Source organism: Amblyomma maculatum, chromosome 1 (genome assembly GCF_055883805.1).
Source record: "Amblyomma maculatum isolate TAMU_Amacu chromosome 1, ASM5588380v1, whole genome shotgun sequence".
Taxonomy (NCBI): Eukaryota; Metazoa; Arthropoda; class Arachnida; order Ixodida; family Ixodidae; genus Amblyomma; species Amblyomma maculatum.
Window position 1 is genome coordinate 99,662,683 of NC_139344.1, and position 61,206 is coordinate 99,723,888.

Genomic DNA, 61,206 nt, shown 5'->3' on the forward strand with positions numbered 1-61,206 from the left:
GTGATCGAAATTTTAGGAGGCCTCCACTACAGCGTCTCTAATTAAAAGCTTGAGTTGCTCTGAGACGTTAAACCCTGCAAAATAAAGCAAATTAACGAGAAACACGTGTGTAACATGGCGCAGGCAAAACACGGAGTGGACTCAAATATGCAAATATGCCGCATGTTCTCGTAGAGGCGGCATTGACTCTTTCAAAGAAATGTCTCAACCCTTCACGGAGTGGCGGAGGTGGGGTGCGCCCATCAAGACACCCTAAAAAAAAATGACTACAGCTTCTCCCCTACCCTCAAAGCCTTCCTCTCACCCCCCAAGAAAAGTACCTGCCCCACCCCATCACTAATTTTAATTCCCGGGAAAATTTCGGTTCTATCCCGCAGAATCTCTAAAAATGCTATCGCTTAATTCATCACGAAAGGACAGTAGTAGTAGTTGTAAAACGTTTGGCGGTAACCTGAACCACGCCTTGAGGAAAAGGCTGAAGGAGAGAATGAAGAAGGCGGGGAGAGAAGCCCACGGTGTAGAGCTCCGGATTAATTTTCACCACCTGTCGTTCATTAACCTGCACTGCTGGCTCAGTACAACGCGTTTTTGCCCTTACCTCGGTAGAAATGGGGCCAGTTCAGTTCAGTTCAGTCGTTCAGTCGTGTCCGACTCTTCGTGGCCCCATGGACCATGTCACGCCACGCTTTCTGGTCTCTCACTATCTTCCTAACACCACATAACTTCATCTGCAGTGCCTCGAGGATGCCATCTAACCATCGCGTTCGCTGCCTACCCCTTCTCCGGCGACCCTCAACCTTTCCCAACATCAAATCTTTCTCCAGCGACTCCTCTCTTCTCATCAGATGACCAAAGTAGCTGAGCTTTAACTTTAGAATTTGACCCTCCAATGAGCAGTCAGGGTTTATGGTCGACAATATCGACTGATTTGATCTTCTGGCAGTCCAAGGAACTCTCAAGAGTCTTCGCCAGCACCACAATTCAAACGCGTCAATTCTTCGGCTGTCAGCCTTTTTCACAGTCCAACTCTCGCATCCATACATCACAACTGGAAAGACCATAGCACGAGTTATACGGATCTTTGTTGGCAGACTAATGTCTCTACTCTTTACTAGGCGGTCAAAGCTAACCATTGCTCTCTTCCCAGAAGCAGGCGTCTCCTAATTTCATGGCTGCAGTCTCCTTCCGGGGTAATCTTGGAGCCCAAGAAGAGAAAATCTGTCACAGCTTCCACTTCTTGTCCATTGATGTTCCAGGACTTGATAGGGCAAGACGCCATGATCTTTGTCTTTTTAATGTTCAGTTTAAGCCCAAACTTCTCACTCTCTTGTACGCGCATCAGAAATGGGGCCGCCGCGATCATAATTCGATCCCGGGACCTCGTGCTGAGCAGCTGAGCTTTACTATTCCACCATTCTTGCGTATAGAGAAATGAAAAAAGGAGAGGCAGCAGCGACGTCAGTTCGTGTGAAGACGGAAATGAGTACGGTGCTAGCTTGGTCCAGGCAAGTTCTGACTATTTCAGATTTCTCTTGGTTGTCTTTCTCCGCATGCCTCCGGTGCGCGTGCAATTCGGTGAAGCGAGAGGTACCGAGATGTATGGAACTCGCGAAGGAAGACACAAGTTTCTCTAGCAGTAGCAACTACTACGCGCCATTGCAGAAGTGCCGCAATGGCTTTTTATCTTCAAGCAAGAAAATCTTCCACCGCACAGTTCTAAGGTGTAGGGCCTCTCTGGAGCCACTAGTATCCAGTGATCTTCCAGTGGCTCTATGCTCTATTGCCCACGTTAGTCGCGGTGTAGTGGAATCTCCGAGTACGAAGCGATGATTTGCTCCAGTGCTCTATTTTCACACGCTCGCCAGCTCGCTTATATAGAAGCCATTGGCGTGCTCGTATACCACCCACTCCACTGCGTACAACTTGGGCGATGTAGCATATAGGCTTATACCTTTTACACCGTCAGCCGATCTAAACAGGAACTTGGGTGATGGCGTAAAGATAGCAACTGATCCACCCGCCGCGGCGGCTCAGTAGCTTTTGGCTTTCGGCTGCTGCTCCCAAGGTCGCGGGTTCGAATCCAGCCGTGGCGGCTGTATTTAAATACAGCTAAAATGCAAAAGAAAGAAACAAAATAAATATGGGGACGCTTTAGCCCGTTGCTGAAAAGCTTAACTACGCGGAAGCGAGCCAATATCCAAGCGGCAGAACACTGTTAACACTGTACTGCTGCTGCGGCCGATGGCTAACGCTCGTGAAACTTTTATCTAGGACTAGAGTGTCTAGAAGGGGAGGTGTGAAACTCAGCAGGACACGCGTTGTTGGGCGAGTTGGTTTATGACAATGGGAAGGTATGTGAGCAAGAAAGACGATCACGAGAGAAGCGTAGACAGGACGGAAAAAAAATAGCAGAAAAAAATAGCAGGGTTTAACTAAGGTTGAACCGAGTCAAATGTGCGAAAGTACAGTTTAGTTCGGTTTAGCTGTTGGTCGGTATTCCTTTTTTCTCTTCAGTTTTGATTTGGTTATGCTCTAAAATATGCACATTAGGCAACATGTTCACTTACGGTGTCTTCTCACCCGTTCCAACTCGGCCCGCCGGACACGGTGTGCTTCTTCGGCCTAGCCAGTTAAAGGACCCGGCTCACTCGCCATCCGGTGTGTTCTTACGTGCCGTAGCAATTGAGCGGTGCGCCTATGGCAACCAGGGCATGCAGCAACATGGCAGTCGCATCGCGTCGGGGATGAGACACTGTCGGTGCCACATTAGCGAGACAATGCTGCTGTCCGGCTAATCCGATAATGACCCCTGTCTCAAGCCATGACGGGGGAATTTTGTCGGCGTCCGTCGACACATCTATTAAAGACACTGGGTGCGCGGCCCCCTCCCCACCTCTCCTTGTGCAGCCTCTTTTCGGCCCGCGATGTACTCCTAGCCCCTGTTTACAAGGACCCTACAGCGGTGGTCGAGTGAGCAGCTGAGTTGAATGGACGGGTTTACATGAACCCGACCCGACGAGCGTTTAGACGAACGGCAATTATGAGACATGGACCCGACAGGAACAGGTTGAGTGAGTTATCGGGTCGAAAACCGGTTACAGGGTTCATGTAAATGCTGTCGGGTTGGGTCGAGAAGTCAAGGGGATGAGTCGAGTCAACTTTGGCGCAGGGGGTGGGTTGACTGGACTCGACCCCGCTGCAGGAAGCATGTAAACGCTGTCGGGTTGAGTCGGGACACAGTGGGAGAGGAGAACAGTATGGAAAATGCTAGAGATGTGCGGGAGAAAATACCGGAATCGGGTGCCGTCTGCTAGTTCTTCGTCTCGGCGTGAGGGGCCGCCATAATTGCCGCTCGTCCAGAGCCGCTTCTGCACTCATCGGGTCGGGTTCATGTAAACCTGGTAGGGTCGAATCCACTCAGCTCAACTCTCCAACTCAACCTTCCGCTGTCGGTTCCATGTAAACAGGTCTACGGCTGCGCCTCGAGTCGAAGCGAAGAACTAGTAGACGGCACCCGATTCCGTTTTCTTCCCGCGCATCTCTAGCATGGCGACTCGCGGAGGTCGCACGAATCGATTCGTCACGGAAGCAGAGACCCGGACAATTCCCTAGCAGTTGTTCGAATTTCCCCCTCCGTGACAAATCGATAGCGCGACGTCCGTGAGTCGCTAGTGTAGCGGCGTTTGTATGGACTCGACAGAAGCGGATTGAGTTGAGTTATCGGGTCTAAAACCGCTTACAGGGTTCATGTAAATGTTTTCGGGTAGAGAAGTCAAGTAGTCAACTCCGGCGCAGGAGGTGGGCTGACTCGGCTTGACCCCGCTGCAGGAAGCATGTAAACAGTATCGAGTTAAGTTGAGGTATGATGGGAGATGAGAACAGTACAGCTAGAGTGTAGTACAGCGGCATTCACAAGCGGTGTTTACATGGACACGACAGGAGCGGGTTGAGTTGAGCTATTGGGTCGAAAACCGGTTACAGGGCTCATGTAAATGCTGTCGGGTCAGGCCGAGAAGTCGGGGGTCGAGTCGAGTCAACTCCGGCGCAGGGATGAGTTGACTTGACTCGACCCCGCTGCAGAAAGAATCGCGTGACGCATATGTCAGGGAGGGGGAGATCCGTACAATTGTTTAGGTATTGTTCGGGTCTCCCCCTCCGTAATGAATCGAGGCGCGCGACCTCCGCAAGTCGCCAGTGTACTTTTTTGCGCGGGGAAAAACCGGAATCTGGTGCCGTCTACTAGTTCTTCGTCTCGACGCGAAGCGACACCATAGCGGCCACTCGTCTAAACTCTAGTCGAGTCGAGTTTATATAAAGGCTGGCTCACATTAGACCTGTTTACGTGGACCCTTCGCTGTCGGGTTGAGTTGGGGAGTTGAGTGGACTCGACCCTACCGGGTTTACATGAACACGACCCGACAAGCGCAGAACTGGCTCTGGACAAGCGGCGATTACGGCGTCACCTCGAGTCGAGGCGAAGAACTAGCAGACGTCACCCGATTCCGGTTTCCTCCGAGCATATCTAGCGTTTTCCGGACTGTTCTCCCCTCCCACTGTACCCCGACTCAACCCGACAGCGTTTACATGTTTCCTGCAGCGGGGTCGAGTCCAGTCAATCCACCCCCTGCGCGGGAGTTGAAGGACTCAACCCGTCGTCTTCTCGACCCCATCCGACGGGGTTTATATGAACTCGGTAACCGCTTTTCAACCCGATAACTCAACTCAACCCGCACCTGTCGGGTCCATGTAAACGCCGCTACTGGCAACTCGAGGAGGTCGCGCGACACGATTAGTCACGGGGGGAGACCCGCGACAAGCGCCGATCGACACCGAGTTTTCACGCCGGCGTGCGACTCGCTTCACAACCCCCTCTCCGAAAGAGATTTGAACGAAGAGCCGACTTTCGCGCCTTTACGGCCTCTGCTACCGCTCTCGGGGTAAATCTATTCGGACTCATTCCGGGTATGAATATGGGCAATTATCAGCGAGGAAGAAGATCTTATGGTAATGACCATGTTCATGGTTGTTTCGACAGCTAAAAGCGCTCTAGTTCGACAAAGACGGAAACGGCGGTGATGTGTGCGCTGTTATTTGTGGTCTCGCTAAATAGCATATTAAGAAATCGCCTCAAGCCCGAGCGTCGAGCACATGTCCATGAATATGAGTACAACCGCGAATTAGTATGCTTCACTCTCGCAATGATCCTTGACATGTGTGCCCAACACCTTCGTGCGTGGCAAGTCGTACACACGTGCGCATGCACTCTTAAGCGCCGCGGGTTTGCTGAGGAGTTCTGCGACTTGAAGTCACGTCGCAAGAAATCGGTCAGCGAGCGACTCCTCAAACGGGTCGCTGGGAATTCGTTCGGGTCTCCTCCTCCGTGACTAATCGCCCTCTCCTTGACAAATAGTGTCGCGTGACCTCCGCGAGTCGCCAGAGTGGCGTTTACACGCAGGAAGCATGTAAACGCTGTCGGGTTGAGTCGGGGCACGGTGGAAGAGGACAACAGAAAACGTTGGGGATGCGCGGGGAAAAAAACCGAAATCTGGTGCCGTTTGCTAGTTCTTCGCCTCAACGTGAGGTGCGCCTTAATCGTCGCTCGTCCAGAGCCGGTTCTGCGCTCGTCGGGTGGGTTCATGTAAACACGGTATGGTCGAGTCCACTCAACACAACTCCCCAACTCTACCCTCCGCTGTCGGGTCCATGTAGACAGGGCTAGTGTGAACCAGCCTTAAGCCTGGTAGGAAGAGTCAAACTCGACCCCCCGCTTTCGGGTCCATGTAAACAGGGCTACACTGCAGACTTACGGACGTCGCGCGACAGATTTGCCACGAAGGGGGAGATCCGAACAGTTGCTGGGGAATTTAGGTCTCCCACTCCGTGAGGAATGCAGTCGCGCGACCTCCGCGAGTTGCCAGTTTAGAAAACGCTAGAGATGCGCGAAAAAAAAACCGGAATCGAGTGCCGTCTACTAGTTATTCGCCTCTACGCGAGGTGCCACTGTAACATGCCGCTCGTCTAAACGCTCGTCGGGACGGGTACATGTAAACCCAGTAGTTACGAGTCATTCAACTCCACTCCTCAAGTCGACTCCTGCTGCCAGGTCCATGTATACAGGGCTTGTGAATACGACTGTACTGTTCTCTCCCATCATGCCCCAACTCGACTTGACCGCGTTTACATGCTTCCTGCAGCGAGTATCGAGCCGAGTGAACCCACCCCCTGCGCCGGAGTTGACTCGACCCCTCGACTTCTGGACCCGACCCGACAGCGTTTACTTGAACCCTGTAACCGGTTCTCAATCCGATAATTTATTATGAGGCAGCGCACAAGGAAACACAGATAGGAATGGGGACAAGCGCTTGTCCACACGCCGGTCCTCAGCGCTTAACTACGGTTGAGCTGTTACTGTTTGGTTCGTTCAGTTCACATTGGAAGGTCAAGCCGCTCACATCCTGAAGGCCCGGTTAAACCTCGTGAAATGGTGCATTTGGACTAAAATTTAGGTCACTGCAGGGATTGTATGGGGTTGAGCAACAGTAAAATAAAACGATAAATGGCAGCGACGTACTTTTTGGCTGTTGAATTTAGCTGCCTGGGGGGTCATTTGTAGTTCTAATACTAGAGTTGTGATCGTTACACTCATAAAAATTTCACGAAGCCAGCCTTCCTTTACAGCAAATGCCCCTTCACCATGGCGGCCCGGCCTAGAAGTACGGTGCAGCTCTTTATTTTGTTATTTCAAGCTTCATACTTTGCTCTCACATGGCGAAAAATAATCTGTCATGCCTGATTTGTACCCTCCTTCAACAAACACCCTGATTTGGCAGAACTGCGCCAATTCTTTTATCGCGGAAGGTGGAATGCAGGAGACGCGACAACATCACGGCCGTAGTGTCTCTAGTTGCACCCTATTCTAGATTCCACAACCTGTTTGGCGGCCGTGGGGAAAGGTTTTAGCTATGCAAAGGAGCTAACTTCCGCACTTTGGCAAAAGGTCATATCTGGAGTGTCATGTAAGAGGAGGAGGAGGAGAAAACGTTTATTTACGATGATATGATTTGGGAAGGGAGGTGCGTTTCGTTGTGGAGCTGAGTGGCAGACCATATTCCGGGACGCCATTGGCCGCCGCCGCTGCCCGAGCTCTCTGCACCAGGGCACGCTGGGCCTCCAGGTGCGAGCTGGACAGGGCCGCCTCCCAGCCCTCCCTAGTTACCTGTTTTATTGCTTTTAGTTTTGTATTTTGCTGGCAGGCCCACACCATGTGGTATAAGTCAGCATACTTCTCGCAGAATTTGCACCTACCCGTGAATGTTGGGTCCATGTGTTTTGGTATGGCGGAATTTAGAAAACACCCGGTTTGGAGCCGTCTAAGGTGGCACTCCTCAGATCTGTCGAGACCTTTGGCGGGTCCCGGGAGTGCCCTCCTGCAGAGGCGTAAATAATTTGTAATGTCCGTATAAGTTAGGAGCGGGATTGGTATGGTTGCCTCAGTAGAACCGGAGGATTGAGCGGAACCCCGGGGGAGGAACGCTCGGGCAGCCGCGTGAGCGGTCTCGTTCCCCTCCACCGCCTGGTGACCGGGCACCCATATAACCTGTTTTTTACTAGTAGCCGAATCTGAATTTTTCGTATGTACCAATAATATTCTGCGGGCGAGTGGCGCTATCCTACCCCGCATGTAATTTCGGCAGGCCTGTTGCGAGTCCGACATTATGTAGGCTGCGTCGCAGTGGGTGGCGGCCAGTGCAATCGCCACTTCCTCCAACATTAGCGCGTCGTTAGTTTTTACTGAGAGCCCGTTCACCTGCTTTCCTTCGTGCACAGCAGCAACGGTGCAGATGCCATCCTCGGTGGGACCCGCTGCATCCACGTAATATGTGCCTGTCTTACTGCCATAGTTATTCTGTATAAATTTTGCCCTGGCTTCACGCCTCCCCTGATTATACTCCCAATTCGTGTTTTTTGGGGAGCGGCTTAACCGTCAATGTATTTTTCCACACTTCCGGGATGTCCACTCGGTTTTCTGTGGTGGGGAGAAGCCCTAGATTGAGGTCTCGGAGGACTTGCCTGCCGGTGCTGGTCACCGACAGCCTAGCAATTTGGCTTGTTCTATTGGCCTCAATCAGCTCCCCTATTGTATTATGGATCCCAAGCTGGAGCAGGCGCTCTGTAGACGCTCTGGCCGGGAGTCCTAGAGTCTTTTTTACCGCCGCCCGAATCATCGAGTCTAGCGTGCCACGGTCGCTCTTCCTCAGCTTGAGGTAGGGCGCCACGTACACCCCACGACTAACGACGAACGCCTGAACCAGGCGAACGGTTTCTTTTTCAAGAAGTCCACCGTGCTTGCCGGATATCCTACCAATCATCCACTAATTTGTTCGCAGGTGGACTTCAATTTTTTCAGGGCTGTGGCATTGTTACCCTCGTTATCAATTTGTAATCCCAATACCCGAAGTGTGCTCACCTCTGGTATCAGAATGCCGTTTACGTAAATGTGTATGTATTGTTCTGGGTCTTTATGCTTTTCAATGTAGAAAGTTATTAATTTTGAGGGTCGATAAACTGCCGACTTTGCATAAACACATTTCGCAAAATAGGATGCAATATTGAATATAACAAATACATTCGAAACACTTCACTCTGGTATCATTTGTGTGCGTGCTTATGTGTGTATTCCCGAGTTATAACTGCCTTAGAATAGGCAGCCACGGAAGCCCTTGACATCATAAAAATAATTTGCGTCATCTGCCTTCTTTTATTGCGAAAGCAATATACTGCTCGCAGTTTGAGCCTTCAGCGTGGAACGGCGGTGACCACCATTGACCTTTGACCTTTAGACGACCCCCGTAGACGACCCCAAGCTGGCAGGAGCTGCCAACTTGGGTCTCTCGTTTCACATGGGACGGTTATGTCAGAATCAGCCTGCCAGGACCCTGGCATTCACGTTACTCCTAGAGCCCAATAAGGCACGTTCTTACGGCTTGGTTAAAGAGGGGCTTTATATGTGGGCTGGCAGGAGCTGCCAACTTGGGCCTCTCGTTCCACATGGGACGCTTATGTTAGAATCAGTCTGCCTGGACCTCGACATTTCGTTGCCCCTCTAGGCCATTAAGGCACATTCATATGGCTTGGTTAAAGCAGGGCTTTATGTGTGGGCTGGGGAAGAAGAAGAAGAAGAAGAAGAAGAAGAAGAAGAAGAAGAAGAAGAAGAAGAAGAAGAAGAAGAAGAAGAAGAAGAAGAAGAAGAAGAAGAAGAAGAAGAAGAAGAAGAAGAAGAAGAAGAAGAATGCTCGGTCACCCGCAGCTATTGCTGTCGCTCAATATTCGGTTCAGCAGCGTTGAACTCTAATTTTTTTTATATTGATACGTTGCACTCCGTGAGCAATGCAGCTGAGTTTCGAAGAGTTGCATGAGGCATCAGTGTGCGCTTCCGAAGCGCGATGAGAAGAGTGAGCCAAAACATGGGAGGCGCCCGTAGCAGACGACGCGGTTGTTTCCACACTAGGAAAGGGCGCGCGCATCGAGGCACCCTAACTTTTTGTAGCATTAGCGCAAAAAAGAAAAAAAAAACGGAATTTAAGGGGGCACCCTCAAGAAAAACAATTAGGGAACGTACGGTGTACAGACCCTACAAAAAAAAAAGGGTGGGGGGGAGGAGTGGGGGGGGGGGAGGGGTGCAAGCGGGTCGAACTGCAGCCGCCCACGACAGTGTTAACGGCAAGCCGCTTCAACTGTGGATAAATTGGTGCCAAATTGTTGTCACTTGGAATTTCAACGAGCAGAAAAATAAATACTGTTGGGATCAATGAACCACATACGAACACGGCTTAAAAAGGCACGAGGACAAGTTAATTCAATTTTCGTTATGAAAAATGAATTGTTTCGGTCTTTGGGGTTATGTGCGCGTTTGCCCGGCAGTAATTTGTGATTTTATAATCGAGAAAGTTGGATTTTGAAATTGAATAAAATAGACCGTTTTTTTTTTCTTTTGCCAACCTCTTCGAGTTTGAGATGTCAGTGATAAAAAGGGCTTCGGCATCACCGATTGGAAGTGAGATCCCCTAAGAAACAACCTATTGAAGTCACCGCTACAGTTTTATGAAAGATCGTGTGGCGGCTTGTGTTTATTTTTGGCCTATTACACACCGATTTGTCCTTGAACCCTTTACAGTCAGAGCCTTTTAATGGTTTATACATCGCACTTGGCGTGGAACATCCTGCGCCTGGCGTAATGTGCAAGTGTGATGAACAAAGGAGACAACTGCTGCTGTTGAGATACCATGAAATACCGTGGCTTTTCGAGGTAACTACATGGGTTTAGCGCAAAAGTAACACAGCATTGAATTACTCTGTTAGCACCTATTTTGGCGGATGTCATAAAGCAGTGACTGATGACATAAATCAGTAAGGTGATTAACCAATTTTTGGTACATACTCTTCTGCTATTATATACGAAGGAAACCAACAGTCGCCGAAACCAAGAAAGACTTAGAGGAATGGTTATTTTTTTATTTGTAGTGTTGATCAACGGGACATCAGCACTGTAATCATTTTATGTTTGGAAGGTGATTGTGTAGAAAGCAGAAGGAAAACGACTACACGTGACCACAGGGATCCAAGCTCACGACTTGTACCAACTGAGTTATGGCGGCGATTGTCTCGTCTTTTACTTTCGGCAGCATTTATGTTGGGTGCAACCTAATCTTTAGGGTGTTCAGCAGCGCCACCCTCGCCTATAGCGGCGGGCATAATACCCTATATGTCACGTGGAACGTGGTCGAACATGAAAGGTGGCATGCAGCTGCGCGAGAACCCTCTTATGTTCCATATGGCATCAAGGCCGCCAGAACCGAGATCCTTGGTTAAGCACCTGATTGCAATGAGAGATTTGTAACCAGCCGTTCCGAAATTTCTAAAGCGCAATTATCATTGGCGCTGTCGCTGAAGAAATTCTGGCCATTAGGCGCCAGAACACGAGCGCTTTCATAAATAGCGCAGCTTTGGCTTGCGTGAAGCAACGTCCCGAGCGCACGTCATTCCGTAGCGTACATAGTATGCTACCTTCTCTGTCCTACACAAGAGAAAGAGAGAGAGAGAGAGGAAGTCACGTGACACGTGCACCACTTGACGATGACCGCCGAGGAGGCTTTGATTTGTGATCGGCAAAGCCGCGCGGTTTTTGACCGCTCGTCTTTTGTTATAATCTGCCCAGCCGTCGAGAGCAATCGAGTTTTCAAAATTTCTGTAATGAATATTGTTATTACCAACGCCCGCTTAAAAATCTCGAATTGCAACAAAAGGTCTAACTGTAATAGTTTTAAAATTAGCTATTAAGTATTAATTAGCCAATATACTGGACTTGAGTCACTCGATTTTAGGATGTTCGCTAACACTACTATTATTATTCCGCACAATTAAGTCGCTTTTATAGCTCAAAAATCCTATTTTGAATCTCAATGTCAGGTGTCCTGAAACGTAATCTAACAGCCGAGGAGGCACAATTCAGAAAAAAAAAAAACACAACACAGAAGGCTACCGTGATCATCATCATCAGCACCACCAGCACTATCATCGTCATCATGACTGGACCCACTGCATGGCAAATGCCTTTTACATACGGATGCCACTTTGCGGTATTTAAGCGGGACGAGGCTGCTGTAAAGATATCGCTTCTCCTTGTCACCGAGGCTGCCGTTGTCATATTTAACGGATGATTCCATTATTTTGCGCCGAATGAGGCGTTTACTTGTTGCTGAAATGTTGACGTTGTGGAGTCTCGCTTTGCATGGACCTCCGCTGCATTGCCTGCAACGTAGCGAAATGTGTCTGGAAGGCACTCTTGTAAAAGACAGTGTGTGTTCCCTTGCACAGTCACTGACGCATTGTTTGCTGCCAGAATATCAAAGGAATAGGCTCGCCATAAACCGAGTCTCGTGCTATGACGTTTATGGCGTCGGCCTCATGCGGGGCAGAAGGTACGACCAGGCCGCCTGTTCTAGCCGTTAGTTTCTTCAGGTTGGGGCCAGCCAGCCCGTGGAGGTACTGAATAATAACCAAACTTTTGTGACGGCTGCTGCCGGTCGCGTTCTTGGCTCCTGGTCTGTTCGTTTTCATTCCCAGCCGCTCTATTTCTCAGTGCCGCCAGGAACATGCTTGGGTAGCCAGCGTGAATCTGCATGTCGAGGCTCTGCCCTATCTGCATGACCTTGAGATGACATTTTTTTTATGGCGGAGTTCGCCAATCCGCGTTTCACTTTTTCTAACTGGCCAGAGCTGTACACTTGAGGTCACGTATATCCGGCAGGCATGTTTGTGCAAACCAGGTGGACAGAGAACCTGATATTGTTTTGAAATATAAGGTTTGACGAAATCTCGTCTGGCCGGGTAATGAACTCATTTCAATAACAAAGGAACACCGACCAAAGGTTTGCGTCAAGAAAACAAGACGTTTCGGCTTCCATACGGTATAGCCTTGCTCACTAACAACTCCATACGGAACCCTTGTTCACTAACAACTACCTAGTATTTGTTGGGCTTCTGCATGGAGTTGTTAGTGAGCAAGGCTATACCGTATGGAAGCAAACAAGAAAGCCGAAACGTCTTGTTTTCTTGACGCAAACCTTTCGTCAGTGTTCCTTTTGTTTTGAAACTGGTACTGCCTTGCGGGGATAATTTTTAGGTTGATGAAAGATCAGGGTATCTCATGCTTTCATTCACCTGTGCTGAGCTGTTCTGAGCTTTCATCCACCCACGAATCAGGTTGTGGGACTAACCCACAACCGGAATTAGCGGCTAGGTCAGGGGGGTATTCTGTTTTCGAATCCCGAAAAATGTTTTCGAAGTGTTCACGCACAGGTACACGCGTGTAGCGAAGTAAATATGCAAAAAGTTACGACTGGCTCAGCAACCACTTTCCTTATGGAAGCAGCCATTTATATATTGTTTACTGGAACAAAAAGCACAAATGCAGTATATTAAGGTTGGTTGGTTGGTTTGCGGGGTTTAACGTCCCAAAGCAACTCAGGCTATGATAGACGCCGTAGTGGAGGACTGCGGAAATTTCGACCACTTGGGGTTCTTTAACAGTATATCATTACCTGCATGCAGCAGAGCAAACGATAATGCATGCATTGCTCTTTTCCCTGGCAGTGTCAGTCCGAAAACAATGATTAATGACATTACTTTTTGAAATTATGATTTTAACCCAATTTAAGCCTTATAAAATATTGCTCCAGTTTTATTCCTCTAATTAAATAAAACACGAAGGGTCCTATAAATGTCTGTGGGGACACACGCGCGAGCAAAACAGCCCGTCCTCACGTCCTTCCGCTTTTTAGGAAAAGTATTGCTCAGGGCTAAACTGATCCAGCTGTTCAAGAGCTAACTGACGCTGCACCTAAAAGAGAACTACAACACCCTTGCACCTGTCTACTAACGTTGCAGAAATTTGTTCCAACTGTCGAATGCTTTCTGAATAAAACCAACTTGCGACGCCAAATCTACGAGTTGCGTAACCACGAGGTCAGTTTCACAGCGGTGGCCACTCGCGTCAGCAGGCACAACTACAGCGCAGTTCTCCATGGTGAGTGGGCGTGGAGTAGTGCTATTCCTCCCGTAAGGATGTACTACAAGTAAAAATATAGGCTTGCATGTAGTATTCGAACAATGTCAACACTTGGCAGAATGACGCATTTTTTTCGTTCTCCATGTGCTGGTTTTGCCAATATAAAATGCAAAATACCTCGGCTTATTAGAAAACAGTTCTGAGCAAAGCTTTTCATTCGTTGCAGTGCCGTCGCTTTCCCAATTGTGTCAGCAACGCACAAAAACGGATTGTTGTTGCCGTTTTTTCGGCTACTTTAAATTCGTAATTCGGCTACTGAGGACTACATGAGTTACGCACGCTTGTGCGTCTTCCTCTTCCCTATTCGTTATCTTGGCGCACTCTGCTCGCCTTCTCAGTCTTTCTTGAACGGGACCCACTTGCCACTCGTATTGAGTCATATATCACGTGCGATGGACGCGAAATTAAGTTTCAGATCAGAAGACCGAAAACATATCTGCATGGAAGATGCGGCTAAACGGCCTGCAATAATTTTGTTCTACAATCAAGTCTACGTAACGTACGTGTTGGCAAGGGTCTGTACATCCATTATTTCACATCCTGGAGTACATCGCCAACCTGACCAGAAATATTCTTGTTTGAAATACGCTAACCGCGTGTATACCGTCTGTCTCCGAGGCATCGGAATCTGTATGTGTGTTCATTTCCAGGCGAAGTGGGAAATAACTACCGAGGCCATTAATCCGCGCGCGCACGTTTTCAGCTTTTCGGATACGTTCTCTCTTCAAGGAATACTCGGTGCTGGTTGCAATTCGTTGCCCTTCGAAAGAAGTCACTCATCAAGCAGGGCGAGACGCACGCAGCGTCGGCCGCCGAGGCTGCGAGGGGCTATCTGTCTGGCAGTCGGCCGGCAGACAATCAGCAGCCGCTTCCTTCTGCGAGCAGGAAATCCCCCGCTACCTTGCACGATAGCCCAGCCGCCGGCACGTGTTGCCCCTGACGCAAAGGGGATGAATCCGGTTTGCCCATATGCAACCGCTGAAAGGAACCCCGAAAGACATCGAGCGAAAAAAAAAAAAAAATGGACGCCAGTTTTTAACCCGACTCACTGTCATTGCAGAAGCGGAGAAGCGAGTGTACCGAGTCAGTATACACAGGCATCACTGAGAAAGTGTTTTTACTATTGGACGAGGAGGAGCCGACGCGCGATGAACCGCATCAGCGAGCGTGTTGCTTGCCTGCTGAGCAATGGATGGGTTTCTTCAGAGAAGTCCGCTTATCTCGGGGAGGGTGGCACCATCGTACTGCGGAGCCAGTAAGGACGAGGCGTTTCTCCGCGTCTTTGTTGCACGCCTTTTTTGAACGAGGTAGTACCGTAGTACTCTCTGTCAAGCGGAGAAGACGCTGTGCTTCTGTGTGGACGCTGTGCCGGAAAGGACAGCGTGTGAATCTAGCCGTTCGACATGATTCTGTCCGTTGTCTGTGAGTATATTTTTTGCGGGGTCGATGCCGCTCACTCTCTTTCTATTTCGGCTATTTGGACTGACCGTCTTGGATCACTGCCTTAGTCTTGTGAAGAATCGAATAGAATACGCTGGACAGAAGAATTTTGCCGTTTCGACTGCAAGCGTATATGAGTAGCCACCGACGAAAATGCGCCATGGTAAGGGGTGAATTTTAGTTAATTAATTTAGCCAGGTAGTTTTTGAGTAGTCGAGCTTTTCTAACTCATGATATAAGTGTCAATAGTGAGAGCTCGTCAGTTAATCTAATGTACAGTTTGGAGTTCGGTTATTTGTTGCAAGTAATATTCCAGAAAACCCACACAAGATGAGCGCGGACCAGAATCCAATGTCTATTCTGATCAGGCCGAAGTACAGTGAGGGAACAGACACTGATCGCAGAAAGGACAATTAAAAAAAAAAAAAAGGCACATGAGCGCGCGCGCACGCACACACCGGCTACAGACGCGCAAGCGTTGTTGCCCAAATAACCGCAAGTATCTCGCAATAGCATGGATTTGCTTGCGAAGCAAATTATACTTGAAAAACCAACACAATAGTCGCAAGGAAAGCCGGAAATGAAGAGATACCCCCCCCCCCCTCCCCCAAGAAAAAAAAAAAGGAAAAGAGAAGAAAGAAATAAAGAAATGTAATGATACGGGGCGGGTGCGCTGTCGAGAAATTGAAGATGCCATGAGCCTCATCACGCCTCGTTTGCCTTTTCCCTGCTTTATAAAATCGGCTTTAGCAATACCTTTTTATATTTTGTTATGCGAAAAATTAAATACCAATTAGAGAAATCTGTCATTGAAGCAAGTTTCTCGTGAAAGCCGAAAAGAGCAAGAGGAGCCTTTTCTTTCGTAACTCGCTGTAACAACTACTGACGAGATAATGTCAGTAATGAATAATTTTTTTCTTTGTTTGCACTTATAACAACTGCTTCGAACAAACGGAACGACAAAGTTTTAGACTGCTCTCAGTGCGCGTCAAAGATGTTCCTTTATATCCCTGAAATAATACCGCGGAATCGCGCGTCTTCCAAAAGCGACAAGGTTTCTGAATTGCGCTATAGTAATTAACGCACTGCTTCAAATTTGCAGTTGCACTGCTTAGTTTCAAAGGAGCGTTCACTTGTAAACATACAATAACTTGCAGGTATCAGATGATTGTTTTGCCGAAATGTAAATGTGCATTTTGTCGGAATTATTCGCGGTACCTATTTTTCGAGAGCAGCATGCGATTCGCGAAAAACGCGAAAAAATAGGCCTCCTCTAAAATTAAACCCTTCATGCTATATGACTCAAAGGTAAACAGTGCGGCCTGAATACTATTGACCAAAAGTGTGCACGCAGTACGCCATTACTGTGGTATTTTTCCCTTACCCAGACATACGCAATCTCAACTAGAAAACTATTTTTTTCTGATAAAAGCTCCCTCGTGTACTTTCATCGTTTATAAGAAAATGAACGTCAACGCATCGTGTTTTATGATGACGCATGATGATGCGATAAGATAAGCTGGTGTGTCTGCGACTCTATGGTGCGTATGCAGAATGGTTATCTGTAGGCACGTGTCTATCGGACTCTACCATATGCAGGAAAAGCTAATATGAAGCAGTGAAGAGGTTTGACTACCGTTGCTAATGTGTACGTAAAAAAGGAGCTCGAATTTTGTCTTCAATAATAAACTAGAAAAAAATCACGTATTGCTACTGACAACCTTAGAGCGACATCGAGAGCCTGCTCTGAGCCTAATGGCTGAGACGCGCAAAATCAACTGGTTAAGCAGACACGGCATACTGCAGATTAATCCTAGTAAGTACGGGGCAAGCGATGACAGCGAAACCAATAATCTTATCGAAAAACTCCGAAGAATCTCATGCGTCTTTTTTTTTTTATTATTATTACTTAAAGTGTTTCAAATATGTTGTGAGAATAACAAGGAAAAAAAAAAAAAGCACTGATGCCGGCGTTCTTGAACAGGTAGACCTACTTTTAGCTTACTCGAACTGGCATAACTAGTCTAAAATTATTACTAAAATGGCAGCAGCTGAATATTCACCAAACGTTTCTACTAGAAAACTTTACGGTGTCAATATAAAGCTGGAATAACCGCAATTGCGTGTGGTAGTTTTGGTGCGACATTGTTTTCCATCTCTGAACAAGCGGCTCGAAGGCCTGAATATTTGCCGCAGGAGCGCAGATTGAGAACATGTGGCCCTTTAAATTGCCTCGGAAACTTGGTTTCAGAGATGGCGATTGTTATTGGAGCAGCAGCGCAAGAGGTACCGCGCTGTTGCTAATAATGTGCCACCTTTGTGGGGAGTAATGCATCACGTCCCTAATATGTACTGCTAACTCGCATGTCTAGCCACTGTGTTAAAGGCAATCGCTCATGCTAAGGAGCGCTAGAGATCATGGTTTTGCGTGCGCAAAGAGCAACAGTGTGATAGAAAGGAGAAAATACACGCCGTTCATACTCGCATACACGCGCGTACAAGAAGAAGCATACTATTTAGCTCTCCTTGCCCTTATCATTTCCAGTCACCCCAACTGCACCCCCCTTTCCCCGCCTACTATGAACAAAATGATAAAATTTTGGAACCAATAACCATACGTACGAGCGAAAAGGATAGAAAAATAAGGGGGGGGGGGGAATTGCAGACATGCGAAACGCTCCGTAAAAACTCTGCGCAAATGCCCTGCTTCCACAATGGCCCATGTATCCCTGTCCCTATCTAGGCCAAAGTACATCCTGATTGGGATAGAGGGATTCAATTGGACAATTGTTATAGGTATCTTCTTCGTCTACTAATTCCTATTCTTTGAAGTTCCATCTGGATAATAGCCATAACATATTCTACTAGCCACGGAGTCGATCACACTCGCATGGAGCGCTCGAGCCAGAAGGCGCGGAGCTCTTTAAATCAAACCTTAGCGCTGTAACTTTGGTATGGGCAACGCACTTCTGTCGGTGCGGTTCACGTGACTTTGCGGCTGCGAAACAGTTCAAAACATTTCAGTACAGATCAGTGTCTGCCTTAGAACTTCACTTTATTTCCTCTACACAGCACCGCTAGAGCGCTTGAGACAAATGTGATCAGAGCTGTATAGTACATATTGCTACCCAGGTGCGCTTTTGCAGGCCGGACGCAGAAGTAGACAACAATCTGTGGTGTTAGGCTTAAAATGAATGATTGCATTAAAAGCGAAAAGAAAAGGTCAAGTTAGTTCCACGAGATGCTGAGTCAAGAGACCAGACGTACTTTCGTCGACCCCTTGTTAATCTTTACTGCTTTAGTGGTTTAGTTTGGTTTGTGGGGTTTAACGTCCCAAAGCGACTCAGGCTATGAGAGACGCCGTAGTGGAGGGCTCCGGAAATTTCGACCACCTGGGGTTCTTTAATGTGCGCTGATATCGCACAGCACACAGGCGCCTTGCTCTTCGCCTCCATTCGATCCCCCATTTCTTGAGCACAGTAGTCGAGCGCCCTAACAGCTGCACCACCACGACGGGGCCTATTATAGCTTTTGTTTTCATAGTTATGCCCTTTCTTATTTTTATACGTTGTTTTTCTAGCGAATTCTCAGAAGGTAATTTTCTTCATTTTATGCGGAATATTTAAGCAAAACGTTATGTATCCGTTTCAGAGACCGTCTAAATGGCAACATTTCATGATACGTTGTTTTTTTCCATTAAGGCCCCTCAGATGTGCCTGTTTTTTCTCAGTTCAGTTCAGTCGTTCAGTCGTGTCCGACTCTTCGTGACCCTATGGACCATGTCACGCCACGCTTTCCGGTCTCTCACTATCTTCCTAACATCACATAACTTCATCTGCAGTGCCTCGAGGATGCCATCTAACCATCGCGTTCGCGGCCTACCCCTTCTCCGGTGACCCTCAACCTTTCCCAACACCAAATCTTTCTCCAGCGACTCCTCTCTTCTCATCAGATGACCAAAGTAGCTGAGCTTTAACTTTAGAATGCAGTCAGGGTTTGTGGTCGACAATATCGACTGATTTGATCTTCTGGCAGTCCAAGGAACTCTCAAGAGTCTTCGCCAGCACCACAATTCAAACGCGTCAATTCTTCGGCGGTCAGCCTTTTTCACAATGTAAATAGTTGCATTTAGCAACATTGTGGAACATTTTATAGCACTGTTTAAATATTCTACACATTAAAGGTTTACAAGACTCTTCAGAAATAGCCAGTTTTTTTTTCACGGCCCCGAATGAGCTAACGCAAGCTGCTGCCTATAGTTTAGCCAGCTTCAATAATTTTCCCTTCCATGAAAAGTTTCAATTTTATTTTTGCGGTAATGTCATTAGTGTGATTTTTCCGCTTGTAGCAGCTCCTGCTTTGGCCGCCAAAGGGCAGCCGGTAGTATTTGATCAGCAAATGGATAAAAATTTAGGGCCTGCCTAATAGATTCATGTAAAATAAATGCGATAACATTTTGCTTACACTCGCCAATCTATTCGAATTCCGATTGTAACGGAATTCCAAATCCGTTCTAGTAAGTTCACGAATCAGAAAAAGGGCAGTCGCAGATCTAGAAAGGGACCGTAGAGCAGCCGAGGTATAATAACCAAGCTCAGAGCTTCATCACGAGCGCTTCCCTCGCAGCCATGGGCTTAGCGCACCTCTCAAGTTCGTTAGGCGGCGTTTTTAACCAGGCCATTTCTATCCGCAGTCGCTTCTTTTATTCATTTTTGTTGGGTCATTTTCAGCCCGGCCATTGTCCTCTATCACCCGCGAGTGGAGTTGGGGATTTCTCTCTCTGCACTTGCCACCTGCCACGGTTGGTAGGTGCAGGGCTCATGCAGACGCCTCTGGCGCCGACGCCAGATAGAGAGTTCACCTTTGGGGCAGTCCTAGTGTTATCTCAACTATCAACAAATAAACGGATATCTACTGCACGCGTAATACCGAATTTTCTCGCCCCACTCGTCCATACAAAGTTTTCAGAAAACACATACTCAGAGGTATTTCTTTTGTCATGTCATATGTTTAGAAAAAAAAATGGGTCGTTCGCGGCATCTAAATTTGTTTAATCGCTTCTCCCTTTACCTCCAGGCATCGGAGTCTTGTCCGCTGTTGTCCACTCCGTTCACTCGGTGGACATCAAGGGCTTCTGCCACAATGAGTCGCATGACTGCCAGTGCGGCTCCACTGGATCAACTGTGAACATCAAAGTCGACGGGTAAGGTGCGCCGATTTCTTAAGCAGCAGCGTTACTGAGCGGTATGTGCGCTAGAAATAAATTATTTCTGAGTGCCATGAGCTCATAGAAGCTAGGTGAAAAAACAAAACAAAAGACAACAACGCGAGGCAATGAACCGGACTTTCGTAGCTTTGCCGTATACTCCTCAGGTACAAGGGACATGTGAGCGCTTTACCTGAGGATTTATTTACTTCAACGTTAACACACACATCTCCAGTAAAAAAGAAAGAAACTGGGATGCACTGGACGTGAAACTCTGCTTTCAGGTGCAGCTATGTTCGCCGTTTCGAGTTTCGGTGCCGACCTTGTGACAGCGATTCGTACGATAAAGTGTGCCCAAACTTCGCCAACTGCCAGACGTGTGCCAATGGTCTGAGGGCATGCGAAACTTGCCCGCCAGGAAGGTACGGTGTCTGGTGCACTTCAGGTGAGTTTTCTGAGGACGCTTTTTTAGAGCGCAGCTCTTTGGCGTCCGTTCTTGGGTTTCGCGTCGGCGTCGTCGTCGGCCTCGTAACCAGCTCCGCCCCCCTTTCATCCCCCCAGCGCTAGCAGCGACCGACTGATACCGCTGGATGCCGCTGACGCCGCTAGAGAGTCAAGATAACGTGACTGCATAGAACACCGTCGCCGCCATGCAGAAAGAGGAGGGGAGGCCCCCCCCCCCCCCCCCCCTGTTCCTGTGTGGCGGATAGGGTGCTCTTCAGTTGCCGACGCGCCGGTTATTTCACGTAGGCCCCGGCACGTCGACGAATACGTGACCACCTTCCCACGGCTAGACCTGGTTCTTGGCGCTGCGGAAGCGAGGGTATCATATTGTTTGCGTCGGCATCGGCGGCGTTGTCCCTGAAACCAACTCCGCAGCTGGGGTTGACTCACTATCGGCGTCAGCAGCATCAGTCAGTCGCTGCTATCTCTTCCCTCCTCCCTTTATCGCGTTGTCCGCTTGCTGCGCGCGCTTCTGCCCCATCGTTTGCCGCTGGGTGTACACGCCGCCCCCCTCCCCCCTCTTCCTGCGAGTCTCCGGTTGTCAAAGCGCCGGCTCGAACTTAATTCCTTTCTTCGCTCCTCCTCCAATGCAACCCCTGTGCGGTGGCAATCAGAGAGCCAGATCGGTGGCGGCGGATCTGTATATGTACACACAAAAAAAAAAAAATTCTGTGATAGCGCATGCATGTGTTGCTCGATTTCTTTGCCTCAATCTATCGAAAAGGTGAAACAGCTTATTTGCTGCGCTCAAATTTCGCATTAGGAAGTAACGTAATCGTCGGTAATTTTTAGTCTGACTTTACACGGAAGTGCCTCGCACTGGTTTAAGCTGTAAACAAATCTCACGTATATTAGCAATTATCGCCACTATGATGCTGTCACCACCACCATGACCACCATTTATACTACTACTACTACTACTACTACTACTACTACTACTACTACTACTACTACAACTACTACTACTACTACTACTACTACTACTACTACTACTACTACTACTACTACTACTACCACCACCACCACCACCATTACTACTACTACTACTACTACTACTACTACTACTACTACTACTACTACTACTACTGCAGCTGCTAGTGCTACTCCTGCTATGTTCTACTATTGTTGCTACCATTACTACTACGATCACTAACGTACTTCTAGTGCGTTCTATACTATGTAACTATGTACTGCTCTACTACTTTTTAGGTGCTACTGGTGCTATTTTAACCACCACAGCTGACTTGCTGCTGCCACATAGCACTGCAACTGGAACGACCGTCAGGGCATACCTACTACTACTCTGATTTTACAAATCTGTCACATACATGTCAAAAGCGGTTCTGAGCTGGTAAGGGATTTTAAACGGTCGCGTGTGTACGGTACCATTGTCAACGGCAAAGAGTAACCAACAATCGACACCCCTCTGTACGTAGGCGCTGTCACCTTTTTTATTATCGCATTTCGTTTTTTTGCCATTTTCATCACGTCTCAGGCTAAGTCGAATTTTGAGCTGTTAAGCTTTTTTTTTTTTTTTTGTCTCCAGTTGCCAATCTTGCCTAAGCAACAGTTTGTAACCGTGACATTCTTTCGAATTAGTAAGGGCCCTTGATTGCATGAACAGCCATCATAAGCATCGGCGCATTTTTGTTTTACGTTTCTGTTTTCAGTTTCTGTTTTCGTCATTGCGCATGCTTGTTTATTCTTGTTCTTTTTTTTTTTAAAAAAAAGGTTGCTCACACGTTTGCTGGGCGGAATGCATGGTTGTCAATGTAAGTATCTGCTCTTTGCAGTCTGCACCTGCCAGAATGGAGGAGTCTGCGACAAGGACACCGGTCAGTGCCGGTGCCTCGCAGGGTTTTCTGGCTCCCTTTGTGAAATAAGAGACGGTAAGCGTGCAACGTTTTCCCGCGCAAGCATTACTGAGCCTATATCATAGAAATTTTACTGCTGGCATTGGACACTCTATGTTATACTCAGGTTAGCGCTCGCAAGACGCTCTGTTTTGCACTGGGCCGGCACACAGTGAAGGCAAATGTTTGATTTATTGAATAGTTTGGCGCAGTATAACCTTGTAGTCGCACGCTATACCAGAGTTTTCTTTACTGCACTTTTTTTTTTGCTCTGTTGAATTTGCTGCTTATTTTTCATTCCTTTAATGCAACTGTAACCTCATTGTAGCCCCAGCCTCTTTCACCTTCTCCCTCAGCTTTAGACATTTGAATCGGTCTATATAGTCGAATTCATATACTTTTTCTTTGCAAAGCTGTACAAAGCTCTATCGTCTGGCGGCTATGAACTGCATGATCTTTTGCAACGGATGAAAAGCGAGCGTAACTGATTCCTTTTGTCGCAAAAATACATATAAAACATAACATCACGACACGCCAGCTTTTTCTGCTTGTCCAAAGGGTTCTTAATTGTTCTCTCAATATAATGAACTTCAATATTTGAATCATATTATCTGGAAAAATTTCCCAGGTTGCACTCCGCCAGCTCATCTCCCCGGTGTACTAGCCACAATGGCACCGGCAAACCTGCCGAAAATTATCCACTACAACTGCCCGACTGGTTTCAAGAGGGTCGGTCCTGGCACACTCAACTGTCAAAATGATGGCTCCTGGAATGGAGTGCCGCCTTATTGCGGTGAGCCTGCTGCTGAGTATCCTACATTTTCTTTCAAGAAGACCTCCTCTCCTTCTCTAGCTAAAGGTAGCGCTGAAAAATCACAATAATGCTTTACAATTACGGCGTAAGTTGCGGTAATGCAGTGTGTGATTGTGCGCTGTTACGGTAATTTTAAAAATTAATGCACCACGTTTGCTATTTATGTCCAGATTTTTTTTTTGAAGGTAAAATTCAACATACAACGCTGACTGGGTGTTCGAAATGCTAATATAATGTCCCAATCACACCTGTAAAACGACGTTCCTGCTGTGCCTCACGACCTACGTGTTCGGGCTGCCTTCCGCGGAAAGTGAGGAGTGATGAACCGCGATGTCTTCCAACTATGTAATTATGTAACTATGATGTCTTCCAATTATGTAAAACTTCCAGTTATGTCTTATGGGTGCGTCTGCGACATTTAGGCGTAGTACAACTTCACTCCTTGACATTTCACCACCACAACTCAAAGGGCGCCATTTCATACTGGCATATTGGCGTGAGCTTTTAGGATCGGAATCAGTGGAGTCTATAATTTACATCTAATAACTGGGCTCAACTGCGATTATAGCTTGCCGCCTTCGTCGTCCCTTTCCGCTTGCACTGGTGACTGAAGCTGCGTCTTCTCTCACGACGGGCTGCTCAAGTCCTGCAAAATTTCAGCCATCAGGTCGTGCTGTTTATTCAATTCTTTAGCGGAATTTTAGGCTTCAGAAAATGTTACTCTTATGAATTTTATAGCGTTTAATAAATGTTTAAAGAAAACAGCTGAAAGAACTACACACGTCAAACTGTTTGGGTTGAATATGTTTTTTTTTCGCTTCAAATATTGCGCATGGTGTTACCATAGAATATGATATCGGTTTATAAGAGCCGTGGGTAACACGTCAAGAATGAAAATGGGACGCAAGGAACCTTTCTACCGCACTTGCCTCCGTACGTACTGCAATGCTGCGAGCCGCCGAACGTTATGGCCAGCATGCACGCCAACCACAAATGATTCAGCCTGGGAGAAGTATGTTTCTGAACCCATTTCACGAGTCATACTGATGCCGCTAGCAATATGTCGAAATAGTCCAGTCTGTGCTATTTAAAGTAAAAACAAAATATAATTTTTGCTCGGTTTGCCTATGATGTTTGCCTGTATGCCTCCTTGCGCACTTAGAGTTTTTTGTTCGCCCATTTAAAGACATTCCATTAACTTTCGACCCAAATCAAGTAGTAACAGTGTTATTACGTCCTAATTCTGTGTGGGACGGTGTGTATACAGATGTGATTAGGTCCCTGGTTTGATGTGGGTGCTCTATCATTGCGTGTCTTCGCTATAAGCAAGGTTAGCGTGCTCGTTCGCACTGACGTTTAGTAAAGTGGATGAAATGATTGAGGTCTCCTGCATGACGGCTAATGCTTGATTGCCACTCCTTCGAATGGCAAGTGAGCCATCGCCGACCTCCTTAGACATTTCAAATAAACCTGTTGCTGCTCTGCTCAGTGCACTATACACGAAACGTGGCACAGAGAAGCGGCATTCCCATGGAAGACAGTTCACGCGGAGCGTTTTAGCTCTTGGCTTAATCGAGGCAACAACGTATACGCTCGTCGCAAAACAGGCGTGCTTGAGCGGTAATGGATTTTGGGAGAGAGAAAACAGACTGTCCCAGCGTCATTTTTGGAGGCGCCAGTGGTCGCCTTGAGGCAGTGGCCGGGCAAGTTGTGCGACCGTATATGCGGTAACGGTTAAGTAGCACAAATGCAACCCTCGTTCGTGTTTTTTTTTTTCTTTTCCCTCCTTGTTCTCGAAGCCGCAGCAACGCGGCTCAGTGGCCTCCTCTGGAAGCGTTCGGAATGCGCCCTGGAGCAACCTTGTCTAATTTCGTACTCTACCCTCCTCTCTTTCGTGCTTAGGGGACGCTAATTCTGCTGCGCAGCGTATAGCCGCAGAATACAATTTGGGTATCACGCGGCCAGCTTACCCTGAGTGATGTAAGCAAAAGAGAACCACGCCAAATACCTTCAAGATCCACTTTTACTAATGACTCCTTGAGTAGCGAGCAATTACCGCGTAATGTGCGTTTCGCGGGCATGCAATGCTAGGGTGCCTGCGACGTCGCTGCTCGTTGTGTTCACGAGACGATCCTTTAACGCAGAGAGGCAGGTGCCGTGCTCCCCGCTGCCCGACGTGGCCCGCAGCGTCGCGCAAGTGAGCGGTTCCCCGTCCAGCCCGCGAGAGATCCAGTACAATGGCACCACCGTGACCTACTCCTGCGCAGACGGCTACGAAATTGTCGGCGCAAGGTCCTTGCAGTGCACCCAGCAGGGTGCCTGGTCAGCACCACCGCCATCCTGCCTCAAAGGTACGAGCATACTCAAGGGCAAGTTCATGGTAGTTATTTAGGACGACAGGGCCGAGGGAGTGCCCAAACAAGAAGAAAAGAACGGAAACAAATCCTAGAACACGAGAAGGGGCAACACGTTTCTTACACTATGGTGTATTGTCGGCAAGTTAATTTTGAAATCGTTATCATGATCCGCAGCGCTACGTCATATGTAATGGCTCGCGTAGCGCACAAACAATTAAACCCTGCTTATGTTCATATGTATCTTGGCCCCAATTCCTATTTGTGTGTGTGTGTGTGTGTGTGCGTGTGCGTGTGTGTGTGTGTTACAAATTGAGAAATACGCCTCAAACCACCTTGAATTACTGCAAACTGTTGTCTAGCTTCAATTCGTCATGCTCCACGCAACACGATATGCGTATACGCTTACATGTCCTGATTACGTGAGGTGAGCGGTGGTAACATTGTAGCTATTTTTACAATATCTGAGACACAGTGAAGTGCCGGTAAAGCGAGGGCAGATGCATTTCGGGAGATAGTTCATTTTCACTTCAACCTGTTTATTGGTATGTAAAAAATAGCGTACGCTGTCAGAAGGAATAAGACGAGCTTTTGCTTAAGTGCTGAAAATCCCGAGTTTCCCCAGTAAGGATTCCTAAATATCAGCGGAGTAACACTGGCGTTGCCACCTCAGCTGTGAAATCAACTGTCAGTAATGAAAATGTCCACGGTTGAGTCACATTTAAAATACCTCATAGAAATTTAGGGAGTCCGTCACCAGAAATGCGACTCACTTCCTTTTTGGAGTGTGTGACTGGGCAGTTACGAAACTTTTCACAGCATAGCTTGATCGCTGCACAGTTATGAACAAAGACCCTCACCTCGAGGTAAATATAGTGCTTTGCTCTCTTACAGTTTCTGAAATGGAAGTCACTTGCTCAACGAAAGCCAACGAGATCTTCACCGATGATAGCGACACTGCAGTGAGGTAAGCACGACTGCATATTTACAGCGCTGATGTTTCGTGACGAAATGAATGCTTTTTTTTTTCATACTCCAGTATGCAAATTCAAGGCAAACTGAAGGACATTTCTGTGCTCCATGAATAATTTTGCATGTACCTAATTTTTATGCGAGCGAACAGCTTGGCTAGTTGGCGGTGTTAGACGCAGTGAAATATGGAGCGTACTCGCGTGAATATAGACAAGAGGCAAACGCTGATGTTGACTCTGGCTTCATAACTTGTCTCTTATCACTGGTATCATGTTTGGTTTTATTTCATTTTTAACGGTATTCATTGCCTCAGGGCATCAAGGGGTATGTGACGAAGGATGGAGAAATGATTGAACAAATGAAAAAAGGCTTGCTGATTTTATGAAGTCCAGGAGTGAGCGATGATGTGGTCCCTGCGTCCAGGCGATATTATGAAACAGGATTTCTCGGTGAAATACCTGCTGCCACCAGGTGTCGGACTCTCGTGGGTTTCAATGCTGGGGAGTCCGACAGCAAGTGGCGAATGTTGGCATCATTATTTTCGGATTTGCATATCGGCCACCCTGGGTGAGGATATAGATGACGGAAATGAGAGCACGTTATTTCATTTTTTTTTTTCTGATGGTTTGGTCGGGTTAGAGATACAGGCAGTGTTAAAACAGGCGCGACGTAGGAAATTTAGTCAACAACATGCTTCATGAGAAGGCCGGACTGTCATAGATCCGGGTCTATATTCATGATTATTTTTTAACGACCCTCTAGTCAAAAATGACCTTTTTTGTAGACCATAACATGTATTATGTATATATACGAATACATAGCATAGCGTATAGACGCTGCAAGACTGGACGCAGATGCCCTGAAGGCTTCGACTCGTGCATTTTGCTCTAGACTGGAATTTATTTATTTAATGCATAGTTCGGTAAAAATATCGTGCCATATTTACGCGTTGTTTGCTGCACGAAAATATTAATTTATGTGATTCGAAGTGAAGTTTGCCGCTACCCCGGATGGTGCGAAATGCAACCTCAAGATATCGGCGTGTCTGTGGTGAAATCTACAGCAAAGCATGACGGCTCATGCTAGTGCATATGCGCTAGTTCTGCCGCACATAAACTAAAAAAATAAATAAAAATAAACGGGCGCCAGCACACAAGCATGAAATGAAAAAAAAAATAAATCGTACGATATGTAGAACACATTTCGGAGAATTCATTTTGCGGAAACTCTAGCAAGAGCCTGCAGACTTGAAATATTGAAGCGTTTCTCTTGTTGCTTTCATGTGCTCTGCGCAGGGTGCACTGTCCCCCCGGCTGCGGCCTGGTGTCCGGCTCTGTGATTGGTTCCTACCAGTACCACGTGCTGTCCTCTGTGTGCCGCGCTGCTGTGCATGCCGGCCGGCTGAACAACGCCGGCGGCGGGGTGCACGTGCAAGCCACGGGCGTGTACGCCGACTTTGCCGCCTCCACGTCGCACGGTGTATCCTCGGCAAAGTGAGCACATCAATCGCGAAGCCACAGAGGCCCAAACTTAAAGAATTTTAATAATAAGAATACTTTGCATAAAAGTTTGATTTCATTTTGGGAATTCAGAATTATTATTTTATTAGTGGAACTGTATTTCTGAACATCTTCTTTTGAGCCGTCATACAATGTAGGATACTATGCAAATGCGCTTTTTACTCCGCGTGGTAAAGTTTCAATCATTTGGAATTAGCTCGTATATCACATTTCTCATCGATAGCTCTACAACAATCCCGCGATGGTGTAGCGGTTGGGGCGCTGGACTTCTGAGCCCGAGAATGCGGGATCGAATCCTAGCCATGGCGGTCGCTTTTCGATGGAGGCGAAAAGTAAGACACCCGTGTGCTGTGCGATGTTAGAGCATGTTAGAGAATCACAGGTGGTCAAAATTTCTGGAGTCCTTCATTACGGCGTGTATCATAGCCTGAATCGCTTTGGGACGTTAAATCTCGCAAACCGAACCAAACCGAACCCCATAAACGAAAGAAATGACAGCGTTGCATGATTGCGCAAATCTGTGGTGTCGACGGAGTGGAATCTGCTGACAGTTTCCTGAGGAGACCGATGGCTCCTTCTGAACGCACTCAACGCAGGCTTGAAACGGAAACATTTTCAGCTGCTTGATCCGACTTGAGCGGGCGAAAACGATCACGCAATAAACTCTTCGAGTTACTGCGAAAACACGGTGGCCTACTTTTATACGGTACTAGATATGCATGGTTTAAATCAACATGTGCATATATATTGCTTATATCACCTAGTCGCTCAGCTCACCACCTTGGGTGTACACATGCAGGACCCTCCGAAAACGTCAGTTTTCATGGCAAGACCCTCTTACATGTTTACTGTCAAAGCGTCTTCTGTTCTTTTTTTTTTAATTTTTTTCTTTACAGCCTTCTGACAGTTTACCTTTGATATTTTCAGCTTCTCATCGCCGGGTGCCAGCTTTAAATTTGTGACTGTGGACGACTCTCAATGGAGGATTCCCGAAGAAGGTGCCTAAGCTCGCGTTTTCACTTTCTCGCGCTTCTAGTGAGCTCGTGGTTCTTATTTATCAGGAACAGTTTTTAGCGAATGTCTGAGACAATTTTTTAGAAACTTAAATACCCGTCTGAAGCCGACATCGATGCACTTCCTTTCGATTTAGAGCATCCACAACCTGCGAGTTGGGCTTCTGGAGCGCCCTATTATCGCCGCTCGTTCTCAGCCACGGTTGCAAACTTTAAGGAATCAGCGTTAATGCCCTCGCATGCCTTATTTTTTGTGCGTGTAAATAAACCCCGGACTGGTAGAAAATGTTTGGCGTCGTACGTGGAACGGTGAAATTCAACTTATTGAAATATTAGATGGATTGTGATTACAAGCTTGTAACATGACTTAAACGTCATAATGGCGCTGAAAAGGAAATTTGAATTTGGATGAGATGACAAATAAATCCGAGACCTTTGCATGTCGAATAACACACTATACGCCTATAGGCCACCCGGCTACATTCGTACGACTTGTCCTTCTTGACTTGGTTAAAGCCGGGTTTTATGCATCTATCGGCTGATGTTTCACATAATAAGGTGGTTAACGACTTCATGCTAATGAGTGTGTATGAGATTACAGAGACACTAAGCACGGAATTAGGGCTTAAGCGAGTTTTAAAGTGCATGTCGACGAGTTGTGAGTGTATATACGGGGACAAGAATTTGGGAGTGAAGCTGTTGAAGGGGGCCATAAAAGCTGTAACGTCATGCCCTTAGAAACGAAGTTTTAGTATAACTAAAAAAAAATCAATAATTTTGGTGTTTGCATATTGCTTCCCTCAATTACGCAGGATGCCCTGCCAGGTGGAGAGATTCTGGCAGCTATTGCTTTTATTCGGCCGGAAAAACCCGTCCTCAAGCAGAAGCTACCAATTTTTGCCGGAATCTAGGCAGCCAGGCACCTGCTTTGCGGGGTGACAACGCGACCAAAACTCTCATAGCGGAATTTATCGCAGCTAACGGTGAGCTTTTCTCTCTACTCCAGCGGTATTTTTGTAGTATCAAATGCACTCTTATGTAGCAATTAATATCCCTCGTGTCGTATTTGTTATTCACAGGAATTGCAGAAACTTGGCTCTCCGAACCTCGAGTTCAGTCGCCATTTCTGCCCGTCACGGAAAACGACGCTACAGCTGGAGGCGCTTGCCAGGCCCTCAGCGTAGCGAACTCTGGACAGCCCGAAATCGTCACAAGGCCATGCAGCCTCAGCCTCCCGGTCATTTGCATTGCGCTCAAGACCTTGAAGCTCGGTGAGCATTAGAACATGACAGAAAGTTCCACTGATTTGTGGCGAATGCTCGAATTCAACGGATTGTGAGCGTGAACCATAAAACAAAAACCTTTTTAGTGTAATTACGCACGCTGTTTCTGTTGCGCATAACTGACAGAGTAGCAAAATAAAACAAGCATTATTTAAATGGCGTAGTTTTCATGAAACAGTCTTTTTGCTAGTAGCAACAGTTGTTCAGAGAGGTTCCGGGTGACAATGCACTGTGAATATTTATCGTACCTTGTATTTAGCTCGTTACCATGTTTGAAGGACTAGATGCTTAGATTTTGAGCTTAAACTGAAGATATTGTTCAGTCGTAATGGACAAGTGGCAACCTTCCTATCGATGGTTGCCAGTTCACTGGCAAGGTTAGATCCGGTTGTGGCCTCTTTATATCCTCCCGTGGTAGTTTGTCACTAAAATGATCTGTCATGCCTTCTTTATGTCACCACCTGACCATGCGAATCACCTGTTTTCAAGACAGATTACACACGATACACATTGTTACTAAACTACATTTAAAGCTGTTCATAGCGACCTTCTGCACCGTAAATCGAAGTACCAACAGTGGAATCTGGGCTGGACTGCCGCTTACTTGGTGCAGTTGTCACCCAACATATTTACGCATACTTGACGACAAAAAACTTCAAGGGGTGAACTTAAGTCTGCTTAGCTGCTATAATGCGAAAGCATTTCTCTTACTGCTGCCCATTACGTCCCTGCATGTTCGTTTCTGTATGCCTTTGCCATGTCTGACATGCGTTTTTCGCATAGATGAAGAGTAATTCGTGGCTCGAGGTTAACTTGCTGCTCCCTACCACACGGGACTGCTGTGTCATGGCCTCCGCGATCGGCTCCGTCGCAACGGCGCTGCGCTGCGACGGAGCCGATCGCGGAGGCCATGGCTGTGTTGAGGTATTTTGTGTCAACCTGGCTAGATGGCGCAACTCGTCGAACAGGAGATCTTTAGTCTTTGTTTTGAATTCTGCATGCGCAGATTTCGAAACGCTTTCGTTGCCCGCCATACTCTGCGACAGTTTTTTTTTTTTTTAATTTTGTTCATTATTGTCTTTGTGTACAACCCGACTGAGATGACCATGTAGATTCCTAATCTTTCTGCTGAGGTTAGACTACCGTTTCGGAGCTTATCTTCGTAAATTATAGTTTACACTGTGTACCCATCGCGGTGGTGCACTGGTTAGGGCGCTCGACTGTTGCGCCCAAGAATGCGGGATGAATCCCGGCCGCGCCGGCCGCTTTTCGATGGAGGCGAAAAGCTAGGTGCCCTTGTGCTGTGTGATCGATGTCAGTAGAAGCCCAGGTGGTCGAAATTTCCGCAACCCTCAACTACAGGGTCTCTCATAGCTGAGTCACTTTGAGACGTGAAACCCCTAAACAGCAAACAACAACATTTTTATACTGTGTACACAACAGCAAGACCTTGAAGTACTCTTTTCTTGTTAGACTCGAACAGTCACTGCAGACGGTGACTACAGCGTAGATCCTGATCGCGCAAAAAAAAAAAAAATATAATAATAACCGCATGGGCTTATCAAAATTATCTGTATTTTTCTCAGCCCGTTTATGTCACGATAAAATATCTCTCCAAAATTTAGGTCGTCGGCTATTTACAGCACTCGTGCCGCACTACGAGGAGTTGCTGTGACGGTGTAGAGGGGTGTGTTGTCAAAAGCGAACCAGCAGGCTGCTTCCCAACGCAGCATCGTTCCTAGGGCCATGCGTGCTGTGAAGGAGGGCAAACGTGAACACTGGAAGAATGATTAACTGGAATAAGTCAGAAAAAAAAATGAGGGGGAGTGAATAGATTATAGAGACATTGATACAAGTGTGCGCTCTATACGAACCCACCTGCGAACGTGCATGCAGTTCAGTGTGAGGATCCTGGTCCTATCAAGGAGGGCTCCGCGCTTGTGGAGAGGGCTTCCCACGGCCGATTCCTGGAGGGCAGCCGTATCGCCTACTACTGCAAAGATCTGCACTACCTGAGCGGAGAGGGCACTATCACGTGCACGGCCAACGGCACCTGGAGCGCCCAGAAGCCCCGCTGCGTCAAAGGTGTGCGTTACTTCCCAGCCTGCTTCATTGTGCACGCTGAAGGGCGCTTGTAGTGTAGATGTGCGAATAGCGTGCTCAATTTACTTTTGTTCGCAGGGGTACATCTGCGTAGGAAGAGCAGTTCTTGGTTGCTTATGGGTATTAATTATATATTTCATTTCGAAATCTCTAAATGAGGGTTGTTGTATTAGGATTGCCGTGCAAGCATTGAGTACAAACCAATTGTGCGATGATTTCCCCTAGCATTTAGTGTCATCCTTCAATGAATGTTTTCGCTGCTTTAACTTACTTCAGTTGCTTGTGCTAACACTTTTCTCATTGCTGTTTTTCTACGAGAAACTTTGCGATCATGTGTACAACTTTCCACATTACCGTGTTTGTTCAGGAAACGTGAGATCGTTAGTCAAAACTTGACCCCCCCCCTCCTTTTTCTTTTTTCGCCTAACCTCTGTGAAAGACTCTCCGCGGTGGCCTAGTGAGCATTTGATTGCCGAGTCCAAGGATGAGGGATTAATGCCTGCCGCGGTAGCCGCGTCTCGATGGAGGCAGAATTTTAAAATACCGTGTACTGTGCGATGTCAATGAGCGTTAATGAATCCCAGGTAGTCGGAATTTATCCGGAGTCCTCCACTACGGCGTCTTTCATAGTCCATGTGTATAGTACGTATGCGAGGACGTTATCTCGCATACGTACTATACGTACCTATTCGAAAATAAAAAAAAAAAACACTTCAGCCGGGCCAGACCACAATAATCAGATACCGCAGATATAATGTGAAAGCGGTAGCGATGTCTTAACTACAGTGTTGTACCAAGTTCAGCAAGTGACCTAAAAGGCCCTGGTTAAACTCAACCTGCAGAATTCTTGTCTTCCTTCGGCCACATCTTCCTCATGTGAAGTCGACTTCTACGGCCTGGATTTGAAAATTATTGCTAGCAATTACGAGATTTCAAAAGTCTGCCCTTTAATCAACTGTTATGAGCTTAACTGTGGAACGAGAGGAAGAAGATGGCTGCACGGTATGAAGGAGAACTGAGCAAGGATTGAGGGGATGCCTCAGTCCACAAGCCGAGCCAACGTTTCCACAAGTGGGCTTGTCGAAACGTTGTGGACTGAGGCTTCCCCTCAATCCTTGTTCAGTGCTCTCTCATGTTATACGCTTAAGGTGTGCAGTAAAAACGTCAATGTATATGATAAATATAATGAGCGCCATCGCTCACTAATGACCCGTAAAGAAGTACTGTCAGGTATGCACGCATTCATAATCGGATTATATTTGCCACCAGGAATCATTCACTAAAGTAAATGGCTTCCAGAAATCGGCCTAAATGAAAAAGGCTTTCTGTATAATGAAGTAAACAATATCAATGCGCTTTTGAGCGAACCGGCAAGAAACAGGCACTGTACCCCAAAAAGCAAACCTGGCTGTGTATGCCAACATGGCCGCATCGGTTTCTTATTTCCTGTTCTTGCGTAAAGTGCCTTTTTAGCCTATTTAAAAGGGATGAATGCGACAAAAGTTGTTTATGTAATGCATTCGTGCCTAATATTTTGCATGCTGTAGCGAAACAGCGGTGCGATTCCACTAGTAAAAGAAAAATAAAGCCAGAGCGCAGAATCTGATTGGAGAACACAACCGCACCATCCCGACCGATTTCACCTGAAGAAGCCTCAGTGGAGACTATTGAGATTTAATTTTACTTCCCCTTCTGCTGACAGGAGAGATTCAAATTTGATGTAAATCACCGAGCTAACTAATTTTGAGCCATTCAGCGGCGTTCAACTCAAAGTCATCCTTCCCATTGGACGTACGCGTGTGATTCAAGGTTGAGGCCAGCCTGGCACGTTTCGTGCGTTACGACGTTGGCTACATGCGGTGGCAGACAGCTGTGGAATTCGCTCTTTTGCTTTGGTTGGAGTAGTTGTTTGCATTTATTTTTGATGCGCTGATTTTTACCTAAATGCATGTTGAAATAAATTGAATATATGGAAGCATGCTTGCTGAATAAGCGAAGAATAGAAGGAACCGATGAACGGCTCCCCACGTATACCATTGTGACCGCTCTGTCGCCTTTCAGTTATCACCTGCGGAGAGCCGGAAGTGCCGAGCCACGGGACAATCCGCGTGCTACCTCCGATACGAGGAGGAGACCCCCGCCGTGGGCCAGTGCGTGGGTGCGAGATCTTGTGATATCTCCTTTTCTTTTTTTTTTTTTTTTTCATTCAATCTTTTGTCTCTAGGTCTGGCCACTGGCAGTAATTGCATCCCGGCTTCAGCTCCGAAATACGTGTATGCTAGGGGCTTACAAACTTTCGCGGCATCTCTCACCTAGAGTCCAGTGGGAGCGGAGAGATCTCAATGAAATGACGAGCCTGCTTTTGTTCTGAGGAAGCAGGTTCGCAGTGGAAAATATTTAATTCGCAGCTGAACACTTCAGTCAGCGCCGTATATATACGTCCGAATAACCGAGCCGGACGCGACTAGAATATATAAAACGAAGCAGGTCATATATTTATGGACTTGTCGATGCCTTGTCATTTTTATCCTACATCAGTTTTGTAAGTCCTGTTCTCTTTCTGGGCTTAAAGTAAGTTTCCGTGGCGAATTTCAGCCACATTCTGGTAAAGTAAACGAAGTTTCTGCTCTTACGAAAAAAAAAAAAAATTACTTCGTTCCCCGGCTCATGTTACCCACACCGAGAAACTGAATGATTCCCAAATTTCAGAATTTGGAGACAACGCATGTAGTGGATTTGAAGATTGACGAAAGAGCCTTTAGGCGTGAGTTTCAACTAATTATTTACAACATGCGTCCAGACCCAAGAAAATTCGGTCCCTGAAACGCGAATAACAGATAACAATGCAGCAGTTACCAGCATCAGATGACAGCTGAAGTTAATCCCGGGACCCGGCGCCGGTGCTTGCGCAGGCACGCACGATCGGGTGTACCAGTGCGGCTTCAACGACCACTCAGCCTCAGCTCAACAGCCTACGAATCGGCCAACGAGTCTAGGGCGGCTGAAGAGGCGAACTTTGTTCTGCCACCTGGCCACCACCGGGTCGGTTCGCGCGCCGAGTACGCCTGCCTGCCGCAGTACGAGATGTCCGGCTCCACAGTGCGCAGATGCCTCTCCTCGGGCCAATGGAGCGGACTGCCTGCCACCTGCATTCCGGGTGAGTACCGCTGCTCTCACCCGTCGTGCCTTTTCTGCCCTCCCTCTTAGTGTTAATGCGGACATTGTAGTTAACACTTGATCTAACGAACGCGTCTGCTGCGTTCTGCAGTGTGCGGCCGGTCGGACTCTCCACGCAGCCCGCTCATCTACAACGGCAACGCTTCGGACTTGGGCCAGTGGCCGTGGCAAGCGGCGCTGAGCGTGCGCGACCCGGCGGCCAACGGCAGCGCCCAGTGGGTGGTCAACTGCGGCGGGAGCCTTCTGTCCGAGACGTGGGTGCTCACTGCGGCTCACTGCGTCACCTATGAGTCCTCACGCATAGTCATACCGCGTGATATCCTGCGTGTCTCGCTGGGCAAGCACTTCCGCAGCGACAGCAAGGACGACTCCCACGTACAAGTTCGTCAGGTGAGACTGCCTTATGTGCGCATGCCGGCCATACCTGCTCTTACTATACGCAAATCTATATATATATATATAGGGAGGGGGTTGAAGCTCGAATGGGTCCGGTAGGTCATAAACTTGAAGTAGGTGACACACGGTGTTGTTTTTTCACCGTGTGTCACCTACTTCAAGTTTATATATATATATATATATATATATATATATATATATATATATATATATATATATATATATATATATATATATATATATATATATATCTATATATATATATATATATATATATATATATATATATATATATATATATATATATATATATATATATATATATATATATATATAGATATATATATATATATATATATATATATATATATATATATATATATATATATATATATATATATATATATATATATATAAACGTTACAGTCGCGAGTATTCCTGCGCTACGCGCAAGGAAATTGAAACAAATGTTTTCAATGTAGAACAGCCTGTCAGAACATTAATTTTCAATAGCGTTTCGCCCCTACGCCGATAAGGTTGGTATTTCGCCGCCAGAAATTTACCATAATATTTTATTGCAAATTGGACGTAATCGCTCCACAATCTCAAAATATATCGCAATGAACTCCGAACTTCTAAAGGGAGGAGTTTACACGTCAACACACTTCGCACCTGAAAATGAGGCATATGAAGATGTCTAGTCAACAGCCGGAGATGCGGCAGATAGGACAATGTCACTCGAAAATAGCAATGTTGACAGACATCGTAAAATAGGTGAGTCAGTTTAGCTAGCAAGCAGAGTAATAAATTTATTATAGTTCGCTTTTTGGCCGTTATGATTAAACGCTCAGTTGCAATTGGAAATTTACAGCTGAGCGCTAGTAATAGCCAATAATTTTCTTTTTTTTTTTTAATTTCAAAAACGGAATTTCATTCGGGTGCTCTGACGCGTCAGGTATGGCTATCGCTCGTGCAGTCAAGCATCGCGTGTCTTTGGCGCGCGAGCCCACCAGTGTAGCGTCCTCCATGGCACACATGACACGTGACTTTCTTTTTTTCGTCCGTGCACGTGACACGTGCGGTACGGAATCCTGCCAGTCATGGGCAGTATCGAAGATACATGTATCTTCGATACTGTCTAGATAAATTTTGTGTATAGGTATTAAGTATCGTGTGCTGAAAATTAAAGTGTCTGAGTATCAGTATCGAAAATACATTTTTAAAACATCGTGTATTTTGAAGATACTCGATACTAAAGAACACTTCAAGTATTGAAACCACTGTGAGACTGGGCGCTCGATCAGACGGTAGTACAGGCCCTGAGACAGCTCGGCTTGTAGTACCGCCTGAGTTCCCTACCAATTCCCCTGCCCGTCGACGGCAACCACAATTCCAGATTCCCTTTTTTTTTCTAAACTGAAGGAGGCAATGGTAAGTGGGTGGTCACGAGGTACATTACTTTTGAGCATCGAGTGCGTACTACGAAGCTGCTAAGCCTACAGAGAGATATGAACAAAGCGGAAACGCAAGGCGAACTCGCTGTAGGGATCACGCACACTGCGGTACCCGCTTTTCCCGCCCTTTGCCATCCGCCCCCGTCTCTGCGGCGTTTTATTCTCGTCAAACAGTGCCCTCAATGTCCTGTCGGACGCAGTAACATGCACAACCCAGAACCCCTGGGCTCCGCGTGCTGGCTCTCCTTGGCGGAAAGAGCACAAGCTTCCAAGGCTTCATCTACCACGATGCAGTCGGCTAACAACATTCTTGTATGGTGCCGGCGTTTGACGGAAAACAAATCCATCCTTTATAACTGCACAGGGAAGAGGCTCACTCTAGACTTCTTTTCTGGAATAATATGACGTCCAAAATTTTATGAAATGCACGACATGAAAGCTATGAATGCAATTTTCCAGCACAGTTCGAATAACAAGTTATGCGTTGTCAAACAAGTTTTTTGCGAAAACCATTTGAGCAAACCTTGAATAAAACTTGTAGATACCTCTACTTTCAAAAAATAAAACTTGAATTTTTTGAAATATGCGAATTGATTGACGCCATATTAGCCACTTTCTGTACTTCTTTTATCTATAACCAGCTCTATTTCTCCAGCGATACTAGTAAACCTCGAGTTTTCTAACTACCTCCAGGATGCTTGAGTCAACGCGGCTGTAGTTCGCTCTTACACGCTGATAAAAGACACCTTAATCTAATGAAACACTGCGATGTGCTCGTGTGCGTATGTAGAGAGGCCTTTAATTCTCTTTGGCATCGCTTTTAGCACGTCCACGTCGCGCTTTTTCCGGACTAAATAACGTTCAGCCATTTTATTTTTCTTGTTTTCCTTCTAGCTTTTAACAATATGCAGAGCTTCAAAAGTTTGTTATCGCACTAATGGGAGTATAACTGCTGAGTTCGCTCACAGGTCGGTTCGCATGAAGAGCATTGTTAAAGGAAATATTTTGCTAGGCTGCTTGTAGAAGCAATCGCTAAACTGTAACCATAGCTTCAATTCACTGTGAAGTTCTGACAAGGACAGCTGCCCAAACAATTACTCTGTGCTGGTGTATTCGCTAAAGATTCCACAAAGTACGGTAAAATTTACTAATGCCGCTATTCGTATTAACCACCTTTATTATGTTAGGATTTCAGTGATGTATCGAAGTATTGACGATACAGTACTGAGTATCTGTATCGAAACTCGATTTCGTTCCTGTATCTTGTATCGGCATCGGAAATACAATTTTTCATAGTATCGGGTATCAGCATCGAAGATACTTTTTCGAAGTATCTTACCCAGCCCTGAATCCTGCAAAGTGATGGGAGCTATTAGCCGCGAGATCGACCTAGAGGTGGCGCCACCGTCGCTCCGATAGTGGGGATCGGCAGCCTGCGGCGCTCGCAGAAACGCACGCGGCGTATGTCTGCTTCCGAGTTTACGGCGGGTTTGTTGGCCAGGAAACCGTGTCTTATGCAATGCATTAGCGATTTACTGTTTAGACTGTTCCAATATTGTAGAAAGCAGACAAAAATCCGTGGATTTTGCCAATGCAGCAAAAAAAAAAAAAAAGGATGCACGGATTTTAGGAAATTAAGGCACGCAACCACGCGTCTTTTAGATTTACTGGCATTGCTTTGCACGCTTTTGCGCTGTATGGCGCTCACAGGCCTGATACTTGGGCCTGAAGGTGACATATCTTATCGCCTTTTCAACAGCGTGCGCGTGTCTTATACGTGTGAGAAAGGCAAATTTAGTGTCAAGCCCACGGAGATCACGGTTCGTGCTCTGACCTGCAGTACTTTAGATTGAATCGATGCAGCCTGGTTCATTAAATCGTACTCGACTCGAGGATTACGCAGGTTAAATATAGCACTGACAGCGTACTGCCCGGCGGGTTGCCGTAGACTGAGTGGACATCAACTCTGGCTTGACAACCAGGCACAAGTATTCCCCCAAAATGAGATTACGCCGTCACTGTACAGGAAACCACGCCGCACAGGAAAGCTGACTGCTCTCGTGTAGAGCGATGAGTGGACTAAGTTTGCCGAGCTCACAATAAGGCTGATGCTTCTCGCGGCAGATAATCTGGTGTTGCACTGTGAAATGACTCAAATGATTTCGTGAAACAGAGAAGTATAAGGAATTTCTGATGTGTATGATGTTTATAATTAGTAAACTAGTAGTGTAATTATTTTTTTCCCATGACAATGAATTTCATCATGTGACAGAACTTTTGCACACTTGACAAAATGTAGGACTATCAGCGATTAATTTTCAGTAACGTTTAAGTGCAAGCTACGAATCAGTAGCTACGAAGACATCGTAAAAAGTTAGGTCGCTGTCATGTTCTGGCAAGAAATTTTGAAGGATGATTTCTTTATCATTGGGATTATTGTTAAGCAGTGACTTGGGGCGGCTCTGCCGTTTACTTCCAAAGCAGCTGCCGGATATAAAACTATCCTGAAAGAAATGCAGTTAATCTTATCACGACAGTACAAAGACAGACATTGATTTATGTGTATTATGTAATATTAGTGTAACAGGGGCTGGGAAGATTTGTTTCTCAAATGTTCAAGCATTTCTCTAAAGCGAATTGTGCTCATTACCACTGTTACTGATGCGCAGAATCCTTCAACAGAAAAAAAAAAAATGAGATGAAATGCATATATGGGTTTAACATGCGACATCGGCTATATGACGGATGATGTAGGGGCGGGCCTCGGTGTCGTTGACCACGTGGGATTGTTTAACGCGCCGTCAAATTCCACAGCCGGGGAGCGCCTTTCGAAACGGCCGGGATCGAACTCCCGTTTCTCGAAATCAGCAGTCGAGCGCCCTACCTGAGGCACCCCGACAAAGGTTTAACAGCAAAAAACAAAAAAATATTAATAATTATAATAATAATAAAGAACTCAGACAAATCTATCGTGGATACCGAAGGCACAGAGTGGCTTGTTCAAACTGGGTTTTGTTATGCAGCAGTCTGCGGTCGTATGTTTCAGTAGTTGCGGTATTCCAAACAGAAATGGGTATATGCGATTTTTGAGCGTTTGCTTTAAGTTTTATTGACGGCAGCAACCTGTTCTGCTTTGACAAGGCGCCTAACAATAGCAGCGTTTCGTTTGAGGCACCGCTTGTCAAAGAATCTCAAGCGCCGAAGACCGCGACTGATGATATGTCCTTTCCTGCCTGACATACTCGATATGGACAAGTATATATATATATATATATTTTTAATGGAGCGTGCGGTAATGGCCTCTACATATTTCTTTTTCAAGAAGCAGACAAGTAAGCGAAAGCGCTCAGGAACCGCGAAGCAAACAAAAAGAACTCTTGTACACGCCGCACGCGCGCACGTAAATCCCTGCGCGCTGGCACGCGACGCGAACACGCATCCACACTTCATAGGGTTCGCCACTATGACGCTAGGTGGCGACTCTGCTCGATCTCGAGGCTAATAGCGCAGGCTCCCAACACACGCGTTGTTTGAAACGTGCGCGAAGGTCATAATTTTTTTTAGCCACAGCACTGCCGACCGAAACCACTTTTTCGGAATTATTAACAGTAATATGGCTATCAACAACGGCCAGCTACGAAAAAAATCTCTATGTGCGGCTAGGCGCGTCATTGTAATAGCCAAATTACTAATACAAATTAGTTGCCCAGCAGCCAACGTGATTCATCTGTTATCTTATGTCCTCAGTCACTGGTATTACAACGCCACTGAAGCCATGTCTGCACTTTTCAGCAAGCTAATTTTACCAAAATTCTGGTTCTCCATCGCTCAAACAGCGGATGCCTTTGGGGACAAACAGAAAGAATAGCTTCCAACGAGTAAGCGTTTGCTTTCTTTTCGCGCTTTCCTTTGTCAATAATCTGCAGGTTGCCGAGATCCACGTGAACTTCGATTATGATCCAACATCGTACGACAACGACATCGCGCTCGTGCAGCTGGACGAGCCGGCGGAGCTGACGCCCCGAGTACGACCTGTCTGCCTGCCAACGGACCGATCTGCAAGGGTGCATCTGCAGGAAGGAAAGCTCGGAGTGGTGGGTGCACGCAGGCAGCTCCACGCAAAAACTACCTCGAGTTTCTCGTTCTGTGCGACAAGCACATCGCTGAATCCAAGGGAAATTAGAGCACTTACTTTGCAAGCCCTACCTCAGAACCCGGTCTGTGAAGTAACACGGCGTTGGTCTGAGATTGAGATGAAAAGCAGTAGGTTCAGTATATAACAGAGACAAAATTTTTATTGTCTCCACCTTTTCAGTTTTCTTGGAGATCGCTTCTAATACTCAAAGAGCTGTCGAATAATGTACAATACTAAATTATCAACATATGATGGCACGGTCGAGCTTTCCGATGTGTACCAAGGTCCTGTTTTTAAAGGTTTTTTTTTTTTTTTTCCTGCGGAGAGAGAGAGAGCAGAACTTTTTATTTATTCCAGCGGATGAAGAGGCTTCGGCCCTCCGTCGCTTGGGATGGATTGCGGGTGCCCCGCCAGTGTAGAGACTTCCACAGAAGACCAATGGTCGCTTTTTTTGCAAGAAATAGCAGAAAACTATAGATCCTCGAGGATCCATCTGTGGATATATCTGTCAATCGTTATTCTGCAGTCTCACGATATGCAAAAAGAAAAAAAAATGCGTTCGTAAAAAGATTCCCTTTGAAAAAAAAAAATGCGCTCGTCCAGAATTTACGGGTATGTGAATAAAAACCCTCGTGCGTTGGTAATGGGAAGTTCTCCACCCGTGTCCGGAACCGCGTATCAAAAGTGACCGGTAAGTGATACAGATGGGACACAGTCAGTGGACCCCATCGACATTAGGGAGGCCGAGCTGGCGGGAAGGATGCGTGAGCGTGGGTGTGTCGTTCCAGGTGACCGGCTGGGGCCTGACAGAGAGCGGCGAGTACGCTGACGTGCTGAGCGAGGCCGTGCTGCCCGTGGTGCAGAACGAGAAGTGCCAGGAGGCGTATGAGCGCGCAGGCGTGCCGCTCACCGTGTCCGAGGCCATGTTCTGCGCGGGCCACGCCAACGCCACGTCCGACGCGTGCAGTGGCGATTCGGGTGGTCCCATGGTGTTCCTGGATGACGCGGTCACCACCGAGCGGCGTTGGATCCTCGAAGGCGTCGTGAGCTGGGGCAGTCCTTCCGGATGCGCTGTGGCCAACCAGTACGGCGGCTTTACGAGGGTCTTTGCCTTCCTCCCGTGGATACGGCAGTTCGTCTGAGCGCCGGCATCCGCTGTCTGCTTGCACGAGTGCCGAGCAAAGCATGCGTCACTGCGCTGCGGGCGGTGGCTCGAGCGCACTGGAAAAACTCTTGCGCGACCCGCCCACATAGGAGGACTCGCACATTCTATTCAATCGCACAAAGACCGCTGAGTGGAGACTCTTACTGATTTTCTGCTGCAAACGCATTTCAATGGAATGTGTTCAAGTAGTAGTAGTATCTGCCTGGGGGTTTTAACATACAACCCCGGAAAGAAGAAATCGGTGTCGCTTGACAAGCCTGACACTTTGTGTTGAATGATCGGAGGGTCTGTCATACGAGTGTGCACTTTTTAAAGATCACGTAAGAAAAGTAACGCTGATGATCAGGCAACAAAATAAAATGTAAAAATTACGTCTGTTTATGAACGTACGGTTGGAATACTGATCGAAATAGAATTTTACAGTAAGTTGGTTGGTCGTATCCGCGTGTCTCTACACCGCTAGGGGTATATTGTGTTTGCTACACTAAGTCACTTTGTAAACTAAGTCATTTTCAACCCAATTTTAATTTTTTGTGTGTATGTGTTGAATATGCCAGAGTGGAAGCTGCAAGTGATGTTGCTAGAAACTGTGCTGCTATATATAGCGCCATCCTTACCACGTTTCCTAGTTTTGTAAACATCAAACCAGATGCAGATGCTACACAAACTGGAGGCAATGCAGAATCTCCGGTGTGTGTTAAAGTCAGTGCTATTCCATTCTAACCATTGTATTTACCGGGAACGAAAGACAAGGCGGGAGCGTAGCTTTTCAAGAGCGAATAAACTCTCAATTTTTTTTTTCTCTCTCTCTTCAAGCAAACGCCAATAACTGGAAACGCGTGAAGCTAAAATTACTGCCTAAATAAACCACAGTATTCAAGACTTCCTTTCGTTATGTCCGAATTATTTTTGTCAAGCACGCAAAGAAGGCTCTACATTGCTATTAAACTGCCAGTTTAACATTTTTTGTTAGATGGCAGTTAAGACCATGCAGTGGTCCGAAATACTATCCCACGATACACTTGCCGCTCCTTCCGCGACGCCGTTGCTGTTGTTGCCTTGTATCGTGTGTGACGACTATGCCGAAATGAGAAGTTTGACATTGCATGAGAGTAACAAATTAAGACCTTAATATAGCCGTTGGTTCTAACAATGAACTCGTGGGGTTCTAAATATAATAACAACTTTGAGGGGTGTTTTTTTTTTTTTTTTTTTTTTCCAAGCTACCGCTAACGGCGGATTCTGGCTGCGTGACCGTAGGATCCGACATATCGGGCGCAGGCACATCTCGGACAAAACCAGAGGTGCGCAGCGGTTTTTGAGCACTGTGTGCCGAAAGTATGTCGGGAACAAGAGAAGCGCGGCAATCGTAATGCCTCTTATCGTGGAAAAGGGGCCATCTAAGTCCACAAACCTGTGTGATCATCCGCCCGCCCAACTTGTGCGCGTGCTTCGGCTGCGGGCTCAATCGTGCGTGTCCGCGGAAGCGGCTGCACTGCAGCGCCGATGTGATTGCAGGATGGCGTGCACACTGGGGAGAATGTTCGAAAGATGACCGAGGCGCCAAATGTAGCTTTCAGCGACTTACGTAACGCCCCGAGGCTATCATTTTCGTTCGCCGCTTCCGCGAAGCTACCGTTAGGTTACTGAAGTCTGTACCACAAAGAGCTTTCAAACTAGTGGTGGCTAAAATAGCCACTGTTTCTTCCGGTACTGCCATGCAGCTCGCGTTTTGTTCAGTTTTGGTTTCCGAGTTCTCGATGTCTCTTTTCCTATTCAAGAGGCGTTGTGCGACGATGATTGGCCGCAGCGCGAGACACGAGATTAGTTGGACTTTTCATTCGGCACGCGTGGTCCAGTAAAACGTATCTACCTTTTTAGGGCACGAAACCTTAGTTAATTCGATGGAATTTGGCCACTCTTATTTTAATTCGAACAACAGGCGGAACTCGTATGGGCCGCAACGCACCGGAGATTAGACGATGATCGTGAACGAGCGTTGGTAGCCAACCGAAATGTAAAGGCACCGTATACTCACCAAGGTGAATGTACACTGGTAGCGAAGGCTCTATACAGACGCCCATACCATGGACCATACCGATACAAAACATGGCGGCTTATGGGCACTACAGCGCCCCCTGAAAACTGAAAGGAGGGTAGGGGAGAGAAGAGGTTCTAAATTTTGTGGCGTTTTGATGATACTGGGGGGCGTGAATTATAAAGTGGCATTTTTCTGGATCCACCCTACCGTATTTAAGAGGCCGTCCTTTAAAAGAGGCCTTTCAGCGCTCGCCAACCTTCGTCATTGAGCTGTGCTCGAATCCTTCTGTTTGAGTGCAGTTGACACTCAAATCTGGCAATTAGAAGAAGGCACAGGAAAGGAGCAAGCCAGCACATCTCCCGCTCAGTATACTTATTTGACCTGCAAAGCTCTCGGGTAACTGCACAATGCGCAATACAGTATCGAACAGGTATGGCTCGTATATATTCATGTTTTATTATATCAACCACGAAAATACAAAGATGAAGCATACCAACAAAATTTATTACAAAGCCAGCACCGATCTACGTATTTAAGTGACCGATGCGCATACGTAAATCAGGCTACACGTGCAGACGGAAGCTCACGCATGAAAGTCACGCGGGAAAAAAATGTGTAGTGTGACACCGACAGTACAGTATTTGCCGTTGCACGGTATATCAGCATTTGCATGCTGCGAGCTCAGTTTTATGAGCGCCAAGTGCTTTGGAAGAAACAAAAAGCGTTCCACAATGATGCAAAAAGAGGCCGCACGTCGAATGAGAAAACAATGGACTCACAAAACTTGGAAGCATCCTACCAAATAGCAATAACTGAGAAGCAGCTTGCATGCAACATGAAACCTTCGCAATCGGTAGTACATTTTGAGATGAGCGAGCTAACTTCCTACATAGTGTTCTAGAATTTTGTAGTGCGCTCACATGGCGGCTGCGCTTGATGCACTTCATGTCGACCGCAACAGGTGGCGCTGTTTGCAGCGTCACCTGAAGCTGGACAGCACGGCGAAGTGGGGCGGGTATTGCGAAATTGCTGCTTTGGCCCACAAAATGCAGTATTTGTGAGGTGTTATGAGCTATATATAGTCGCTTTGCGCTCTCTCAGTGTATGCAGTAAAAAAATTACCACCATTATGAGATACCTAGAGGATGCAAGAGCTGTTTTCCAACGCAGACGCAGATGAGTTTGGGGAGAGCTCACCAACACGGCGCGAACGGTGCCGTGAGAATGTGCACAGTTGTTTAGATAATGTCACGCTCAAAGTAACTGTGTTTACGCGGTTAGAATATCACTGAGCAGAAGTTTAACACGACCGCTTAGCGAGACAAACATTTCCGGGATCCGCTAAAGAATGCATGGATAAATCATAGATATGACCGTAGCCTAGCTCAAACGTTTAAACAGAGCATAGCTAGACTGCATGCTATTGACATGCAGACTCTGTTTTCCAGCTTAATGCAAGTTTTGAAGCATAAATGCAGACGTTTACCCCACGGTATCAGCTGGCGAAGAAAGCCATGATATATGTATACCGCGTAAAAAACAACATGGGCTGATCGAGAGGCGGCCTTCTCCAGCGTTGATCTTGTGTCGCAAAGGCTCCTGAAGCATTTCCTTAAAAAAATGTTTTATGCTCAAACATTACACACCTCATAAAGCTTTCGCGATCTTCTGATGTGTGACTCATCTCTTCCTCCTGCTTTTGACAACTCATTTTGTAAAAAAAAAAAAAAAAAAAAAGACACGTGATATAAAACCGACCCCATTATTAATGCATTCTTAATTGTAGTAGCTCAGCTAAATGCTCTCAATTTGGCTCATGCACTTTGCCTTCACAAAGCTCTGCAAATATAAGATATGCTATCAACATGAATGATATTTCTTGCTAAAGCATTCTGTAAATAAATGCCTTCAAACATTTTTTAAAAAAAAAAAATCAGACTGCGCGAATAGAGAAGCCCGTCTATGCTCCTGCATCACGTCGTATTGACCCAATACTCTCATATAGTTCAGATGACACGGTCAGAGCATTCATGCATTCAAGGCAGTTAATTTTCATAATGCTATTTCACTCATATCACACATCAGCGCTAGACTGGTTCTTCGAAGCAGTCAGAGCATCTACCAATCCCGCCACGGTGGCTAAGTGATTACGGCGCTGGAATGCTGAACCCAAGCACCGGGATTGAAATTCCGACAGTGGAGGCCACTTTTCGATGCAAGTGAAAGCAGTGAAAGCATGGCGCCCGTGTACAGTACAGTTTTCCGGGTCCTCTCCTACGGAGTCCCCAAACACACGAGTCGGCACCCGGGTGTTAAACAGTAAAATTAACGTCGACGACGTATTCTAACTCACAGTGCATATATTGGTAATATGATGAAGTACAGAATAAGTAGACATATATTATGCTGAGGCATGCAAAAGGAAAGAAAAATAGTGAGCCTACTGCTACGCATACAACGGTGGCGGCATTTGCAGTCGATAGCCGACAAAGTCGATTCACCGCCGCCACAGTGCTAAGCGACCCAGCAGCCACGATGCGAGAGTTGTTTTTCAGGGGAAGCAGCCGTCAGCGCCCCTGGCGGGCGCCGGGAAATTCAACATGGAGTGCGTCACGGCGGAGTGGTGCGGGGCATAGAGTTTCTTACTCTTACCTAGAAGGAAAGCTGTGCTGCCGTCTATGGGCGTTTACATGGAGTTTCCAAACGGCCAGTTCAGCCACCATGGGCGCTCAAAGCATCATGGGCCGGAGAGCTACCGAGTGCAGAACTACAACTTTTGGCCAAAACTAATGCAAAGATAAACGTTGTTCTACCGTAAATAATGTCTATAAGAGTGAATATTGTGACTATAAATTGTAAAGAGAGAGAGAAACAGCATGTCAGTGTGATATTTATGCTCTTTCTCCTATTGGCTTAGTTTTGAGCAGCACAAATACCAATATTTCGCACTTAATAGGCAAACTTTGAAATAAAAAAAACGTTATGAAAATATTTATGGTTGTGCAATCACTTAAGAAAGTTTTTAGTGGCCTTTTGGGAAACAAAAACCATTTATTGGCGACGTCTGCTTTTGAGCCTTCGCTACTATGGCTTTCGCGGTCTACGTACGCACCTTCAAATGATGATGATGATGAAAAAGAAACATCGCAGTAACGCCACTCCACGTACCTGAGAAAAACCGACTGTCCTGCAACAAGTAGCACACCGGCCCATGATTCTTAGCGCGCCCATGGTGGCTGAAGTGCAGCGCCCTCAGCTTTCCCTCTACAGGTTTTCCCTCTGAATTTAATCCTAGCGCCAGCGGAAATAATCTGAGCGCCGACTGATATAATCTGCGCGCCGTGTAATTTAATTCGAGTGCCAAACATTTAATCATAGCGCCAGCATATTTAATCCAAGCGCCAACCAATTTAATCCGAGTGCCAACGCAATTAATACAAGCGCCAGCGAATTTAATCCAGGTGCCAACCAACTTAATCCACATTGGGAAAATGAATGCGGTAGAGGGCTCCAAAGCACGAAACATGAATTCCAGCAATAGATCGAAATTGAGATCACATTGCAGACCACGCGACGAGTAAGCGTCACATCTGCATGCACTATTTCGCTTTGTTCTTATATCTTGCAACAACCAAGAACCACACGCAGCTGAAAAAATGCGGTTTGTGACACGTCTCTTGCAAATTTTAGCTTAGACGCATGACAAGTCAATAAATATGACTGTCATCTTCTAATTGGCTGGTAAAGTACTGCTTATCATGGGTTGTCATATGCACTGAATCTGCATGCTGATGGCAAGTGCGGCTTCAACACTACAGCCGGCTGTTTTTATGAAATTGCAACCGGTACAGAAATGTATTTGTGTTTTAAATCACGATGTAACACCACTAGCAGAAAAAAAAGATTAGTGCAAAGCACAGTTGGTTCAGGCGTGAAAATTTAAAGCAGAGAAACATTACCTCATTTCACCTCTTTTTCAACTTTTCATTTCACGGCCACTACCACGGAAAGAGAGAGCGCGCCCCTGCATTTAGTCTGGCCGCCACACGGTAGAGTGAATGAAACTTATTTACAGTGGAGCTTACAACCGAGGCCAGGAATAACTACTGGCCTCTCACTATGGTCACCTTAGCAGCTGTACTTAACTTGCCTGGGCGGCAATCCTAGCGGCGTAAGTTGCCAACAATCTATAGGCACGTACAAGCACAAAAGTAGCCGACTTGAAATGCAATTTTATTTTCTGGGAGACATTGGTCAATGTGTAACTCGGAACTTTTTACATATCATCTTCATGCAAAGCTGCCCGTATAAAAATTATGGCGGTCGAAAGCAGCACACTCTACCCTTTGTATTTGCTGCATATATTGGGCAGCGTCGAGCAACAAACTGCGCCGATGGTCCTTTTTAGCCATTCCGGGAGGGGTGATTAGCACCAGGCCTCTCCGCTCGCTGAGGAAAGCTATGACGTCCGACTTGAACTTCGAAAATACTTCCTATATTATAGGGTTGAAAAACGGGCTGCAAAGAGGCAGCCTCTTGATCGAGTGCATCCGACTAGCCAAGCTTGCCTGTTCCGCACGACTGTGAGCTGGAGTGTTGTCGAAAATAAAAACCGCTTAAGAACCAGATTCACTTTCGACATGGGCTGATATGTTGCTCAAAAATTCATTGAACACGACCCAGTGAACCTTGTCGACGGCCGTCCAATGTATGACACCATTTGCTGACATGCAGGCGATGTAGTTAAGGTTTGCTCCTTTGGTGCCAGTGGTCGTCTTCCCCGCAGGCTGTCCCATAACTGCACGACCGAAGCTCCTTGAACACCGCATGTTATAGTTAGTCTCATCAACGTAAAACCTGCACAAGCAAGATTCTTCACGCTGCAGCCATTGCGCGTTTGTTTTGCGGCTGCGTTTCAAGTCGTCTCTCCTCTGAGGCACCAACTTCATGCAGTATTCGTGCGAATCCAGTAGACGATCAGCGCTACTTGTGTTGATGGCGATTCCCGGCAATCCTTCTTACACCGCTTGATTTATTTGCTTTAGCGTGAAAGCAGGGTTGTTATCCACAATATTCTTTAGAGCCGTTACTATCTCATTTCCAAATTTCTTCGATGCTCCGCCTTTCTTCAACGCTTCTTTATCGCTCGCTGCAATGCATCTCGCCGTCTTTAAATTGATGCCCGCGTGTCTGCCAATTTTTTCACATTTCCTCCACGCCTAGACACTTAGAGAATTCTGGCCCTGTCATGCTCGGAAACTTTGCTGTTCTTTCTTTTTGGTGCACCTGGAGGCTTGAACGGCGGTCCCCGTTTCCGGTGCCCGACTAGGATGTCAGAGCACTGCTCATCGGCTTCCATGGAAGAAAATAATGCCCGTTAAAGTTCATGCGAAATGAATGCAAGCATGTAGGCTGCCATCTGCTTATAGTATACGAGTACGCACCATCATATTTTATACATATTTTATACCGCGTGTCCAAGCTAACTTCAGCCAAGGGTTAAAAATAAACCATTTGAGATGGGCCAAAGAAACCACTTGCTGACAGCCACCTGGCGCACCAGGTCTGAACAAAAGGAAGACTTCGGGGAAGAAAGCTTCGACTGTTTGCGTGATCTCGGATACTACTACTGGCTCAGTAAAGCAGACAGCTGAGATTAAATTAAATTCAATTCCGCGTAGTCATGGTATGTCCTTGGATCTCTAGCTGGTACATTTATTTAATCATTTATTCATACTTCATATCATACCCTACTGATGCCGTAAAACAATAAATATCGATAAAAAAACGGTGCAGGCAATTTTTCATTTTGCAATTCTAATTTACTAAGTATTTCTTCAAATAAATGTGATTTGTAAAGTTGGGGAGGCCCTTCTGAAACCCTCATTTCTTTTATTCCCGATAAAGAAAACCTCACGTGCATAGTTTTTCCCACCTCTTTAGAAAGCCTGCGAAATATAAAAAAATGTCACGTGACTGACGCATTCACGCGCTACGATATTGTGGTGCTCTCAACCGTGCATGGTTTGAGTGACAGAAATTAGTGGCGGTCGTGACTCAACAGCCCAGTATCAGTACAGGCTGATAATTTTTGTATTTCGCGGGCTTTCTTTAGAGCTTGGAAAAACGATGAGGCTTTCTTTATCGGAAATAAATGAAATGGAGGTTTTAGAAGGCACTCTCAAATTCTGTAAACCCAGTTATTGTCTAAAGGCAATAGTTCGTAATTAAAAATAATTACTAATTACTTAACTTCAAAATAAAAAATTGCCTGGGGTGAGCCAGTTGGCTGGCAGCTGTATACAATTGTGGTCTCTCTATCCTACCTCAAGTCCCACCTCAAACTAACTGTGAGAAAGGCTTTAATCTTTTTTTGAAAAGAAAAAGATAAGTCACATGTATAAAACTTGACTAATTTTACTAATTTTAAGGACAACAGAGGCCTTTTGTACCATTCAAGTGATACCAGTTTGTGGCTGACCTTTAGAATGTGTTTACAACCTGCTTCAGTCTAAATTCAAGCAGACAGCTTGTACTCAGTATGCTACTGGCCAAGCAAACCTGCTAACTTGGGTGCTCTGACCACTGTAAAATTGGTGCAGCTGAAATCACTGCTTAACTACCCGCATGCACTTTATCACAAAATGCATTAACCAGCGCTATGTCAAGCTTCACAGCACCTGAAGATGAGCAGATGGATGACTGTTTGTGTAGTCAATAATTTCACAAAACAACTCATTGTTGATGGCTTTTGTCCCATGCACTCAAATAAAATAAAACAGCAGTGGAGAAGCCTTGTGAAGTACCTAAACAAAACTGCTCTGCCTTCCTCATGTATGTATTTTTGGCATATATGTTATGCTGATGAGATGATGAAAGGATTTTAACACCTGGCTTACAGCGGTAATTTATAACAAATATTGTTGCTCTGAACAGAGAATAATGGTGACGCCACAGAATATCGCCGGCTGATTCGTTTCAAAGCGTAGGATTTTTTTTTCATGACCACTTTGTCAAAAAAAAAAAAAAAGAAAAAAACAAAACAAAACAAATGTAACAGCCTGAAGCTGCTCCTCACTTTACCAGTTGGCAAATTTCCTAACGCTAAGCAGATATCACGCTAAAATAAGCATTCCTGGTTACCAGTGGATAGCGAATAGTGCAGTGTAATATAATCATCATTATTGGCTAAAGGAAAGTTACTGCGGCGTGGTTGGAGAGATGCGAGAACCCGTGCGTGCGCACGATGTCTTGCCACTCTGCTACCAGTCTGCTGCTGACAGCTGAGTTGGCTCTGTAATAAAGCGGGCTCTGCAGGGCTCAGAAAAATACCTGTCCCGTACAAATGAATGTGCCGTAATGATTTACAGTGCGCGATAACTCGTCCCGCAGGAGCTGTAGCAGACGCTAGCGAAATAAGAGCGCTTTCACCATAGTGCAACGGCGAAAACCCGAATAATGTCGAATGAAACGCCTTCTATTATGGGTGAAGGTCCACATACGTCGGCATAGGAAAAAAAATCACCACTTTTACTGGATAGGCGCACAAAAGCATTGGTACGATGTCGCACTATTGCAAGAAAGCATTGAAAAGTCGACTAGAAGATGTTGCAGTGGCGTCATCTGGCGGTGTCAATGAAAAGCGGCGTGCCCGAGCGCCGTCGTTCGCGCCACCAGAAAGTATTCTAGTTCACTATAGTGCGGGGATACGGCAGTGAGCTCATTGCCCCCTTCTAGAACACTGTACTTCGTGCCATTCCCGGGAGCGCCAGCGTGGACAACGAGACGGCAGCGATAAGAAGCTGCTTGTTTGCCTCTTCGCCAGCACCGCAACGGGGCCTGCAAAGTCTCACCAAGGCCAATGCAACACGCAGTCATCTAGAGGGTTGAAAAATTAAAAAAAAAAAAAAATATTGGCAGTGGCTTAGTTCAGCTATGCCAGTATATACGTAGCGAGAGCTACGTTTCCTTGGCTGAGCTTGTTGTGGTCATGCATGTTTAGCAATGAGAGTCAGATCCTCTTCTGTTGGTTCCCGTTGACGGACTCTTCCATAGGCGCCATCTCGACGGTATCTCTGTTCGGGCGTCTCCGCTGAGCTCTTCGCCTACTTACCCTCCTTCTCTCTTTGCTGTTGCTATGCGCCGATTTTTACGCTCTGCCGGCGGCTGCGTTTCAATGGAGGCGGAACGGAGAGACGTAATTGTGCTGTGCGATGTCTGGGCACGGTAAAGTTCCCCAGGTGGTCGAAATTACTCCGTAGCCCTCCACTACGGCTCTTCTTTCTCTCTTTCTACTTTCTTTCCCACCTTCCTCCCTTAAATTACAGCGCGGTTCAGGTGTCCACAGAGCAAGTGTGACAGATACTGCGTCTTTACCTTCCTGTGAACCAATTTATTATTATTATTATTATTATTATTATTATTATTATTATTATTATTATTATTATTATTATTATTATTATTATTATTATTATTATTATTATTATTATTATTATTATTATTGCGCTCTGTATCTTGGCGTCTCCGCTTGGCGAGGCAACGATTGCTAGGCAACGCTGCAAGGAGTGATGCGACCACGGCGCGTGCACCGCTACAGCGAAAATACGACTTTGCGGCCAAAGTAGCTCTCGCTACAAAGGCTATAATAAACTAGCTAGGCTAATTCTTTCACCAAACAAGGTATCAAAATATTTATTACTATTATATTGATGCATAGCTTTTGTTGTTGTATAACTTCTTTATTTCGAGTGAAATCATCAATGATTTCAGCTTTTGCTGGCCCACAAAAGTTATTGAGCAGAGAGACTTTCTCCTCCTCAGTGACCTACTCCACCGCTCAATATAGTGGCGATTTGCGACGCCCCCTGAGGCACCCCACAAGACGAAGGGGAGATTTCTAGTTAAGGTGAGGGACAAAAATTAAGTGCTGCAAAGTGTTCTGACATTGCTCGTCAGGTGCCCTTCAATCTTAATACGTTTCTGAGGGTCGGTAAGTGGACGATTGCCGGTCTGTTTAACAAGTAATAAACGAACATCTGTATCTTACCGGTACTGAGGTATGCGGCAGAAGAGTCGGGGATAAAGAAATCGGTTCAACTTAAATTGAGGGTAACGCAGACGGCTATGAAAAGACAAATTATAGGTAGAACAATATGACGATATGAGGCAGGAAGCATGCAGTGTGGGTCAGGGAACTAACGCGAGAGTATTACATTCTAGTCGAAATCAAAAAGAAGAAATGGCCACGGACAGGACATTTAGTGTGAATGTATTTTATGGTCTTAAGGGTAGCGGACAGGATTCCAAAATGAGTTAAGCGTAGCGGGAGCTGCTGAGAGTTATGTGGGCGGAGACGATTAGAAAGTTTGTAGGAATAGTCACTGCAGTTGACAAAGGACTGAGTTAAATGGAGGGATATGGAAAGGACTTTGCCCTGTATTGGGAGTAGTCAGTTTTTTTGCTGATGAACCAATTACACGTGCATTTCTACAAACCTTATCATCGGTGACAAATATTTATTCTTTATGCTTAATAACTGTTCAGCTTCGAGCGTGTAACATATTTTATTATTATTTTTTATTTATTTATAGATACTGCGATCCAGTACAGATCATAGCAGGGTGGGGAAAAAAACAACCGAAATACAAGCATATAAACACAACTCAAATTCAAAAAATTCATAACATTTGCAGGCAGTTTTCAAACATTACTACACTATTCTGAATAACAGTCTCGCTGTCAAGTTTGTTCCACTCAGTAATTGTTCTCTGAAAAAAAAAAAAAGAATAAAGCAGTTATTTCGCACGTTCAAGGGAGTTATTGTCAGTGCGTGCCTTTGTCTCTTGTTATAACCTGAGGAGTAAACAATAATAATTAGAAGTATTAATATCATAGTGACCTTTTATGAGCTGAAATAGAAACTTTCCCCTGCAGACACGATTGTGCTCAATTGGCTGGAGGTAATCCGCTGCGTTTCACGAGATGACTGACAGATGCTGAACAAAAACCTGGCTGCCTTGTGCTGTATTCGCTCTAGTTTATGAATGTTGGTTAATGTGAAAGGGCCCCAGATAATTACGACATATTCTAAGAGTGGCCGGATGAGGGAATTGTGTGCTAATAGGCGAACACTAGAGGGGCAGACTTTATAGTAAGTGCCTCAAAAAAAAAAAAAAAAAAAAGAGTTTGCGAATTGAATTTGCTACAACAGTATCTATGTGCTTTGTCCAGGAAAGGCTGTTAGTAATCCGTAGGCCTAAATTTGTATACTCTGTTACCTCCATTAATGACATGTTACTAGTACCGTACACAAATTGAAGAGGCCTTTTCTTATGTGTAATTTTCATAAAAACAGTTTTTTCAAAATTACCACACATCTGTCATTGATTACACTACGCAATCACTTTCGTGAAATCATTATTTAGACACACTTGGTCATCAACTGAAGACACCTCTTTGTACAAAATACAATCATCCGCGTACAGCTCCACACGGAGTGAAAGACCTGTAACAATGTCATTAATAAATAACAAAAATAAAAGCGGACCCAATACAGATCCCTGGGGGACGCCAGACACAGTTAGATGAAGTGTTGTTTAGAGTGACAAATTGACACCTGTTCGAGAGTTATGCCCTTATCCATGTAAGTAACTGGTCGTTTTTGAAATAATAGCTTAGTTTACGCATTAGTTTTGTTATGTGATACCTTGTCAAATGCTTTGCGAAAGTCTATAAATATGGCATCTGTTTGTTTTTCCTGATTAATCGACTGAGCGAAGTCATGCACAGTTTCAACTAATTGCGTACTTGTAGAAAACTCAGGCCTGAAACCGTGCTGAAAATCTGTAAGTACTTTGTGCTTTTCCAAGAAACATAATATATGTTTATAATTATGTGTTCTAAAATTTTACACGATGTCGACATTAGCGAAATTGGTCGGTAGTTCTCGATGTGCATTTTTGTTTTTTTTTCTGGTTTTGTGCAACAAAGGTTTTATCGCGGCTGTCCTCCAGTCATCGGGTAAAGAAACTTCGCGTAATGACCTGGCGAATACAACAGATCAGTATTTCGTGCACCATTCTGCATAGCGCTTCAAAAAAAGCGTTTGATATGTTGTCGGGGCCTGGTAATTTTTTAACGCCAAATTTCGAGAGTAAATTAAGAACACCACTCTCCGAAATAACAAACGATACCGAAAAGTTATTGAGACAAACATTGTCCTGTGTAAATACTGATTGGAAGAATTTGTTGAACGTAGAAAAAACAACACCCTCATCACGTACACATTTCCCGTTCACTAAGAATTCATTTGTGGAAGAAGATTTCGGTAGTATTTGACGCCAGAATCTCTCAGGAGAGGCTCTAACGAACGAAGGCAGCAAAGTTCCGTAATACGTTTCTTTGTCGCAAGTTATATTCCGCTTAAGTTGTTCGGAAATTTCTTCCACGACTGGTTTTAAGGATAAGTTTATGCTCAACTTTTTCTTTAATCATTTAAGCCTTCGCTGCAGGCGTAACATCTCCCGAGAAATCCATACATTACGGTACACAGATTTTTTTTTTTTTTTTTTTTTTTTTTGCAATTTTGAGAACAAAACGGTCAATACAATCGGAAACGATTTTTCTAAACGAAAGCCATAAGTGATTCACGCTACCGGTGCTATTTCTAGCTATTTCTAAAGTTATCAAAACATAAATCAAGCTTGTCCAAAATAGATTCGTCGTCAGCACGTAAAAAATTAGGAAATAATTTAACACTAGTTTCATAACTTGGGAACACATTTGACAAACTGAGTTGTACAGCTTTGTGATCGGATATCCCTTTTGTGACGTCAAATTTTACGAACTTGCGGATGGCACCACTTATAAAAAATAAATCTAGAACTGATCCTATGGTACCTTGCAATTTTGTAAAATTATTTACTACTTTAAGCAAGTCAAATATGAACACAGTGTCGAGCATTTCAGTTTCACAATTATCGGAATAGCAGGATGAAAAAGTCTGCCAGTTAATGTTAGGCAAGTTGGAATCACCAGCCAGTATAAGTCTGTCGTCTGTTTTTACATGGGATTGTAAATATGCCCTTGAGTTTTCCAAGACCGTAACAGAAAAGCTCGGAGGTCTATGAAAAACACCAAGAATAAAGCAGACCTTGTTTATGTATGTTTTACGAAACATGGCTTCAATGCTTTGAGCATCAGGCATTCTAAAAGGTTGCAGGGATGATTTAAATAAAATTTCCACTCCGCCCCTCTTCTATCACGGTCGGCACAAAAAAACTTTATAATCAATAGGAACAAATTCACCATCAAATATTTAACTGCTCAACCAGGTCGCTGTAAGCATGGCAACGTCCACGTCATGTGAAAAAAGCATACCTTCAAGTATACGAGTTTTGTTGACGACGCTGCGACAATTCATGTTAAATATGTTGAAAGCATGGTTGCAACATTTCAGGTGTCACTTTTGATTCCTCGTATGTTTACACCGACCGTTTCTTACATTATTCCATCCGAACATATCACCATCGATGCTTAACTTCTCAAAAACCAGCTTAACTTTTGCACCGTTGCTCTTTTCCTGAGATGCGTTTTCCCATAACTTTTTTCTGATGTCACGGATTCGTTTTGAAAAGTCTTCACTAACTGAAAAATCTGTGCCCTTCAAGTTCGGGCATTCATTATCGAAACCTTCTCTCGGTAGCCGCCCAAGTTTATTATCACAGGGCGATTCGTTTTTCTATTTCAAACCTATTCTATGACACACCTTTCTATGCTATATACATCAACTCCTAACTTTTCACTGAATATTTCCTTTGTTATTTTGTCCGTAAGTTCTGCTTCTGATTCTTGAATCTCTTCTTTTATTCCATAAGTAAGTAAGTTGTTCCTACGGCTCCTGCTTTCCAAGTCGTCGGGTTTACCTAACAGGTATGAAACGGTGGCTTCCAGTTTAGTTACGGTTGTTACGACCAAGCATCCGCATTTGCGCGCTCTATTGTTCGCCTGTGGGCATGGAAAAGTATTGTGAAAATGTGGTGATGGTCCAATGGCTCTAAGTGAGCCTGTTTCCAGGAATCCTGTTTTGTAAGCCTGTTTTGCTTTGTGGACAACCTGCAAATGCCAAACTGACCCTGTCAAGAGAACGTCTGGAAAAACACAAAGAAACGTCCCCCTGCGGGAAATAGCAGGAAGTGCTTTCTTTCTTTTGTTCACCCTTCCAGTCGAGAAGTGCTATCCTCCAGTGATGAATGCCTCCTATCCAAAGGAGACGACAGAGTGACATGTCCGCTGACGTGCAGGACAAGAAAGGAGCATGACTCATACGGCCATTAAGTGATTTCCCGGGAATGCAGGAAAGATTTGCAATTGTCGAAAAGGGACCATGTTGGGAGCCCTATGCGGCGCCACGTGCACTCGGGTTTCTGAGAAGTAAAACCCCTTGTCAGAACCAGCTTGTGGTTTCTTTGCTGAAGAATAGAAATGTACCTCCTCTCCTCGCCGTACCCAAGCTTTTCCCGCCAACAAGTGATCACGCCCAACGAATGAATGCCGGACCAGTCAGTGCTTCAGACCATCAGTGCAGTGAAGTGTTCGATTGGATGCCGATACCTGAGGGGCGTGCCCTGGATTTGGTTGGTCAGCATCTTCAGAGAGGGGCTGGACATAGGGGGTTTTTAAGGACGCTGCAGAGCACGAAATGTCGCTCTGGGCCCTGGGTAAACGGCTCATCCAGTCGCTTCTCGCTATGAACTCTTAACGCTTGTCATTTTGCTGATGTACCCTTCTTCTTCATGTAAATATTCTTGTAAATACGTTTTCTCAAAGTGCCAGTAAACCTGCTTGTACATATTTTACCAACTTCGAAGATTCAGTCCTTCTTCAACCCGGAGTCTCTGCACGCTACCAAGTGAAGGCCGGGTCGACATAGCCCCAGCGTCACGACAACTGGTGATCAGCGGTGGGATCTGAATCTACAAGCACAACAACTGGTGCCCAGCGTTGGGATCTGAATCTACAAGCCACAACATCTGGTGATTGGAGGTGGATCTGAAGCTACAAGCCACAACACCTTGTGATCGGAGGTGGCATCTCAAGCAACAATCGGCCAAGAGGGCAGCTCGGAACATCGATCGCATGTGTGGGTGAGTGCTTGGCTTTTCTTCTGATGTGGACCAGGTTCTAGAACAGGGTTAGATTTTAGAACTGGTAAAGAGAGTGTGGAAACGCCTTTAGGTTGGTAGTTTGCACAGTTGTTTTGGAAGTAGCCGACACTCGGAGCGATCATGGACCTACAAAAGCTGCAGAAACCGGACCTGTTGCTATTGTGTGAGGAATTGGGAATTGATACAAGTGGTTTGGCACGAAAACCCTTGATTATAAAGGCAATCACTGATCTGGGAACCGATGATGAGGAGCTCAGTGAAGCATGGAACCTCATCGGTCAAAAAAAGGAACAGCTCAGACAGCAGAAAGAGCGTGAAATTGAAAGAGAAGCAAAAAAGCTGGAGCTAGAAATTGAGCTCCGGAAATTAGAACTAGAGTTGAGCAAGAGGTCGGGCGATTGTCCCCAGCTAGCGGTACCTCGTCTCAACAAGGAGGCAGATTTCAAGATGTCAAAGTACATGCAGCCATATGTGATATCAGGGGATATCGGTCTGTATCTGGCTAACTTTGAGCGAACCTGCGAAAAACTGTCCTTCCAGCGAGACACTTGGTCACAGAGATTATTGACGGTTCTGCCCAGCGAGGCAGCGGAGGTTGTCGCGCGGCTAAGCAAGGAGGACGCGGACAACTACGAGAAGGTCAAAGCTTGCCTTCTGAGAAAGTATAGGCTTAGCGCCGAGGCGTTCAGACAACGTTTTCGGAACGCTACTAAGTCCAGGGACGAGAGTTACCCTGAATTCCTGTACAATTTAAGAGTAAATTTGGGCGAGTGGCTAAAGAGCACTGATTCCTACAGTGATAGGAACGCTGTAGTCGAGCGAATTCTTTTGGAGCAGTTTTATAGCTGCCTCCCAGAAAAAGAAAGAAATTGGTTACAGGACCGAGGCGAAATTAAGTCGGCAACTGAAGCTGCCGAACTCATTGAGGAGTACGCTTCGCGCCGACAATTCAGCAACCCAGCAGTAGATAGGCTCCGCAATCCCACGTTCAGTGTAAATAACCGTCAGAAAAGGCACTTTGCTAGATTTGCAAACGAAGAAAGGAAGGCTTCTTCAGGCAAACGCCCTAGAAAGGACGGCAGTGAGAAAAGTGGGGAAGTGACCAACGCGCAGAACACAAAGAACAAGCTTGGGGCTAGGAAGCCGCTCACATGCTTTAGGTGTAATGAGCAGGGTCACATTGCCGTCAACTGCCGGAAAGAAAAGTTTGTTTTCTCGTATGTCAGTGACTGCGATGAAAATATGCAGCTTTTGGAACCTTACATGCATGACCTAGTAGTCAACGGGAAGCCTTGCAAGGTACTGCGCGATTCGGCCGCAACGATGGATGTTGTCCATCCGGCGTATGTATCGCCTTCCGACTATACAGGACAGTGTGCATGGATCCGACAGGTAGTTGAGGAACAGAGTGTGTGCTTGCCGATCGCGAACGTGGTCATCGAGGGCCCTTTCGGCGAATTAACAACCGAGGCTGCCGTTTCAGGAAAGCTTCCTAAGTGCTATCCGTATTTGTTCTCCAACAAATCGGACATGCTGCTGCGAAAGAGGGGCATCCTTTTCGGAGACAGTGTTGTGCAAGCATTAACACGTTCAAAGGCGCGAGAACTAGCTACACTGCTCATACCAGAAAATTCCACAGCGGAAGAAACGGCAGTTAAAACAGTGGTCGATGTGGAAGATAGCAGGTCAGAAAACTTTGAGAGCGAGGCATCTCAGATATGTCAACTTGAAAGTGAGCTTGATGAGACGCGGAATGAGGACGTTCTTGAGAGTAACCTCTTGCCGCCAGTGTCTAGTAATCTCACGAGACTTTTAAGTGGAACCCGAGAGGACTTAGCTATAGAGCAAGCCAATGATCCCAAGATACAGGAGATAAGGGAGCGCCACCGCGCCACTAAGACAGCAAACAATATTTCTTTCGAGATGAGAAAGGGAGTGCTGTATCGCTTATTCAAGGATAAGCGCGGAGTAGAGCGGGACCAAT

At 46.0% G+C, this 61,206-nt stretch overlaps 1 protein-coding gene across 2 annotated transcripts; it reads left to right on the forward strand.

The window, feature by feature from the left end:
- Positions 1-14,604: 14,604 nt before the first annotated feature.
- On the forward strand, positions 14,605-43,898 carry LOC146203299 (clotting factor C-like). Of its 2 annotated transcripts, XM_084588657.1 has the most exons (17): positions 14,605-15,049; positions 20,144-20,270; positions 20,558-20,718; positions 22,571-22,666; positions 23,259-23,423; positions 25,589-25,795; positions 26,693-26,765; positions 28,066-28,263; positions 29,218-29,288; positions 30,116-30,286; positions 30,383-30,574; positions 32,483-32,671; positions 34,751-34,847; positions 35,602-35,846; positions 35,958-36,256; positions 41,643-41,810; positions 42,640-43,898. In XM_084588657.1, exons 1-17 carry the CDS (start codon positions 15,031-15,033, stop codon positions 42,991-42,993), a joined length of 2,832 nt encoding a protein of 943 aa, XP_084444783.1. In that variant the 5' UTR covers positions 14,605-15,030; the 3' UTR covers positions 42,994-43,898. The 2 variants fall into 2 exon arrangements, with proteins under 2 accessions (XP_084444783.1, XP_084444784.1); XM_084588658.1 differs by lacking the exons at positions 14,605-15,049; positions 20,558-20,718 and having other exon boundaries at positions 20,147-20,270.
- Positions 43,899-61,206: the final 17,308 nt, after the last annotated feature.

Bases quoted from the DNA above. Each gene is read 5' to 3' on its own strand.
- LOC146203299 (XM_084588657.1), top strand. The intron at 32,672-34,750 runs GTGTGCGTTACT...GTCGCCTTTCAG, and splicing joins GAAGCCCCGCTGCGTCAAAG to TTATCACCTGCGGAGAGCCG. The intron at 34,848-35,601 runs GTGCGAGATCTT...GTGCTTGCGCAG, and splicing joins CGCCGTGGGCCAGTGCGTGG to GCACGCACGATCGGGTGTAC.